Genomic DNA, 72089 nt, shown 5'->3' with positions numbered 1-72089 from the left:
GAGGATTCCTATGGTCAATGGAACAAACCAGGTGGATAGTGTTACTGATGGAAGTCAGGCAAGTTATGCCACTGGGGGTAATCAATGGGGTTTGGGTCAACCTCAGACTATGGTCAGTTCTCTTTTCTCTTTGCAGTCTTTTGCACTCTCTCTCTCTCTCTCACACACACATTTGTTTTAGATATTCATATTTCACATTTCCCTGTTGGTAGGCAAATAACATGGTTACACTTTTTAGTTTTTACAATACAGCTGATGGTTTAGGAACACTTAAATATGGACAAATTCTTTTAATAAGAAAATGTGGGTCTTTTTCTTCTTTAAGCTAAATATGATTGGTAAGATATGATAAACATGTTATTTTTCCTAAATTTAAGGAACCTTTAAAATCCTACATGATCCTACTACTACTATCATCAATATCATCATTAAGAATTTAATAACACTTCCTAATTTGGGTGATATACATTCTTTTTATCCCTGAGATGGATTTCCAAAATAGAAGTGCAACATGTTTCTAAAAAGAAAATATCCTACACTGTCTCAGTTATGATCCTGTTGTGTATTTCCATCTGATGGGCCTTGCCAGTCACAAAGCCCTTAAATCATAAAAGGACAAAATGTAGACAGTGGCCTTTGTTGCAAATACACAGGCTTTGGGGTTTTCATGTTTTGCCCTGTTGTGATTCGTGACCTCCAAGATGACACTTCTCCAACATTAGCATTTGCTTTTTAACTTGTTTATCTAAAATGTATTTAGTTAAATATGCTCCACTGATCTAAAATGTATGTATGTGATCTTAGTTTTTCGGCCTTATTGATTTCCACCCTTGCTGTGGAAGCAAAAGCTGCCTGAGGAATAGATAAAGCCACCAAACTTTCCTTGGAGTAGAAGATTCTTAGGTGTCTCCTTTTATATAGTGAATGATGTAATCATGATATCCTAGTGGCTAATGAGTGTGTCAGAGACAGGAAAATGAAAGGTCAGCTGGCGGTTCTGATCAATTTTGATCTTGAATAGGCTTTTGATAAAGTTGATTGGGATTGTTTGTTGAGCATTTTGAAACTAAAATGTTTTGGCAATAGATGGCTGCATTGGATAAAAGGGTGTATTAGTACGGCTTGGTTTTTGGTGTTGATTAATGGAGAACCCAAAGGTTATTTCGGAGCCAGTAGAGGTTTAAGACAGGAGTGTCCTCTCTCCCCTTTTCTCTTTATCTTGGTTGTGGATGTCCTTAGTCACTTTCTTGAGCAGGTAAGGACCATGAACATGATAAGAGGGTTTTAAGTATGAAGAGAAACAATACAAATCTCACATCTACAATTTGCTGATTATATAATTGTTTTTCTGGAATCTGGTCTAGAGAATCTTACTCATATGAAGAGGGTGTTTCAGTGTTTTGAGATGGTATCTGTGCTCCATGTTAACTTCTCCAAAAGCATCTTGGCGGTAATAAAGATGGTAGAGAGCAGTCGATTAGTTTTCAGGAAGTCTTGGTGTGCAAAGTGGAGAATCTGCCTATACTACTTGGGGATGCCTCTAGGAGGGAATCCAAGAAACCCCCACTTTTGGGATCTAGTGATAGAGAAAAAGAAACTAGCTACTTGGAAGCAAACCTGCCTATTTACTACCTTTCAGTGTTTCTTATCCCCTTGAAGGTAAAATGCCAGATTGAAAATCTCCAATGAGACTTTCTGTGGGATGGTGGTGGAGAAAAAATATGCCATCTTCTCTTCTAAGCTGGGAGCAGGTTTGCAAACCAAAGGAGGAAGGTGGGCTGGATCTTGGACACATTAAGGGAAGAAACCTAGCTCTTCTTGGCAAATGGTTGTGGCAGTTCCCTCTTGAGTCAAACACACTTTGGACAGCTGTAATCAGAAGCAAATATGGGTTAAATGCCAACAGCTGGGATAGCAAAGTCCACTTGACCCAGGAGAATGTGGCAAACCCTTGGAAAGCTATCTCTGCTTCCTACACTAATTTTATCTCTTTTATTAGATACCGGTGGGGGATGGAAACAAAATTAAGCTTTGGACTGACCTCTGGTGGGGGAATCAAACCTTGACTGAATCCTATCCCCGATTGTTTTGCCTCACACAAGCTAAAGAAGCTACCGTTGCCTCTTGCTCTTATCCTTCTTCCTCTGGGATTAGTTGGAACCTTAGTCTTAGACGATTCCTAAGGGATGTGGAGATGACTGAAGTCACTAATCTCCTCCACTCCCTCCAAGAAGTTTACTTCTCCTTCTTAGACAGCCGTATTTGGATCCTTCACCTAGCCAGAAAGTTCTCAACCAAGTCTTTCTTCAAGGCTCTTGTTTCAGGTGAACAAAACATCTTGTTTCCAAGTAAGAAAGATTTGGAGCAAACTTGTTCCTTTGAGAGTTTCCTTCTTTGTGTGGGAGGCTTGCCTTGGGAGAATAAACACTTGCGATATTCTCTAGAAGAAGAACAGGGGTAGATTATGTATCTCCTCTCATGTCTGTATCTTGTGCCTCAGTGACGAAGGAAAATCTGGAACCACTTTCTGCATATAACCGGCTACAGTTGGGCTACTCCTGAACATGTCTTGGATTTTCTTAGGCAATGGCAGGGTATGGGTTTGGGTCAAAGAGGGAAAGCCTATTGCCGCACACTAACCCATGCAGTGCTACGGCAGTGTTGGAAGAAAGAAACAGAAGGGTTTTTGAAAACTAGAAAAGAATCATTGGAGATCTCATTTCCTACATAACCTTTTTATGCAAGCTCTGGATGACAGGCTGTGAGATCTTAAAAGGGGTTATTCTTTCAGACCTACAATGGAATCTGGTGGACATTTTGCATTCCTCTCCTTGGAATCCACCTGCTGTTAAGATTTCTCTAGGGTGGAGGAAATGGAAATAAGATTAAACTTCAATGGAAGTGCTGTAGGCAACCCAGGCAAAGCTGGGATTGGAGGTGTGATCTGGGAGGAAGATGGAAATATTTGGTGGGTTTACAGTGGCCCAATAGGGGTTGCAGACTCCACAAAAGCTGAGATTGTGGCTGCCTTAACAGGTCTCATAATTGCCAAGAATTTGGGATTCTGTAAACACCATAAAATGGCTAGGAGAGAAGGATAGGGGGCCTTGGCGTTTAATTCACTACCTGGATGAAGCTAGAGATATTATGGCTTGATGAGTGTAAGGATTAGATGGATCCCTAGGGAACTAAACTCTGTGGTCGATGGTCTAGCAAAATCCAGGATCCATAGGGATTCCCTGTTTAGTGACTGCATGTTACCCTTGTAACTCTTCTGGCCAGTCTTTGTTGCAGTTGTACACTCATGTACCCTATCCTTTGCTTTTAATGAAATTGTTACTTTTCATCAAAAGAAAAATGTAATCATGATATCCAGTGATGATATCCACTGACTGATTGATATGTAAAGATATTTCTCATAGATTGATCCAGTGAAGCCAATACCTTACATCCAGCAAGGATCTACACTATCTTCCTACCACCAAATTTATTTCTGATGAACGTTTTATTGTGAGAATGTTGGAGTTTTGTACTGTTATATTACCAGTTCAATTATGATTCCATTCTCTGATATAATTAGTTATATAATTTTATTTTCCTCCATTTATTATTAAATTTGTTAGTTCTAAGTTATGGTGACCAAACTTCCTTCTCATAATAATTAAATTTGTTAGTTCTAAGTTATTTTCTTTTTCTTTCTTCTGGGAGCATATAGTATTTCTACTGGATTTTTGCTGTCTGTAGGTCTTCTTGGATTTTTGAGATTGTTGATTCATATATAAAATATTAAATTGAGATCTTGTATGCTTGGTGGCTGAATGATGGAAATTATGTTGCAGTTATTATGTAAGATAATGCCAAATTTATGAACTACTCATGCTATAAAAAATTCGTTGTGTTTATGATCATATTGTCTAAATTTGCTTGGTCTTCCTTCACATTTAATAGATGGTATAAGGTATTTCTTCAAGGTAACTTTTGACAGAACGTGCTCCTTCAATTCAAACCATCTTAAATTATATAATGGTTGAATTCGTGGCCATTGCAAGTCCATGTGTTTGGACTGGGGGTGCAACTTGGTGGGCCCAACCCGAGCCAACCCAGCCTACAATTTTATATGGACTGGGCTTGGATTTTCTGTCCTTGGGCTGGGCCTGGGCCCAAAAGTTCAGTTTCTATTTTTTGTGCGTTCTCAGTCCTAACCCTTGGGTAGCCTGAACCTGGCAGGAGCCCAGGCCAACTATATTCTATATACATATGTATAGATGCATATATAGACACATACTTGCATGCATACATGCATATATGCATGCCTTTTTTGGAAAACCATACATATATGCGTACATGCACAAATATACACATACATTTATATTAATTTTTAGTGTGGACTGATTGACCAACCTGAGCCCAACCCAACTACATCAAATTTCACTGCATGCCGGGCCGGGGTTAGACAGTTTGCGCTTGACCTGAGGCTCGGTTCAGGCTTGGTTCTTTAGGGCCAGTTCTTATGGTTGGGCCTGGTTGAGCTTAAACCCTGCCCAGCCTTCCCTACTTGGACCTCTAGTTTGGATAAGGCTCACGTGGCCTACAGTGTCAGGAAGGGACAATTTATAAAAAAGATTATATAATGGTTGAGTGATAAAATACTTCATGATGGCGATGCTTTATCATTTCATTGATCAGAAGAAAGAAAGAGACATCTAATCATTTCCTTGTATGAGACAATATGTTTTTCTATGGTGACTTGCTTTTTATACCATATTATTTTCCTTTACAGGATGAGAAAGACAATAAAATCATGGAATTATCTCGTGAGCTTGACCGTGCAAATCGGAAATGTGAAGTCTATCGAGCAAATCTACTGACAGTTTTGAAAGACATTGAAGAGCAGAAACTACAACTTTCGGTTAAAGTTCAAAACATAAAGCTCAGCATGAAGGATTGAGCTTTGAAGGGACAAGACAGTATTAACATATTTTACCCTTCTCTTCACTCGTACAGAGAAGAAAAATGTTGTGCTATGACTTTCATATAGTGGTAGGTTTTGATCGCTATTCAGGTTTGTACCCTTGTTTGTTGGAAGTTTCTGGATATGGGATGTCCATGCATGTGCACATGGATGATTTCAGATCTCTCTCTATATATATGATGGTCATTGTTGTATCAAACATCCCACAACATCGTAGTGATTGAACATGTAGATGAAGTACTGCAGGCAAGTGCTATGTGTGGCCGGCGTTTGGTGATTGCCACAAGTGGAACTTGATCTTGATCAGCTCTGGCACCCCGAGCTAAAAGGGTTTGTGTCTGATTTTATATGTGGATGTACATATTATTTTTCTTGAAGTAATTGACGGTTTTTTTTGTTCTTTTCATTGTGTTAGTTGAAATTGGAAGGATCACTTTTTGTGCAAATCTTCTAGTGTATCTTAGTTGGACCTGTTTATCTATGGCTGGCTTGTACAAAATCTGCAAAGGTATAACAAAGCTTTCTCAAATAACATTTTTGAACACAAGATATTGTACATTAATTTATTTAAAAATAACACTGTACGGACACTTGATTATTGCTTTGGTATTGCTGTGCACCAGGAAATTGTATAGTTAAATTATTAGACTTTCCATAATCTGCAAGGCTTTCTGAACTATTGTTGCAGGATGTGGTTCTCTGTTCTCAAAGTACTTTTTATTTTTTGGCCTCCCGCTAGAGCCATAATATGATCACGAATTTATCAAACAGTTGCTATACCTGATGTCTGTCAACCTAATTTGGTATCTGAAGTTGCGAATTAATAGCCAACGTTCCAAAAGATGATGGATTCACGGTTTTACTTTATATAGGTATAAATCCCAATGTGGCTTATGTCCGAAACAGTCTCTGATTTACATTTGACTTGTCCCTTGCCTGTATGCCTTGATGAATTAGTTATGCAGAAGAGCTGATACCTGAGTGGGATTTTACTCAATTTGAAAAGTGTGTTTTTGATGCCTCAGTTTTTTTCTTTTTTTTTTTTTTTTGTCAGAGAAAAGAGAACTACTTCATTAATAAGGAACACAGGTTCTGAAAACACATTCCTCCTGGTTGTTGCAGTCCACGCACATTAGACTTGTAGCCATGGTTTTTAAAATCGACCCGGTGACCGAACCCGTCAGGGATCTGTTACCAGGTTGAATGGTCCGACCATTCGAACTGAGTGCTTGGCCCATTCTGACAAAAAACTAAAAAAATTCAAAAAAAAAAAAGTCAACTATTTGAACGGTTAATTGCCCGGTTCAGTGGTTCGCTGACCAAAATCAACAGTTTTGGGGGGAAATGGAATCGATCACCTGACCGGTTCCTGGTTTTTCCGGTCCAGTCCAATTTCGAAAGCATGCTTGTAGCAACTCTTCCTGTTTGCGGGTCAAAAGTTTTGTCACCTGCTGGATATTTCCATTTGCATTCTGTGGAACCATTGAATCTTCTAACAATTCTTTGTATTTTTGGTAACAATATGACTGAGACCTAACTTACATGACAAAAATGACTTTTTTTAGGTAGAAATAGGATGAGCTACACGAGACGGTAGCTCAACCCCCAGGAAGGCTTGCTCCATAGAGGGAAATTACATTTGAATGGGAAAATGCCTCCTTAGCCAATCAATCAGCAGCTTGATTCATTTCTTTGAAAAATATGATGATATTCCACTCCACTTGATAGATGCTCTTTGGTCTTCCTGCATTCTTCCAGAATTGTCTTCAGTCTCTAAGGCTCCTGGGTCTTCTTATTCTTATTCAGGCACTAGATCACCAACAACGAGTCTCCTTCAATGATGATGGATTGATGGGAGAGTCCTTGTAGTTCAAAGCTAACTAGTGGGCTTCCCATGCAGCCCAAGCTTCTAATGGAGGTATCACCAATAAAATACGCTTTCACTTCCAGAATTCTTCCAGTAGAATTTCTCATTACACACGCAATGGCACAAGAGCCATCACTCTTTCTCGATGCATCAAAATGAATATTAATTTTGATCATCTCTCCCGTAGGACACTTGCAAACAATGGACTTACAAGACTTATAGCATGATATAACCCCTTCCAAAATGGGGTTGTTTTGATTATCTATAAACAGATGAAGAGCGTGCTCAATGATAGTAGCAGGATTGCATTAAGATTTTTAAAGATTTTATCGTTTCTATTCTTTCACAAGAACCAAAGAATACAAGTGTTTTTCTCTCTTGATTGATCTTTGTTAATTCCTAACCCATCCATAAGTTACACTTGGTTAGCTATAGGACAAGTCTTGAAAATATGATCCACAGCCTCCTCCCCACACAAATTACAAGCAATATCGGAATGGATGCCCTTATCCAGTGGAATTACTAAAGTTGTTATCTTATGCCAGCATGATTTTGGAACAAAGGAGTAGTGGATATTCTCCTCCCTCCACACCTTTTTATCAAAATCAATGACATCAACAACCCGATGCTCTTCTTTACTCGCTCCAGCATTCGGAGCCAACTCACTGAGCGGTTCCGAATCGATAGTTGTTCCATTCCCAACAATCCATCCCATACCTCTTTTAATGAGGTATCTCGCTTGAAGGATACCACGCCAGTCCCAACCCAAGAGATGCCTTGTTTCTCTTTGGCATTCCGGAAATCATCTTTTTAAAAAAAAAAAAAATATTTATAACTTATCACTCTAACCCAAACCCAAAGGTTATTCTTTTTGATTCAGAATTTTCACCCTAATTTGGCTAAATTTGCTTCATTTACCCACTTCAAATTTTTGATTCCTAGACCGCCCCAACTCTTGGGGGCACAAATCCTTAAGCTTTTTCTCATCAATTTTCTTTTCCCCAAATAAAGGCCCTACTCTTTTTATTGATTTCTTCTATAACATTATTGGGAACTTTAAAAGAACTCATAATGAACTGAGAGATCATATTCGATATAGAATTTAGTAAGGTCACCATGCCCGCCAAAGAAAGGGTATTTTTCTTCCAATTTGATAATTTACTCGCTATTCTCTCTTTCAAATTATTGAAAGTAGCTTTTGTGACTCTCCCTTCAATAATAGGAGCACCTATGTAAATATTTGCTTTTGCTTCGATGGGGATCCTTAGCACCTTCACCAAAATTCTTTGAAACCTTCTTGGAGAATCTGATAGCAAATTTGGAAAAACTAATCAACTGACCTGAGGCCATAGCGAATTTATTAAGAATCTCTTTAATCTTTGAGCAAGCTAGGAATGAGGCTTTGGCTAAGATTAAGCAATCATCTACAAATTGTAAGAGGGGAATGTGAGGCCCTCCCTTAGAAATTGGTTGATTTCCCTCCCATAAACACTTCTGAAGAAAAACTTGAAAGTTAAAATCTATATGGAACTTTTAGTCCCGGTTGACATTATTCCCACACATTTCTGTTCTTGACGAAATTCCCGTTTTAAAACAAAAATCCCATTCCTTATTCTTAAAAAACAGCTGACCTATTCGGCAAATTGTTCTTAGGGAACATATTTTTGTTCTAATAGAAATGATGTTTGGATAGCCCTATTAATTAATTCCATAGATCAATGATTGTTTATCTTAAATCAAATTATCACTTCATGAAAAAAACTATTAAAACAAGATTCAATATTGACTTGGATGCTTGAATGGTGGCTTTCTCATTCAAACGGTGTGATTTTAGCTCATTCAAAGTTTCAAACATTGACTTGGCTTATACCGCAGCTCTCATATGTAGAATGTGTGTTCATAATTCTAAAGGACATGACACACTTAGCTAGGAATGGCAACGGGGTGGCTTCGGGGTAGGGATCTTATTCCATGTGCCCAACCTCGATCCTTGTCAGGGATAAAAGTTAATCTCCATCCCGAATCTCTGATGGAGATAGATTCCCCACAAAGACCTAAATCTTTGAAAATTTTTAATTGGTAATATTTAAAAATAATAATTTCACTTAAAATAAATAATATTTTAAATATATTTTGACATACAATATAAATAGTATTTAATATATAATCAGGATTGAAACGGAATGGAAAAGGTCAGATACCCAAAAGAGATGGAAAAATTTTCCATCCCTATCTTTCGCATGTGTTCTTGAAGAATAGTTCCAATTTCTCAGGAACACATTTCTGGATGCATGTTGTCATGTGGGAACGAAGCGAATGAAAGTCAGGAACATTGGAAACATTCCCACAGAACAATGCCAAACGTATCTCTTTGTAACATTTGTTGGCCTTATTTATAGAATGTACAAAATAGTCTTTGTTGTAAACCACTAGTGTAACAATTACCCATTCCATGATCCATTCTGCATTAATATTTTACTTACAATTGTTTTATTTAGTTTCCCTCCAACCACGGAAGATATACACACTGCTCAAAAGACGTACTTCAGTTTTATCCTTATCTGCCAGCAGAAATCTTTTATTTATTTATTTTTTCATTTCATGCATAGTTCATATAATTACGTGTTTCGAGCAATTAAAACAAAAAGTTAGATATAAAATATTTCACTCTAAGCCAATGTTTTGAAAACCAATCCGAGGTCAGTAACTGGTTTAACCATTCAACTTGAACGAGTCAGACCGTGTCATATAAAAAATATAATACATTATTTCTAACACAACAACAGTTAGGACAATAAAAAAAACCAAGGGTTATGATTTATAAAATAACAAAAGAGAGATATCCTCAAGTTGAGTCATTTTTCAAGAATGTAAGAATTAAGAGAGAGAATGGAAGGATTTCACTTGGTTCGTCTCCTTGATTTCCTCCTCTGCAATCCAATAACCTCCAAGCAAATTTGAAAAGAGAATAAAGATGGTTTGTGATCATGTACAATCCGGGCAATCTTAGCTGTCAACGATCTTGCCTCTGAACTGAGTGGTAGGGGACTTGAAACGGAGGGGGTGAAGAAGCTCTAGGGAGAATCCGGCGTAAGGGCTCCGAAGCTCAAGTTAGAGTCTTTGAAGAGGATGTCCGCCGAGTTGCCCGAATCTACGAGTACGCGTCTTACCTCGAAGTCCCTGATCCTTAGTTTGATGACAAGCGCGTCATCGTGGGGGTAGCGAACTCCTCGCGCATCGTCTTCCGTGAAGAGGATTGGTTCTTCGGTCTTTGGCCTTTTCGGAGGGTTATGCTCCTCGAGGACCGCTTCGCGAACTGAAGTCCGGGCTGCTGCCAAGGTACACCCTACTACTACCGAACCTCCCACAATTACATGGATGGTTCCCTGAATTGGCCTCTCTACCGGAGGCTATCGTTGCAACGGTTCGGCAGGCCTGCTGCTAGATTCGGGGGCGTCCTTTTCGTGCTCGCCTAGCCGATCTGCTTTATTGTTATTATTGTTGTGCTGTACAAAGTTTCTCAAGTATCCGCGACGGATGAGCCCCTCTATTTCGTCTCGGAGATTATTGAACTACTCGGTACTGTGACCATGGTCCCTATGGAAACTACAATACAAATTCTTGTTTCTTTCGTTCGGATTTCCCTTTAGGCGAGGTGGCCGTTTCACGTATGGGGCATCCTTGATCATCATTAAGATCTCGGTCCGCCTTGTGTTCAGTGGTGTGTAATCCGTCCGAACTGGTAGGGGAGCTCGGAACGACTGGTTCGGTTTTGGGTCCCGGGCCGGGTTTTTTCGGTCGACTGAGTTAGAGGGCTCGCCATCCCTCTTTCTTTTCTCGTTTCTGCCCTCGGTTCGTTGGTTGATTTCTTCCTCCGTTCCATGAACTTGTCCGCGAGCTTGAGAAATTCAACCACGGTCGCGGGCTGGTTAGCTACCAAGTGTCATTTGAACTCTTTGTGCGTCACCCCTCTTTTTGCTACTGCGAGCTGCACCGCGGTATCTATAAGCATGCTTCATTGAATCGTTTGATGTAGCCCCGTATGGGTTCTCCTTCCCTTTGGACTACCCCGAAGATGCTTTTCTCTGCTCAGGGGCACCGTTTGCTTGTGACAAAGTGTGCAGTGAAGACCTGCACGAACTAAGCCCAGCACTTTATCGACCCGGGGGCCAGGTTCCTGTACCAAGTGCGGGCTACCCCCCTGAGGGTGGTGGTGAAAGCCATGCACATGCATGATTCGCTGGCTCTGGCGAGGTGCATTTGGGACTGGAAAGTGTCAACGTGGTCGTTGGGGTCGAAGGACCCATCATACTTGTCTAGAGGTGGGAGCTTGAAATCTTTGGGCAAGGGGACTGCCAAGAGTTCTGACGCGAGGGGGGAAGGAACTGAGAGAATCGGGGCAACTCCTACCTCGTCCGAGCTCGTCTCGCATTTGCCTCTGAGCTCTGACAGGGCACGGGTGGCGGTTCGTCGACTTCAATGGCGCCTTCGCTGTTGAGTGGGCCTTGTACTGGCGCTGCTGGCCTCCGTGTTGCCGAGCTCGATGGGCCCGGAATGCTGGTAGTCCGCTGCTGCCAATGCGCCGAATCGGTTTTTCATGAGTGGTAACTCCGGTTTGGAGCCCCAAGGTGCCGATCTCGCGGGCGAGGTTCTCGACCCGCCTGCGAGCTGCAAGGCGGGGATGACTTTTCTCTCTCTCCGGCCTGGGGACGAGGCCTGGCTGTTTGGGGGATTCTGGGGCCTGGAGGCCTTTCCTTGGTGGGGGCGCCCATCCTGCGGAGAGGCCTTGACCGGGTTCGGGGCAGGGTGGCGAGGTGGAAGTAGTGGTTGGTTTGGTGGCAGTTGGGGGAACTGCTGTTGATAGTGATACTGGGAGAGGTTGTGCAACACTTGGTGCTGGTGAAGTTGGTGTTGCTGGAACTGTTGCATCTGGGCTTGCATTGCCCGCATGCACTGCATCAGGTCGTCCAACCGATTTTGGCTAGCTTCCAGGGGAACGGCGGTTGGTTCAGCGAAGGTAGTCTCGATGGGGGGAGGAAAGGGGATGTTTGCGTCAGGAAGGCTTACAGGCGCCACTGCTTGTGGCGTATTCAGATTGGGAATTCCGTCCACCGAGCGGGGGATGGTGAACTGCCCAACGCACACCACAGGAACTTGAGGCTGTTCCCCGGTGGTGTTTGTCTCTGTGCCGCATCCGGCGTTGCTAGAAGAGGCCATGAGTGTTGAGTTTTTCAAAGAAGAAGAAAGGGGTATGAGAGTTTGGAGGGAGGCCTTTTGAAGCGTTCCCACAGACGGCGCCAATTGATGATGCACAATCTGGTCGATCTTAGCTATCAACGGTCTTGCCTCTGAACTGAGTGGTCGGGGACCTGAAACGGAGGGGGTGAAGAAAATCCGGGGAGAACCCGGCGTAAGGGCTCCGAAGCTCAAGTTAGAGTCTTTCAAAGGCAAGATAAGCCAGATAGCGCAAAAATTAGCATACCTTGTTCTTGGGGGGTAGGGAGCCTTTTATAACCACCTCGCGCACTCACTTCCAGGCTTCTGTCAGATCGGGCATGATTATCTCTGAGCTCCTGCCAGTTCGGATGTCATTCCCTTTGGCCGGACAGAACCGCCACAGCTCCTTTTGTCGGAGCCGTCTCTGCGGCTGGTAACGACGATGGCAGGTGGCGGTAGCAGGAGGCCATTTGAAGTGCGGCTGTCAGGTGTCAGATCCCAAACAGTCAGGTGCGCCGCCCTTGGATACGGACGTCCTTGGTGTCAAGTACGTTTGGCCAGTCTGGTGTTTCGGAAGCGAAGTGCTGGAGTGGCGAGCGAGATGTCTTGAGTTCGGTTTGGGGAGTGTTCCGAGCTGCCATGGGCCAGCTCGGGTCACGGCTTTGTGAGGCTTAGGACCCGAGATAGTTCGGGCTCCTTGCAGGGAGCTCGGGTTCTTAGTAGGGAGCTCGGGTTCTTAATAGGGAGCTCGGACTCCTAGTAGAGAGTAGAGAATCCGGTCTGGTGGAGTTCGGGCTCAGTAGTGAGCTTGGACTTCGTTACTTTCGGTGCTCGTTTTGGGCGCCCTGCTGCCCCGAATTGCTTGCTTTTGCCACGTGTCGAGTGATTCCGGGGTCGGGCCAAATTTCCCTTCATCAGTTTGAATTAGGGGTAGAGCTAGGATTTTTTTCTTGAAGGGGCTAAAAGGTAGGAAACATGGGTAAAGGGGATCAAAATATAAATGAGATTTAAATGAGTATTATGGGGAGTTTAAATGCATGGGGAGCTCCCCTCCACACTCCTTGTTTCTGCCCGTGGTTCGAATGACTCCTTTAGTTTTTATGGGTAATGTTTATCAATTGTCATTTTGAATATATATATATATATATATATATACATATATATATGGGTAAATTTCTTAAACTACCCTTATGGTTTAGTTAATTGACTAAATGTATCCTTACTATTTGAAAATTGACTGATGCTATCCTTATTGTTTCTGTCAATTGACTAACTCTATTCTTACCGTTAACTTCCGTAAAAAACAATGCAAAAGGCCTAAACTACCCTTCGGAGTTCAGATGCTATTGCCGTTGGGTGGAGTTACAGAACGGTGCCGCCGCCGTTGCCCAGGAAGAAGATAAAGAGATCAGACTTCAAATGTGTCGTTGCCCAGAGGAAGAATGAAAAGGATGAAATGTCTACCTTTAAGTTAAAAGAAAAACTCCTTCCCTAACCTCTTCTCCCCTCTTTTGAATGTTAAATATTGAACCGGCCGGAGTTTGCATAGATGAGTTTGAGTCTGGGATCTAGAGTGGCATGAGTCTCTGCAATGTGTAGATCGGCCAAATAAGTTTTGAGTCTGAGATTTCCAGTGATGTACAGCATGAGCCGGATTTCTAGAGCGGAGGATGAGATCTGGATTGTATCTGTTGCGATGTGCAGCATAATCTAAGTTTGAGATCTGTTGTATCAGATTTTGGCAGGTCTGAGATCTCTGGTCAGATACAGACCAACTAAGTTGGTGGTGGCATTGTTTCTGAGTTGAAGAGGATTGAAGTTTTGGAGCAGGAAAAGTCTGGGTTGCTGCACGATAAGGGGGATAACGATGAGAAAATCAAGCTTCTCACGGAGGAGATTGAATGATTCAAGAAGAATCATGGGTTCTGCTTCCAAGGATGCATCAATGGAGGAAAATGTGTTCAGGGTGTTACATGGACAACAAGTTCTACGTGATCAAAGGGCAAAACGAAAGAGGAGTTGATCTCACCTACGGTGAGTTCTATGATGTAGATAGGAACGCATGGGAGCTAGTTCCAGACATGTTGAAGGATGCCCCTGTTTCGACATCGCGATCTCCACCCCTTGTTGCTGTTGTGAACAACGAACTCTGCTCACTCGAAGCTTCATGAAACCATCTGAAGATTTACTTGAAGAAGAGCAACTCGTGGAAGGATTTGGGGATGGTTCATGTGAGAGCCCATCAGAACAGGGCACTTTGAGCATTAAATTTTTAGTTAATCAAAATAATGGTATAAAGACGGTTGTAAAATCAGAGTGCTATCAGAACCCTATGAACCTTATGGTTTAGCTTTGGCTTACTCCGCGTCCGCTTTAGGTGCTAAATCCAAATCACTATCAGTTCATTTTGAGTTTTAGAACAGAGAAGAGGTCTTCTCCATTCTCTTCGACATCACTGTCATTACAACAGCAACTGACGTTGGCCAGATCTCACAGTAGCTTATTCCCACCAAACAATGGCGCCCCTCTTGTTCTCTTCTCCGGAACCGCCGCAACTGGACAGGTCTATCTCCTCAGACATCGTCTCCTTTGAGAATCCTCGTATTATTGGTGAAAAAGAAGGGGAGAGAGGTGATGGGTAAAATTGAGTTTTAAAAAATATATATCACATGCGAATGAGTTTTGACAGAATATTAACAGAATTTAACGGTAAGGGTAGAGTTAGTCAATTGTTAAAGACAGTAGGGATAGCGTTAGTCAATTTTCAAATAGTAAGGGTACACTTGGTCAATTAGCTAAACCATAAGGATAGTTTAAGAAATTTACCCTATATATATATATATATATATATATTCTGATTATTTCAAGTTTGGATTTTAAATAAGTCCATGGGCATGGGTGTCCTTTTTTGAACCCAAAGCCCTTACTCATTACCAAAAAATAAATAAATAAATTGACCCCTACTATTTTGTTTGAATGGGGGCAATTGTGCAAAATTACTTGCATCTTAATCATAATATATATATATATATATATATATATATATATATATTAATATATGACACATCATCATGATTGAACCTCCATTGAACTTCTAACATGTAATACTCTCCCTTTTCTAATTCTATGTATCATCCAATTCTTTGAAGATTAATTAATTCCTGATTAGTAATTAAAAGAGAAAATTCCTGATTAGCACAAATATTTATGTAGTAGCTATAATTAAAAGAGAAAATTCCTGATTAGCACAAATATTTATGTAGTAGCTATAATTAACCAGTCCTAACAATGGTGAATCAAGGTGGTTTACCCCATACTTTAAAATTTTTGAAAATATCAAAATTGTCCTTCAAAATATATAATTTTCTTCCTCGATTGAACCAAAGCAATGATAAACAACCCCAAACCCATCAAGAATCCAATAAATATGATAATCGCTTTTTTCCCAGTGGTTTTGTTTGATGGGGAGCGCGAAAGAAGAAATCAATCTGGGCAACGTCAGCATACATCTATCTTTGGAGCAGAAGAATTTCCAAACTTTCTGAGCCAACAAATTGGAATTCTAGCAAAAATTCTGGTTATGCTGGCCCTGTCCCATGGTTGTCAGCTCGAGGTCTGATCCATTGTACCAACTACCAAGCAATGGTTTGAACTTTGGGGTTTCGCCCTTTAATTTATGGTTATTTTTTGAAACCTTGAGTACCCATACTCCCGTGGCCCATGTGCGCATGGGATTCAAGAAGAAAATTCTCGCCAGAAAAAATGCCGGAAGACCGACCGTTTAGAAAATTCGGAAAATAGGAGAAGAGGCTCAATGCAGCAGCCACTGCAGAGCTTTAAAGAATTACCAAAGTCCTTGGTATGTAAAGTTGGGACATTTATAAAAATAAATACAGCCAAAATCTCGATTTTAGAAAGAAAATAATTGCAATTTGCGAAAAAAAGAAAGATTCCAATAAGAATGACTCCAAGGAAGGTCTCAGTGACGGACTGAAAAATGCCCGTAGGAAATTGATAGACGATCACGGCAAAGATTGCAAGATCAAAAAGACTCTGCTCAGAAAATATGGCGAAAAATCGAAACGCTTAAAGATAACTACCACTTTCCACAAAAATTTTATTTTTCTCGAAGATCTAAATAATAACCACTCGTGACTCGTCTGTCTGTATTTTATCACTCACGTGGGGCGTTGCCACTTGCCACTGATTCCACAGCCTGCAACACATCGAAAGCGTTCAGCCAATCTGAATTACTTGGGAATTAGGAAATCCTTTTTGAGTTTCGCACATTGAGATCTGGATAGAGACGACTAGCATTGGTGAGGAGAGTTCTCAGTTCTGGCAAGTAATTCGAACCAGTAAACCCAGAACCCTAACCCTTGCATTTGCTCTTCCCTGGAGCTCATGGCTCATGGGGGGGCATCACCGGCCACCGGGGTTTGATTATCTCACCGTCACCGATGGGATTGTGAGACTACCCTTGTCTAGAATTATTATCACCTCCGTAGAGCTCTTTCTACCTTTTCTATTTGCCAAACATCAAGGGCATCAAAGTGTCCATTGTCTTCAGGTTTTTGCATTATCTTCCCAAGTTGGGCTTTTAAACTCGGTGCTCTGACTTCATTGACTAGTGAATGGACCTAAGGAAAATTTCATGTCTTCCATTTTGAGAAAGGAGGGAATGATAGATAAGAAATGCCCCCCCTAACTCCCCGCTTCAATGCAATATTCCCTTTTGCTTCTTACTCTGCCTAAATATCGTAATCTAATTACCAATGTATGATCTAGAAGATGACGAAGAAGACCCACTAGCAGGCATCCTTCGCCTAGCCAGAGGACAAGAGTTTCTTGGCAAAGGATACAGGATACTTCATCATGGGATCCACCGCTTGGTGTCGATGAATCCGAAACTTAGTGTTCCCCAAATTCTGCATACAGCTTTACTAACAGTTCATCCGGATTCCGGAGGGAGAGTCGGATGAGGCAAACGTCTATAGTTCAAATTTTGGTACATGATTTCAAGCTGGAGTGATGTGTCCATCCACATTACAGTCACAGACAGACTCGTTAGTGGGGAACTGCTTGTAAGAGTGAATGGGGAACTGCTTTTGGCTTTTAAAGCAATCACTGCTCAATTCGACATGACTCGTTAGTGGAACTGGAACCCCACCACTGATGTACTCACCAGAATGAGGAGATGTAGTAGTGTCTCATCTATGACAAGCCCGCCGGTGAGGATTCAACCCCCAATCCCGGTGATGTTCCGGTGAGAACCACGAGCTCCGGGGAACAGCAAGGGCAGGGATTAGGGTTTTATGTTTATTGTGGAAAAAAGCTTTGACTGTCTATTTGAAAAATGGGGCTTTCTCTTCAATTACTTTTTTACCCCGCATCCATGTAAACGTGTCATGCAGATGAGGCTTAAGAAGTGCCACGCTGTTCTTTGTTTCGCACATGGCAAAGCAGAGCTGGGGTTGAAAGTTAGAAGACAGGTGGCAATAGGAGCTTCATTGGGGAGAGAAATGGGGTAGTGTGCCATGTGGGTAGCAGATAGGGAGCCGCGTCGCCCAACATGGCTTCAAAATCAATACGTCTCATCTTCTTTTAACCGTCCAGTCTAGGTTTTGTTCGTTGAATTGAACCAATACCACCTGCTTCATCAATTACTGGATCATTGCCCTAGACACCCCTCCCAACCTCGACCACCTCTTCCCTCCACCCACACCACCTCCTTTGGTCTCTCTCCCCTCTGCTGCAGCCTGCAAGCTGCAACTCCCCCCCAAAACCCAAAACCCAAGTTCACAAAGAGAAAAAGAAGAGAAAGTTTTAGATACTCTAGGGTTTCCATGTAATCTTCTTTTACCATTGTTCTATGTCTGCAATCTCTCAAAATAAACCCTAGAAGTCACAACTCTTTTTCCATCTCTACTCCGAAGAGACTCACCACTACGAGGTTGTTTTACAGTTGAGCAGCTGGAGTACGTCATCCCCGAGTTTTCTTTTTGTCAGCAATCAATGTCGGTCAGTTCTCTCCTTTGTTCTTCTAATTTTAATTTCGTATAATGAGTAGTCTACTTGCTTTTTATTCGAGATTATAGAGGGAAATCTGGGTCTAGATCATTCATGGAGTTCGAACCGTTGAACATGGAAAACGAGGTTATCGAATTCGATATGCCCATGGGAGATGAAACCGTGGACATTGAGCATCCCGTAGATGACGATGAAATGATCGAGAGTTCCGGTGGTCGGGAACTATATATTCCTGAGGGTGATACGAATCTTGAACCTTACGAAGGGATGGAATTTGAATCGGAAGAGGCCGCCAAGGCTTTCTATAATTCATATGCGCGGCGTGTTGGATTTAGCACCCGTGTCAGCATGTCCCGTCGCTCAAGGCGGGACGGTGCCATCATACAGAGATCCTTCGTATGTGCTAAGGAAGGATTTCGGGTTGAGAAAGAGAAGCCGGGCAGTGATGGCAAGGTTAAACGCCCCCGAGCTATCACCAGAGTAGGTTGCAAGGCTATGTTGGTAGTGAAAATACAAGATTCTGGGAAATGGGTTGTATCTGGGTTCGAAAAGGAGCATAATCATGAGCTGGTCCCGCCGGATAAAGTCCATTGCCTTCGGTCCCATAGGCATGTCTCTGGCTCTGCTAAGTCCTTGATCGATACCTTGCAGGGGGCTGGGATTGGCCCGAGTGGGATCATGTCTGTGTTGATAAAAGAATATGGGGGAATTAGCAATGTTGGATTCACAGAACGAGACTGTAGGAATTATATGAGAAGTAGTCGCCAGAGAACACTTGGTGGAGACACCCAGATTCTTTTAGACTATTTGAAGCACATGCACGCCCGGAACCCATCATTCTTTTATGCTGTACAGGGTGATGAGGACCAGTGTATGAGTAATATCTTCTGGGCTGATCCCAAGGCCAGGAAGAATTATACTTATTTTGGAGACACAGTTACCTTTGACACAACTTACAGGTCAAATCGGTACCGTTTGCCATTTGCTCCATTCACTGGCATAAACCATCATGGACAGCCTGTTTTGTTTGGCTGTGCTCTTCTTATAAATGAATCTGAAACATCATTCGTTTGGCTGTTCAAGACATGGCTTACAGCAATGTCAGGTCACCCTCCAGTCTCAATCACAACAGATCATGATAGAGTGATACGGTCAGCCATCACACAAGTGATTCCAAATACTCGCCATCGTTTCTGTAAGTGGCATATATTTAAAGAAGGTCAGGAGAAGTTGTCTCATGTGTATCTTGAACATCCAAATTTTGAAGCAGAGTTCCACAAATGTGTAAATCTGACTGAGTCAATTGAGGAGTTTGAGTCTTGTTGGTTGTCCCTTATTGATAAATATGATCTCAGAGAGAATGAATGGCTTCAGGCTATATACAATGCTCGGCGGCAATGGGTCCCAGTATACTTGCGTGACACATTCTTTGCTGAAATGTCTATAACCCAACGGAGTGATAGCATGAATTCGTATTTTGATGGGTATATAAATGCTTCAACCACCCTACAGCTGTTGGTTAAGCAGTACGAAAAGACACTTGAGAGTCGGTATGAGAAAGAAGTCAAAGCTGATTATGATACAATGAACACTGCCCCCATTCTCAAGACTCCATCACCTATGGAGAAACAAGCAGCAGAAGTTTACACGAGAAAATTATTTATGAAGTTTCAAGAGGAGTTAGTTGAGACTCTTACTTTCATGGCTACCAAGATGGAGGATGAAGGGACAGTTAACATATACCGAGTAGCGAAGTTTGGAGAAGACCATAAGGCTTACATTGTTAGGTTCAATGTGCTTGAGATGAAGGCCACATGTAGCTGCCAGATGTTTGAGTTCTCAGGCCTTCTTTGTAGACATATATTGACAGTCTTTAGGGTCACAAATGTTCTTACTCTTCCATCTCAATATGTTTTGAAACGGTGGACAAGAAATGCCAAGAGTGGTGTTGTATTAGAAGAACGTGCCAGTGATTTGTTAAACAGTTGTCGTGAATCTCTTACTGTCCGATACAATAATTTACGTCATGAAGCCCTTAAGTATGTAGATGAAGGAGTAAAAACTATAGATATTTACCATGTAGCAATGGGTGCTCTACAAGAGGCTGCTAAAAAGGTTGCTCTTGCAAAGAAGAGTGGTGGGAGGATTCCTATGGTCAATGGAACAAACCAGGTGGATATTTTTAATGATGGAAGTCAGGCCAGTTATGCCACTGGGAGTAATCAATGGGGTTTCGGTCAACCTCAGACTATGGTCAGTTATCTTTTCTCTTTGCAGTCTCTTGCACTCTCTCTCATTCATTTTAGATATTGATATTTCACATTTCCTTTACTGATAGGCAAATAACATGGTTAAACTTTTTTTTTTAGAAAGCAGATGTGATTTTGGAAGCTTGATTTTGGGGAAATTCTTTTAGTAAGAGAATTTGGGTCTTTTTCTTCTTTGTGCTAAGTATAGGTGATAAGATATGATAAACATGTTATTTTTCCTAAATTTAAGGAATCTTTAGAATCCTACATGATCCTACTATCATGTTTATCATTATCATCATTTTCAATAGTAAGCATTTAATAACACTTCCTAATTTGGGTGATATGCATTCTTTTTAGCCCTTTTGAGATATATTTCCAAAATAAAAGTGCAACCTGTTTCTAAAAATTATCCTACACTATCTCACCTTTGATCTTATTATATATTTCATTTCATGGGCCTGTCACAAAGCCCTTAAATCATAAAAGTACAAAATCTAAACATAGGCCTTTGTGCAAATATACAGGGTTGTGGGGTTTTCGTATTTTGCCCTGTTGTAATTCATCACGAACTCCATGATAACACTTCTCCAACATTAGCATTTGTTCTTTTTAACATGTTTATCTAAAATGTATCTAGTTAAATATGTTCCACTGATTCCTATAAATATATACATATCAGAAATGTATGTATTTTATGTATTTGATCTTAGCTTTTCAGTCTTATTGATTTCCACCCTTGCTGTGGAAGCAAATGCAGCTACACTATCTCACCTTTGATCTTATTATATATTTCATTTCATGGGCCTATCACAAAGCCCTTAAATCATAAAAGTACAAAATGTAAACAGAGGCCTTTGTGCATATATACAGGGTTTTGGGGTTTTAGTGTTTTGCCCTGTTGTAATTCATCATGAACTTCATGATAACACTTCTCCAACATTAGCATTTTTTCTTTTTAACATGGTTATCTAAAATGTATTTAGTTAAATATGTTCCACTGATTCCTATAAATATATACATATCAGAAATGTATGTATTTATGTATGTGGTCTTAGCTTTTCAGTCTTATTGATTTCCACCCTTGCTGTGGAAGCAAAAGCAGCCTGAGTAGAAGATTCTTAGGTGTCTCCTTTTATATTGAGAATTATGTAATCATGATATCCACTGACTGGTCGACATGAAAAGATCTGTCTCATAGACTGATCCAGTGAAGCCAGTATCTTACATTCAGCATGGATCTAAAATATCTTGCTACCACCAAATTTTTCTCTGGTGATGTTTTTTATTATGAGAATATTGAAGTTCAGAGTTCTCTACTGCTATATTACTGGTTCAATTGTGATTCCATCCTCTGATATAATTAGTTATGCAATTTTATTTTTCCTCCTTTTATTATTCAAATCACATTATGGTGCCCATGCTTACTTCTCGTCATAATTAAATTTGTTAGTTCTAAGTTATGTTCTTTTTCTTTATTCTGGGAACATGTAGTATTTCTATTGGCTTTTTGCTATCTTTTTGGATATTTGAAATTGTTGATTCATATTTAAAATATTATAATGAGATCTTTTATGGTTGGTCGCTTTCTTACCAAAAAAGAAAATATATATGGTTGGTGGCTGAATGATGGAAATTATGTTCCAGTTAGTAAGACTATGCCAAGATTTTGGATTTTATATCTAACTTATGAACCAAGCATGCTATTATACTTTCGTTATACTGTGATCATGATAGCCTAAACTTGTTTGGTCTTCCTTAACAGTTAGCATTCAGACCATCTTACAATATATAATGGTTGAATCAAAGACCACTGCAATTTTGAGTATCCAAGTGTTTGCACTGGTGTGCAATTTGGGCAGGCCCAACCCAAACCCAGATCAACCCAGCCCACAATTTTACACGGGTTGGGCCCAAAAGTTTGAGTTTTTTATTTTTTGGACTGAACCCCGGCTTAACCCTTAGGTAGCTCAAACTCGGCCTGAGCCCAGCTTGACTATATACATGTATATTATGCATATATAGACACACACACACACACATATATGCATACATGCATACATATACATGTAGATTGATATCAATTTTTAGTGTGGACTGATTGAGCAACCTGTACCTGAGCCTAACCAGAGTGCATCAAATTTCAATACAGGCTGGGCCAGCCTGCTCGACTTGCACCCCTAGTTTGAACAAGGATCAGTTTAGTATCATTTTTAATTGGGCCAGTTCTTAGAGTGATCAGTGATGCTTTATCATTTCATTGATTGGGGGGTGGGGGAGAGGCATCTAATCATTTCCTTGTATGAGACAATGTGTTTTTCTATGGTGACTGTTTTTTATACCATATTATTTTCCTTTATAGGATGAAAAGGACAAGAAAATTGAGGAACTATCTCGTGAGCTTGACCGAGCAAATCGGAAATGTGAAGTCTATCGAGCAAATCTACTCACAGTTTTGAAAGACATTGAAGAGCAGAAGCTACAACTCTCAGTTAAAGTTCAAAACATAAAGCTCGGCATGAAGGATTGAACTCTGAAGGTACAAGACAGTGTTAACGTTTTTTTACCTTTCCCTTCACTCATACAGAGAAGAAAAATGCTAATACTATATTTCATATAGTGGAAGGTTTTTGGTCGCTATTCAGATATGAACTCTTGTTATTTCGAAGTTTCTGGATATGGATGTCCATGTATATTCACATCGACGATCTCAGATCTCTCTCTATATATATGATTGGCCATTGTTGTATCAAACATCCCACACCATCGCAATGATTGAACATGTAGATGAAGCATCATTGCAGGCAAGTAGTATGTGTGGCCGGCGCTTGGTGACCGCCACAAGTGGAACTTGATCTTGATCAGCTCCGACACCCCGAGTTAAAAGGTTTTGTGACTTATTTTATGTCGATGTACATATTAATTTTCTTGAAGAATTTGACGGTTTTTTTTTTTTTGGTTCTTTTCATTGTGTTAGTTGAAATTGTATGCATCACTTTTTGTGCAAATCTTCTTGTGTATCTTATAGTTGGGCATGTTTATTATTTTGTTATGTCTGGATCAATTACTCTTTTTTCCTTTTACCTTTCCTTCTTTATTTCTTTCTGTTTTTTTTTTTTTGGTATCAAATACCATACACCAAAACAGCTCTCCACTTTTAGAGGTTTCAGTCGATACTTTTATGTACCACCCCTCTAATTACATTGACCACCAAACTAGGGACACAATTGAGACAGGAAAATTATTTTAACTAAATTCTTTCAAAAGTTAGTTTTGTGATAGAAATTTGTCCCCTTGAAAACTAAATTAAAGTATTTTGTCCATGTAATATAAAAAAGGGTAAATTGCTGAAATCTCACCTCTGGTGAAATTTGGTAACTTTCTGACATATAGTTGTTAGTAGACCCTTTATATTAGAATCCTCTAAAAAGAGGCATGAAGAGGATATGAAAAGGAAAATACATCTGCCATGAGATCCATGGTATCGGATCAACACCCTCTATTTCATGGTGAATTCCCCGTCCAGGCAATGATTAAAATTTATTATTCATTGCTGAAATTTGGAAAATTCAACAATTACTTGTTTTGCCTACAATTTGGGATTTAATTAAAATTATTACATCTCACTTACACTAACATAATTATAGAACACTAAATAATATTAGTAATAATAAAAAACAAAAGCACATAAAAAGATCCCAAGGGGCTGTTTAGTTTTATAAACGAGAAATTGCATGGTGCGTGTGAATCCACTAGGCCCCACTGTCGTGAATCGCAGTATCGCACCATTCATGGTTGTAGTTGTAGATACTTGGCATAGTTTTTATTTTTTAATAAAAAATCTTAGTCTTATATTGCATTAGTCTACAAGAAGGTTTTGTACCATATTATGAACTGATCCACGACATTTAAGCAGACAAAAAATTGCAAAATAATATGAATCAATAGAACTGTTTCCCTAGCTTCCCAGATTTGGAAAGCTATAAGCAAAGCTATTAGGGAATTATTTCCAAATCTGGGGCTTCAGATTTGTAGCCATTCAACAGCTAACATCTGGAATTGTCCTTGGATCTTTGATGGTAAGTTTTTTCGAACACCTATGGCTATGGATACCCCAAATAAATGTGATAAGAACTTTGATGATAAAAGATCTAATAAACAAAGGGGGATGGGATAGTAGGAAGCTTCTTCAATTGTTCCATGTCGAGGAGTTAAAATGCAGGGGTAATAACATATAAGGGCAACTTTTGGGGTTTAATATCAAAAAAAGTAATATTTTTAAAAAAATTTCAAAAATAGATTAACTTTTTAGAAATAATATCAATAAAGGGCAAAACACTGTTCATCATCTTCTTCTTGCCATTTATTCACTAGTACTGTCGTTCGTTGTCGCCTGCCATTGTTGTTCGCTGCCGCCCGCCGCCGCCTCTGCCTTTGGCAACGTTGCCAGAGGTGGCTGGAGGCGGCACTGGTGGTCATTCCTCTACCCAGCGCTGCCGCCGCCACCTCTACCTCCGGCCACCTCCGGCAACGTTGTCGGAGGCGACGGCGGTGGGTAGCAGCACTGGTGAACAAATGGCAAGAAGAAGATAATGAACAATGTTTTGTCCTTTATTGATATTATTTTTAAAAAGTTCACCTATTTTTAATTTTTTTTAAATATTACTTTATTGATATTAAACCCCAAAAGTTGCCCTTATATGCATGCTATTCCAAAATACATACATATGTAAAGATCCCTCTCTCAGGATAAATTTATATGGTTAGCTTCTCCTAAAGGTGTTTTTACTGTGAGTTGTTCTTATAATCTCCGCCGGAGAAGTTCCAATCCTCGTCGGTAGGAAAATGCTCTTCAGTTAATCAAGAAAATGTGGAGAGTCAAAGTTCCTATGAAATTTAGGTTGATTTTATGGAAACTAGTTAGAGGCTTTGTTAAGATAAAGGGAGAACGACTTCAGTCACTACAAGTCTACATTCACACAGTTCGAACAGTCTCTTGCAATCTTGTATTGGGAATATCTTCCCATGAAATAAAGCACATAAGTATGGAGATATTCCCAATACAAAGCTGTAAAGTTTGTTCCAATGGACATTGCACTGACCAAAGCCGAACTTAGATAAAGGTAGGTCTTGCAGATATTGGTCTTCTTGTTGATTGGTCTTGTCCTTTTTGTGAGATGGATGATAAATTTATGCATTATTTTGGAGATAAGTAGACTGACTCCACCTTAGAATTCTAAATTCCATTGCAGACCTACAACGATTCAAAATTTCAAACACCTCCACCTAAACACCAATACCCACCCATGCATTGGCATCAATTCTAAGCTAGCACCTACCCCAACTGTATGGTAGAACTAAGATTTGTGGATTGAACAGTAAAAAAACCCATTTATTTTGTTTGTCCTGTCACTAGAGCTGTCGTGATTGATTCGCCTTGGGGTATTACAATCCCCACCAGTATATTTTCAGTCATTTGCTGATTATTTGTGTAAGCTTCTCAAGTCTTTTGCTTTCACGTTTTAATATTTTTTTATTTGGACATCAAGAAATAATTCTGTGTTTAACAATATTTTTATTTCAACTGATAGAAAAATTAAGTCTTGTAATTACCATGGGTAAGGTAGAGGTTGGTTAGTCTCCAAAGGTCCAGAGATGGCAGCGGAAAAGAGAGAGGACGTGAGGAAGAGAGGAAAGAGAGGAGAGGGAGAGAGAGAAAGAGGAACCTCTTGAGAAACCCTAGGTCAGAATTATGATTGTGTTGTCTTGGGGAATGATTGCTTTCCCCTTTTATAGAGAGAAAATTAAGGTTATCAGAGGAGTTCTCCTATTAGAAAATGAGTTCTTATTAAGAGATCATTATTAGAGAATCATATCCCTCAGGAATTCTCTCCGTATGTGACCCTGTTATACTGACATGTCATGGATGATGTCATCGTTCGATGTGTATATCTGCATGCATAATTAAAAGACGCATGTGCAACTGGTATCTATTCCCGTCTTACTGTGATCTGCGATTCTACAATGGTGTCAGGTTCATCGTAGTTTTATGCGTGTTCAGGTTCATCACAATCACGGATTTATGATGAATTCATCGCAATCGTGCGATAGGTTCTGAATTCATCGCAGGCGTCTGTATAATATTAGTTTGACATTTTTTGTACTCAGAAGGTCTTAGTGACCACTATGTACCTATAATTCTATTTCTATAACTATTCTGAAAATAAATGATGGGCAAATTTTTTAAACTACTGATATTGTTTAACTAATTCACAAATTGTATCTTTACTATTTAATTATTATCTTAAAGTATATTTAAATTTTCTGAAAATTGAGTAATTACCTTCCTGCCGTTAGGGTTCCATTACAATCCATCGTAATTCGATTACATGTCACACCAAGTAGCTGTTATATTTTGAAAAAGTGGCAGTAATACGCTTTTCGTTTCCGTATTGAAAACAGAGAAGATCTCTCCACTGCAACCTTTAAGCAAGTTTTGAAGCTCTTTTGTACCGTCTTTGTGGTCATTCTTCTCGTTGTCGTCGTGTTTCGGCCGACAGGGACATGCGCCTGGAGGTATTTTTTCTCGCCGCCGATATAGTACTCCTGGGGACCATCGAAATCATCGTTAGAGCCGAGACTAGAAGCACAATTCAGATCAGCAAGTGTAAAGATGCACCATGAATCTTGTCCTTGGTGATTGTGAGGATTTTCAGAAGCTCCCACCTGCGAAAGAAAAGAAGAATAAGAGCGTAAAGAACGAAGAACCTTCTCTTTGTTTTTCGTTTTGTTTTTGACTTCTTCTCCCTCTTATTTTCTCTCTAATTTGAAAATTGCAGGTCAAGCATTTGTTCGGCGCAAAGGGTCAAACTTGCATCGTCGAGTTTCATCGATCTGGTTGCAGACTTTGGAGGACGGAGGACGGAGGTCAGAGGGTCTAGTTGTAGAAAGAGCTCTCTTTCTTGCATCATCGAGTTTCGTCAGTTTGGTTGTAGACTTGGAGAACGGAGGGTCGAGCTTCAATTCGGCACAGAGGATAAGAGGGAGCATAATCGTCGATCTGGTTGCAGACTTGGAGGACGGACTTCAGTTCAGCACAGAGGATGAGAGAGAGCAGAGCAGAGTCATTGGTCTGGTTGCAAACTTGGACGAAGGGTCTAAATTTCAGTTCCGCTGCTGCTAATGCCCCGGATGTAGCAACCACACCTATGGTTTGTCCCTAGAGAAAGCGGTGAGCTTCTTCCCTCTGCATATCAGCGAGGAGAAGAAGTCGAAAACAAAACCAAACATGAAGAGAGGGTTCTCGGTTCTTCTCCCTCTTATTTTCTCTCTGTCACCCATCACTTCCTCTTTTCGTGTGCCTCAACACCCCACTTGGTTCATCTGGCGAGCAGTGTCAAGGGAACAATGGCGACTACAAAGTCAAGACTGCATAGTCAAGAGCTACAACTCATTCCAACTCCTACCGGATCTGCAACTCAATCACTATTTCGCTTGCATCACCCTTGGAGAATTGCCTTATAAAACCTTGAGACCTTGAGAATGAATCGGAGGAAGATCCCCTTTTCTGCTAAAAACTTTCATGTCTCCTCCGTCCCAAAGATGGGTCGATATTTTGAAAATTCAAGAAATGATGGAAGGTAAATTTTACATTTTTCTTTTTTATGACAATTGTGCAATAGGGATACTTTAAGAAATTTGCCCTTAAATGATCCACTTATTCATCCTTCCTCTGAGGCAAAGGATCTCTTAAGTATCAAAGCCGCCTTCTTATTTGCTTCTTACTCAGTTTGAAGTCATTATTCAATGCGATGGAAGTGTAATCAGGGGATGGGTATCTCCTTTGGAATGTGTTTGAATCTATTAATTCTTTTCTTCTGTATGCACGAGGGAGAAAATCTCTATAAGGAAAACCAATTGCAGCAGAACTTTTTGCGATCTACTCTGCTCTGCTGCTGGTTAAAGAAAGAAAATGGAAGAGAAATATTATTTTGTCCGATGCAAAATTGGTAAGAGTTTCTGGAAAAGGGATGACCTTTATCGTGGGATATTTCACTTTTGTAAAGTTAGTTATATTCATACTGTCTAATTGGGTTGCCCATGCATTATTAGCTAAGCGTTCTAAATCTTTGGATATAGATAATGGTGTGTTGCGACAGCCCTCCATGTATTGAACCTGTGTTTCTGCTAGCATATAGTTCTTTTTATCCATCAAAAAAATCAACAATAATCTACTCTATGATGTCAAATTACCATCAATAAGGGAAGGGTGTGATGTGGAATTTAGGGTTTGAGACGGCATAAATTTGTAGAATTTAAAACCACAATTGAGGACACTGATCACTTAAAATTTTCATGAAAAATAAAATGAAATCCGAACAAGCAGCTCTTTATTTACGTCAAAATGCCTCAAGGTAGGTGTCAGTTGTCATACCTAGCATGTTCAGGATCAAAAACAGACATGGGAAGAGGCCAAAAGGGCATTTCAAGTTTATAGATGCCAAGAATATATTTTAATCTCCAAAAATTGGAGATTGGTAATGATAAATTTAAAAAGATAAATTGTTCAACCGACTCAAAGATCTTGCTGGTGCACACAAACTTTTCAAATTAGATCGGGGTCTGCCCGTTGAACGAAGGTACCGAAATGACGGAGAGAACCTCTGTGACAGAAGCCATTGCACTCAATGCTGCTTTAAGAACCTCCTGTGAGCACCCTGGTTTCACAATGCTTCTCACCTGAGAAGAAAAATACAAGATGTGAGAAAAGATAAATTTAAATAGATGTGTGTACAAATTCATGCATGTTTTCAAATAACCACAGAATTAACAAGATAAGAATCAGAGTTAGGAACCAGAGAACCTTATCAAGATACTCTTGCAGCTTCTTGATCCGGCCCATGTAGTCCTGGTCTTCAACGCACAGGGTCACCGTCTTAGCATCAGCACCCGGACCTTCAAACTGAAGGGGTCCTGGGTTTCTGTACACATCGTCCATCAAAAATTTGGCTGCATTTTGTCTAAGCAATCTGTAACAACACCCGCCAAGGAAAACACAACAAAAAGGGAAGAAACGTATATATTAGTCTAACATCAACGAACGCAGGGAAATTATGACTTCTATGCAAATCGGAATCTAGATGATTCACCACGTTATGTTGTAGACATCTATCTTGCAAAAGAAAAGATTGCACTTCATCTTTATTCAAAATGTAAAAATAAGATGATTCTCAGCTGCAGGTTTATTTTGCTCAAAAAATAGGGTCCATTTGGTTCACTGTCAAAATCGGAATTTTTTTTACTCAAAAACATCACCTATTCCGCCTGTTTAGTTCCGATGGTAATTGAAATCGAATGAATTCCATAATATATATGCACAGACCCCAAGGAGGGTTTGCATTGGGTAAAATAGGGCTTTGGAGGGTTTAAAGTCGCTAGTCTTTTTTTGGCCAGCTAAAATGAGATTCTCATTTCCAAGGGGGAGGTTGGAATGGCCATTCCCTCAAATGTGGAAATACCACTCCACCCAACCAAACGGCCAATCCCATACTCCTATTCCTGTGAACCAAATGGACCCTTAAATTTTGTTTTGTTTTTTACCAAGACTCCAAGTAAACATCAACAAAAGACAACATAATAGAAACATACCCATATGCTTTGCCTTTCAGATCAACAGGGGCAGGATGAACAGCAGGTTTTCCAATTGAAGCAGCCCTCGGACCATGTGACCATCGCTTTACTGTCATCATTGCCTAACCAAAAGAAAACAATCAACAATTTTATTCTGAAAAACAAGCATTGTCCAAAAGAACACAAACAATTGAAGTAAAGTTAACCATCTTTCAAGAAGAAAGCACAGAAGGGAATGCAATAAACTTTGAAGATTGTGATGTTCTCAGTAAATGCATTCAATGATAGAGATCAGAGCTACCAAGAAGGCATTTAACAAAGTCTTCTAACTGTGCTGCATAAAAACTTCCCAAAACTACAAATCAAGATGAATTTTGACGCTCAAATATTAACAGAATGGAGAACCAACCGTAATTGGAGCAGCTCCACATCGCCACTTGTTCACAGGATTTTTCAGGTTGGTTATGGTTGCCATATAACCATTCAAACCAGCTGCTAGAATGTGATAGCATACGTGTCCAAGAACCTTCATGAATTCAATTTCTGGTTACTGCAAATGAATAACAGATAACCAAGTAGCCAAGAATAGTTATAATAACCAATGAAAACATACATAGGCATAATCGCAGTCAAATTTTGATGGCAAAGATCCACGAGCCTGATAGCCAAAAAAATGGCAAATAGCATTAAATTTCTTCCCTTTGTAAGTGCCTTCTTTCTGTTCCAAGTCACCAAAGAAATCAGTAATCAGAATGACCCAAGGCAAAAAGAGACCCTGAATATGGCTGACTGGAACCAAACCCTTGGAAAGAAATAAGTTATAGTCTATTCTCCATGCATGCATTTTGTCCACAAAGAGGTACGTCTTATAGCATTTACAAATAACAATTTACCAATTTGAATGGGTCCAAAACAGAAAAAGAAAATGCCAAAGAGAACTCAGATCCAGTGGAACAAAAGGGGAGAAAAAGGCAAGAGGCGTGCATGCACATTCCATTTTTGAAAAGAGTGTCTTTTGTTGGGTGAATGATGTAATACAATATAATATTTCATTGTTGAAAATAACATTGCAATGTTTCCTTTTTCAAAAATATACTATATGGACTTCAGAAAACTCACGTTCACTTCTTTTCCATGATCACCCTCAAAAAAGTTTGGTGACCAAAAAACCTCTAAGAACAAGTAAAAATACAGCAAGACCCAAAAAAACAGGATCAACAACCCATAGATGCATCCCTAGGACTATAGCATGAAAAGTATCTCACAAAAACAGAGTATCCCAACATAGGTGGATTCTATGGAAAACATCCTTTGGAATAGAAAAATTAGAAAGAGAAATAGAATATCCAGTATGCAATAAAATATTAAAATCATCAATAAAACAAAATATGAAATTACCAGTTAAAAATAGTAAAGAACAAGAACAATAACATACAAAAGAGTAAAAGAAAAGCAAAATGAAAGGTACAGAGAAGAAACACATTGTATTAAAACTTACCAAGCGTTTATTCATTTCTGCCTCCACCAAATGTGCCAAGAGTTTTTCAGTCTCAATCTGAAGATGAAAGCAAAAGTAACATAAATAAAATGATAGGTGTCCATGACTCCATTAAATCACCATCAAGAATTCAAATCTCCATACCTGGGACAATTGAGCTGAATCATCAGACTCGGGGTGAAGGAGCAGCTGCACCACAAAACATCAGGTTTCAGATGACAATCATTACTGATTATAGTTTATATAAATCATCAGGAATGTCTTTCAATTAATGTGAACAGGAGAAAATTTGAACCTGTCTTTTGATAAAGTGGGGCAAAAATTCAAACAAGGCAGATGCCCAAGGTGAAAGTTGTGAAGAAATGTTTTCAACAGAGACACCTTGCCTGTGCAACCCATGAATTTCCTGAGGTGTTGCAATACCAAAGCATAATTTCAGATCAATGGATTCAATTATGATATATGAGACTTTGAGAACAGTTTATCAGCTTTAAGTTCAGCTGAAAATAACCTACGTAAAAAACAATGCCAAAAAAACATATATTCCAGAAAAAAGATGCATGTATGATGTAACTGTGAGCTACCTGCAAAAGAGCATATATTTCAGGAATGCTTTCTATAAGCCCCTCTGGAAGTAAGATAACCCCATGATACTTGTCTAATCAGAAAAAAAAAGGAAAAAATAGCATAAGCTATTGTCATGATAACAACAAAATTAATTGTAATATTACTAATATATTTTCAAGCTAACTATTCCAAACCTTGTTCGACCCTGGCTTGAACTGCATCACAAATTTGTTGTGTTATGTCAAAAAGAGTGAGCTTTGATGAAGCAACCTCCTCACCAAGGATCACCTGAGGGATACTTGCAGAAAACAAACTATATTTAGAAGCCAGGAAGATAAAGCAATTTTGTAACTATATCAACGAGTGCAATGTCTGATGGGAAAAGCTGACCATATTTGGATGTGACTGGAGAGTACATTCCAAAGCAACATGCGATGCTTTCCGGCCCATGAGTCGGATAAAGTAATAATACTGGGAAAAAAAAGATACAGAAATTGAGGATCCAAATAGGTGATCTATCAATTAAGTCCAAAAAAAATGTACAATAGTGAATACATAGTCAATTTGAAAGCAGAAACAGAAGAAGCTATGACCAGAATGTAGAGCCCATGCAGTAACAAGAAGGCCATTACCCAATGTTGGCACCAGCTATTTGGGACCTTTGGCACAAAGTGGCACACTCAGACTTGAACCCACAATCTCATACTTGACAGACCAAGATTTTACCATTACACCAAGTAATGGTTCATTTTGACAGTACCCCCCTTAGCCTAATTTTCTAAGCCTCCAAAAAACCACCAATTGTTTCCATTGCAGAGAATACCAGCCAGAATAATTACTATATTCATGATTGACTAAACGAGATCTCTTTGCTCACCAATAAACTTCTAGTCAACATAGTCTATTCCCTACATAAACATAACTAAAGGTAGATTTGGAAGAGAAGGAAAGAAAATGAGAGAACTACATTTTCATGGATATCAAATAAATTACCTTCTCAGCAGAGAGAGCATCAGTGCACACATTGCTGATGAGCTGAGAATTGACCTGAAGGAGCAGGGGAGGATCAAGATTAGCAATTTCTTTGGATAGTGTGAATTGAATAACTTGTGCATAGAATGCTTGAGGAAAGGGAGAACAAAAAAATATATCTGAATCGCCTATCCAGGTTTTACAAACAGCTACAAATACATATATATACCAGTATGTTACATTGAAACACCGTCAAAGTCATTAAATCATCTATAAACAGTTTAAAATATACCTGATCCACTCTTTTTACAAATTTATTCTGGAGCAATAACATCTTCGTAATATTAATGAAATGTCATTCCCCTTTTATTTAAAAATATGTGATTATCCAAAAGTCGGCAATGGGAAAACCTGGATAGTATTAACATTTTCAATACCTGGAAATAAAAGATTGACTTTTGGATAATCATATCAAAATAGTATTTAACATTTTCAACACCTGGAAATGTTGAACTATTGATTTTCAACCCTGATAGTTAAAGAAGAGCCTGGAATTAATAAACTGTAGAAATTTCAAATATTCTCAATGAAGCTAACATAAGTTTTCCGACATGCACAAATATCATACTATTCAACCTTTATTAATATCAATAATCATGGAAAAAAAAAGAGTAATACCTTACATATTGTATCAAACCCAACATTAGCTTCAACAAACTGGTTTTTGAGGTCTCCATTCAATGTAACTGGAACTCCAACCACCTAAAAGGCCCAAACATTTATGTTACCAAAATACACAAAATAAAAAAAGCAAATAAGACATTAAGAAAAGAAGAGAATTCAGGGCATATGTTTTAGGTGCGCAAGGGCTGCATCAAGCATTACAATATTGTAGGCAAGTTTTGTAAAATTAAAGATGCCTAAGAAATACTCAGAATACATTAAAGACATAAACCTAGTGCTTCAAATTAAAGCCTCATTAAACTATCCTAGAATGAAGTACCTTTGTTGCGCATTTTTCTTCTGCAAATGTCTCAGCAAGCTGAGCAGCATCAGTGTTTGATGTTACACCTTCAAAAATTAAAAATGTATTTAATTATAAGAAATTCTAGATCTCTATAAGCCTACAACATATTGTAAACTCATTTGCAAAAAAACTGTATCTACCTCCAATTATGACAAGGCCATCCAATTTCAAAGCTTTGCATGAGGCCAATGCAGCATTAACCTGTTCAGATGTTCTTATTTGATCTTTCGTCCGGCCAAGCAAATCATATCCACCTTCACAAATTAAACCACATAAACCTCTTGACTTGATTATCCCATTGCTAATAATACATAAATGGCAGAATGGCATTTCAAGGTGCTTGCTACTCTAAGGCAATGTTTGGTTTGAAGGAAAAGGTAAGGAAAGGAATGGAAATATAGGAAAACCTATACAAGGTTTGTAAAGGTTTCGCTACATTTCCCTTCCTTTCCGTGCTTTTTCCTTCAAACCAAACACAGCCTAAAAGTTAAAGCATTAGAGATCGATTCAAGGGAAAACATTTGGTAGATTTTTCTAGAGTTAAAAGGGGATGCATGTGAACCTTGGTTTTTGTATGAAGAAAGAATATCATCTGTGATTTCAAGGGTTTTCTGAGCAAATAAACCTTCAGTACCACCTGCATCAGAAAAGAAGAGGAACCAACATTGATGAAATTGTGTTGCTGTCTGAGCTCTTGAGGGAAACAACATTCATTGTCAACCACAACATCAAACTCATGCTAGATGGCCTTAACCCCAAATAATTTATTTCCACATGTTCATACTGCATATAACCAAATGGACCACAACTACACAATAAGTTACCAATAAATCCAAAAGGATAAAACCACTCCCAATGACACTTACCAATAAATCCAAGCAGAACATTGTTAGAATTGTGGATTTTAAGAGCACTGTGAAGGCCCCAGATGACATTATGCCCTCCTGGAGATTGTCTCCCACAGAAAACCACTCCCACCCTGTAAGGAACAATTTGATAATGTAAAACATAACTCCACTTACAAAGCAGGATATACAACATACAACATGTACTAACCACTGCTGCATAAATGCAATAAAAATTGTTGAAACCCTTATAAATTTAGAGAAAATAGGCATTGACACAACGTGTGAAGTAGAAGCTTGCCACTCAAGTTGTCCACACTCCACAGATATCATTCTTAGTAGAGAAGTACGGGTTGAGTTTAACGTATCCCTTAAATTTATCACAGTAGCATCTCTCAAATGGGGGAACAGAGGATACATGAATAGACCAATAGATTTCATGACAAGGATAATCAGACTCGACCAAAAATCAACAGATGGCAAAAATTAAGTTTCAACTGATAACATTAAGCACCACGAGTAAAAAGATAAAGAAAGCCATCATCAAACATATACCTGATTGCTGGATGCTCTGTAATTATCTGAGCATCAGGAACCTGGGCCTTGGGCCTTAGAAAGTGTGCCAAGGGCTGGCCATATGTATGTGGAAAAGCCCGACTGATGCTGTGGGCACCAGAAGGATCTGCAGTTGTGGTTGCATCACCAAATTCCACCCTGACCGTTGTTCCCTGTCAGTAGGAAATATACGATCAGAAGCATGATGGCACATACAAGAAGCGTCCCAGAGATGAAGATAAACACGCTGCAACGAATACATTTACAAAATATAGTAATCAAAAAGCACATGAATTCAATGCATCTTGTGGTCTGCTTCGATTTCAAAACAGCTTAAGACAGATGCACGGGAAAATTCGCCCACGCTACTTCCAAGTAGAAAAATGAACGGACTGCATTAAAAATCTGAAAAACAACAGACAAGATGGAAAAACTCTTGGTTCTATAAGACAGCGGCGCCAATGCAGGCACTAAATCGAATAAAAAAAAGATGAATGAGAAGAATATTCAAATCAACGAAGACTCGACTTACTCGTGCTCCACTAAAAGGGAGGATAAACAATATAGTTCTGAAGATCCGAATTTTGATTCAAAAAGAAACCAAAAACGATAATATATTTTCTATGAAACGAGAAGGAAATATGCAAAGCATGAATATAAAAACATAGAACCAACTACCAAGAGAAAATTCTGTTCATCCAGAATGGAACTAAAAAAGGGAAAGAGGAAAAAAGGACGAGAGAAAAGGGAAAAGAAGAAAAAGGAACCGAAACCCTAGAAGAGAGAAAGTAGAGGCTGTGCCTGCAGACAAGGTGGAAGTTCCGGCTCGTAAAGAGCACGATATTTTTGCAGATCTGAGAGTTGTCTGGGAATGCCAAAATCCGAATCCATTGTTGGCTGTGTTTCTGGTTTGCTTCGTCTGGATGGTAGCGGCGAATACAATGAAGAAGAATGCTACCACCTACCACTCGAAACCTGTTAAGTTGAGCGTCCAATTTATGATGTATCCCTCCCTCCCTCCCTATAGTTGGTTGGAAACTTGGAACTTGGAAGGCCGTCTTCGCTTGTTCGTACAGCAAAGATGCAAAGATACTGGGCGAGGTGGTATGTATGCCAAGGGCCAATGAGTAGTAAGCGGGTGCGGGTCTGAAAAAAAGTAAGGGTAACTAAAGAGTTAGGATCTCCTGCCAACAAACAGGTTCCAACACACTACCAACATTTCCTGAAACCACAGACTCCGGATCTCCTGCTTGTGCCCACGTCTGTGTGGCTGCGATTTATGTGGGTAGACGTGGGTAAAATTCTTATGGGCAAAAGATTCGGATTTGAAATCATATACCTCACCATGAGATGTGGACTCACTGTATATGAGATATGCGGTGTTAGATATGTTAGTAGGGTATTAGAATGTGTTTTATTGGCTATAGAGATCTAGTCTAATAAGTTAAAGAAAAAAAAGTACGCCAATTAACTAGAGAGTGGGTAGAGGAGGAAGTGTGTAAGGAAATCTAGTTACCAACTGACCAACTAGATTATAGGGTCCTTGACCCCTATAGACACATTTATCGGATTTTTTTTCCTCTTTTCTTTTTGATAATTTATTAAAACACCCCTGTAATTTATGACAAAAGACTTAAACCTCTTTTCAAATTTCTCCTAAAGAATGAAATCTAAATAGACTAAGACATCCCTTGTTTGCTGATGTCATCAGACTAAGCCTCCCTTCTGTTAGTATTAGTATTCAGTCAAGATCCTTTAAAATGTGAGATACATGTCAATAATATTTTTTTTTAAACCCAATTTTACCCCGGTCCCTTCTAATCAATTTTGCTCATCCACAAAAATCAGAAGGCGTGTGATTCAAGTCAATCAAGCTATGAACAACTAACAATCTTCAAAAGTAACAACAGAGATGCAAGTAGAAAATTGAAGGAACCAAATCTATAGTCCTTCGGTCCTCTTCTCTGACCTATAACGACTATTACATTAAAGCCATTATCCAAACCATGAACAGCTTTTCTTCTCTGCTCATAGATCTTTAGTCGCCTATACAACCCTAAGTAAATAAGTAGAAAACAGCGGCAACATCACTACTTCAGCTGATGATCAACAATGACGAGGAGAATACTACAATAGTTTATAGTTTTATACTTCTGCAGTTCAATTGCATTAAGGTTTCTTCTCGAATCAATAGTACTTTTTCCCTTTGTGGAATAAGACTAAGGCCCTTTCGATTTTTGATAAGTTATTTATCTGGGTAAATGCACTTACCCAAATAAGTATTTCTTCTTGTTCTTTTATTTCTCCTGTAAATGAAGCAATGGTCATTTTAGCCATAAAAATCCGTTATTAAAAGGGGCATTTTTATCCCATCAAGTGTTGGCAATTTTCCCCCTACGTGGGAAAGTTATTTACCCACCTAGGAGATGGGTATCACTTACCTGCGTAGGTAAGTGGTACCCAGGAAAATAAACTTTCCCTGGTCCCTACATGAATCTGAAAAAAGAACATGGGATTCTTGGCCAATGAGAATTAAAATCTTATTGACCAACTTTCCCCTCTCTCAAAATCTGAAAAAAAGAGCACCCCCTAAATGTATCTCGTCTTTTTTCAAATAGCATAATTATCTAATATTTTTTATGATAATGGATTTTTTATTGATTATAAGAATTTGATCTCCGATTGTTTCTTCGGACATTGTTAGATTGCAAGACAGAGGGTTTGTGCTCATGGGCATTTTATAGATGGCATATTAAAACTTCAACATCGTCACCTTTGGGGACATGACTTTCTGGTTATGAGATTTATGGTTAAGTTTCAACATTGTTCTCCATTAAAATGCAAGTGAATGGAATTCCCTTTTGTTTCAACATGGCTACTAGTCTAGTTAGAGGCTTGGAGAAGTTACAATATTCTTTTGATTAATTTGAGTTAACTATGTATTTTTGTTTTAGATTGTTACAGTTTAGGTGGTTCTCTTTGAAAATTTGAAAATTAATTAGGATAAAATAGTCTTTCATAGATTCTGTCAAATATGCCAGCACATTTTACTGATAAGGGAGGTTTAAGTCCTACGAGAAATAAGAGGAGAGGTATAAGTGTTTGTGAGAAACATCGAGGGAGGTTCAACTATATTTTAACGCATTTACTAAGGTGGTGTTTGATAAATATGAAATCTAAAGTCTGAAAAGTTAAAAAGATATTATTTGTGTCTGAAATATGAAAAGAAACATATATGTTTTTTTACTTTTTAGAGGCTCTAAATAGATAAGGTTGTTTGTCTTTGATCAAACTTTCAATATCTAAAATTCTCTGATTTTACTATTTTACCCATAGAAAAGACTATTTGGTAATTTTGAGTTCAATTTGCACTATCTCATAAAAAATGATTTATTAAATTCAAAATAATATTGAAATAATACGAATAAAAATTAATACAATAATTCATAATTAATAATTAATAAATGACACAAATAAGAATTAATAAAAATATTGAAATAAGTAACACTAGTAAAGATTAAAATAATTAATAAAAAATAGTAAAATCAATAATTAATTAATAAGTAATAATTAAAACAAATAAATAATTAATATCTAATAAAAATTAAAATAATAATTTAATACAAAAATTCATAAAAGAGTAAACAATAATTTATTCAATTCAAAATAACATTGAAAATTATGAATACATTAAAATTACAAATAATTGATAAAAATAAGAATAAAATCTAAAAATATGTACAAATTTAAGAATTCCACTTGAAATTTTTAAAAATTAAAAATATATTATTAAAAAATAAAATAATATTGAAAATACAAATAAATTCCATGAATCCGTGCTAATAATTAGAAAAATAATATCTTAAAAAGTAATAAAATATTTAATAATTATTAACAAATAAAATATTTAATAACTAATACAAATAAAATGATAAAAAATTTAAAAGTAACAAAATATTTAATAATCATGAAAAAAAATTAATTAATAAATATAAGTTTCATAAAAATTATAAAAAAAAAATACTTTACTTTCTAGCATGGGAAAGCTTTAAGGGTGAAAGTCAGGTCTGTTTGGAATAGATTAAAATCAATGCTTCCTTCAAGTGGTGAAGCTCAAACCAATGGAAAGGAACTAGAAAAAGCTATTGGTGCAGGAGTTAAGACATTGAGAGAACCCAAAATGTGGGTTCCAAATCTATATGTAACCATGGTCAATGGTGACTGATGGTGCGCGATTTGGAAGCTCCTAGCTGAGGAACTACTTGGACATACTTGCGTGGTGAGCTAGATTGATCTACAAAACAATGCTCAGAGGGACCGGGGTGGCAAACCCGGTGAGGTCGCTCTTATGCTTAAGTCAGTATGCTATGTCTTTTGCGAGCTAAGTATGAATGCTAGAGAGCTTGGATGTGAATAATCGCGCGTACCTTCACTTTGAGGATCGATGCCCTTATATAGTTGAGTAGTCGTAAATCTTACGAAAAGGCTCTGGGATCTCCGGGCTGCATAGATAAGATCCGTTCCGTTTCTGAAGGAGAGCAATGCGCCAATTGATTAGGTTTATCACTTTCTTCCGATTCGGGCGGAGTGAGGATGAACCCTGTTATTAGATGTCGTGATCCCGGGAAATTCAGAGTCCGTCGGGGAAGCTTCTGGAGTCGATTACGTGGCGCTTCGATTCTTTGGCCCCAAACTGGCATTTCGGTTCTTTGGCCCTGAACTAAATTGGGTGCCAAGGTGCCTTTATGCCGAGGTGGTTTTGGGCCGAGGTGACCGAATACCCAAGCTCTAACTTTTGCTGACTGGGCTCTTTTTCGCTGTGTTGTCATCCTTCGAGCAGATCGCGTCCACATGACCTCTACTTACTAGGTCGTGCCAAATCACCCTTCATCAATGACTACATCTGTTGTTATTATTCTTATCCACCTGTTACAACAAACGGCTCATGGCTTGTAGCAAACAGATCGTGCAAATTACAATATGGCAACAAAACTATTTGTGATGTCCAAGGGCAAACAAAAATTTATTGAGGCTCCTATTTAGCAACAATGGTGTGTACTAGGTGTAGTCAAGTATGTAATCTATCCACTATCATTCTATCCAATGTACTAGGTAATGATCCATTCCTATCAATTATTCATTATACATGCAGAACCACCATAAAACCAAAAAGTCATATTGATGAGAAAGCAACACTCAATTGATCATAGAATACTTAATGATGGATATCCATTGGCATCAGCATTGGCACATGAACATTAAAGAATTGGAGATCTTAGCAGTACTACATTACTCCCCCTTATATTAAAGAATAAATGTATGTAACAATGTATAGAAATATATATAATATATACAGTGACTTTAGAAAAAAATTCATCCTAAGACCATGCCCTAAACTTTATTTGGATATCATGTCGTTGCCATACAAAAAATCCCTTTCAATATCTGATTTATAATAGCTTTTCCTTCTTAACTCCCTTGAAACTCATTTTAGGATGACTTAGTTCTCAAGAGCTTTAGAATCTCATTGAAGATGTCAGTTGAGCACCACAGGCCCTTGGCAACCCCTTTGCCCCACTTAATAGGATTATATAGATCTCCTTTGATATCTTTTTCATTCTAAAGCATCTCTCTGTGGTTCTAGCTCTGCATTTAAGTCACAATAGATCTGCTGAGTGTTTCTATCCTTTGTTAATCGATTCATTTTCTGTTAAATAAATTGAAGATTACACCAAACCTTTTCTTCCCTCTTCCCTTACACGCGACCTCCTCTTTTTTTTTCCCTCTCACAATGAGAGTGTCTCTACATACCTGAAATGGCAGCTATGTAGACACTTGGAATTTATAACTTGAAAAAGAAAAAGACATGTAATGGGGTTCAATGCAGCACCAATGAATGGTTTACTAACCAAGAGAAATATTGATAAAAGAAAGAAGACTTTATATAAATAAGTAAATTGGGGAACAGGTTATCATCATCTGTTCTTTCTTCATCTTATGAATATTTTTATTAAGCTCTATGCAATTTCTTTATTCTCCTCACTATGTCTAACATAATAACTAAATGTTCACATAATCTACATAAATAAACTAATAGAATATGCCTCTTTTGATTTTCCCTTTGTGGTTTGGATGATTATATATCCCATGTAATTGCTCTGTTGTGTGTGGCTGGAAGGTTATATCCCCTTGGATTCTTGGGCTCCCCTTCATCAATCAAAGCATCAAATTAGCCATGTCATACAAGGGGTCCTTGCACAAAACCAGAGCATCAAATATCTCCTTTACTTATATTCTACAGCTTGTTACTACTATTTTTTTATGAACCACATTGTTTTTGTAAACAATGAAAACATGATGAGCCTCATGCATGTCACAAGTTTTCTCTTGTATAGAATTCTTAGGCTCTGGTTGTAAGGACTTGTTGTAGTGGTAAAAGGTTCTTATGAAGCAGAATTACTTTGATCACCAGTGAAAACACTGAAGCCCTGGTTTCTTGCCCAAGGCACCAGGGGCTAACCAATCCCAAGATTTCTTGAAAGAATTAAAATTCAAAGGGTACATTTGATTGTATGGAGTTGGGATGCATGTTTCAACCACAGAACCACCTTGTTAGAATGACCAATAGCTATACCCATAGCTTTTACATCAAAACATAGAATTTTTGAACTCTTTTATATTGAAACAAAACAAAACATGGGGAATAACAAAAGACAAGAGCTAGCATAACCCACCGTGTGGCACTTCTCTCAAAAATATTCCAACTTAAGAAAATCTGGTTTATCTTCGCAGATTTTGCCCTTTCCCTTGCAAGTGAGTCGATGGGGTTAGGAGCCCAATACAAACCCTCAATCAATGGGATTTGGAACCTAATACAACTGAATCCCAATACAATCCTTGCATGTGATTCGGCCATGCAATTATATAGTAAATTATTTTTCAAACAGAATATCAAAAGTCAAAATTCATTATGGCATACGAACAAGGGAGAAAAAAGAATTTTAGGTACAAAACCCCTATAGTACGAACATTGTTCTTTATAGCAACCCAAAAGATTCAAACATGGCATTTAAAACGGAGATACAACCAAAATAAAAACGGAGAAATGACAAACACAAAGAAAGGAAAAATTCACTCTTACTGATGAAGGAAGATTTGGCCCGACCTCGCAATCACTCCATGTGGCAAAAGCAAACAGCTCGGGACAAACAGCGCACCCAAGGCATGAGCATCAAAGGGAGGAACCAGCGGTCCGAACTCCCTACTAGGAGTTCGAACTCCCTACTAGGAGTCTGAACTCCCTACTAGGAGTCCGAGCTCCCTACAAAGCCCGAGCTTCGCAAGGTAGTGACCCGAACTGGCCCGCCTCACGGCAGTTCGGGACGCTCCCCCATCCGAACTCAAGACTTCATCTCACTCACCATTCCAGCACTTTGCCTCCGGGACGCCAGACTGACCAAGCGTACCATACCTGACACCGAGGATGTCCGTATCCAAGGGCGGTGCACTTGACTGATTTGGGATCTGACGCTTGACAGCCGCACATCAAACAGTCTCCTGCCACCGTCGTCACCAGTCGCAGAGACGGCTCCGACCAAGGGAGCAGTGGCGGTTCTGCCCAGCCAGAGGGGATGACATCCGAACTGGCAAGAGCTCAGAAATAATCGTGCTCGATCTGACAGAAGCTTGGAAGTGAGTGCGCGAGGTGGTTATAAAAGGCTCCCTACCCCCCAAGAACAAGGTATGCAAACTTTGCGCTATCTGGTTTTATCTTGCCTTTGAAGGATTCTAACTTGAGCTTCGAAGCCTCCACACCGGGTTCCCCCCGGAGCTTCCTCATCTTCTCTGTTTTAGGTTCCCCGCAATTCCGTTCAGAGGCAAGGTCATTGACAGCTAAGACCGGTCGGATTGCGCACCATCAATTGGCGCCGTCTGTGGGAAACGCTTCAAAAAGCCTCCATCTAAACTCTCATAACCTCTTTTCTTCAAAAAACCCAACACTCATGGCTTCTTCCAGCAATGCCGGACGTGGCACGGAGACAAACACCACCGGGGAACAACTTCAAGTCCCCGTGGTGTGCGTCGGACAGTTCACCATCCCCCTTTTGGTGGATGGGATCCCCCGCTTGAATGCGCCACAAGTAGTGGCGCCCGTAAACCTTCCTGCCATGAGCATCCCCTTTCCTCCCCCTATCGAGACAACCTTTACTGAACCAACTGTCATTCCCCTGGCAACCAGCCAAAACCGGTTGGACGACCTGATGCAGTGCATGCGGGCAATGCAAGCCCAAATGCAACAGTTCCAGCAACACCAGCTCCAGCAGCACCAAGTACTGCACAACATCTCCCAGTATCACTATCAACAACAGTTCCCTCAACTGCCGCTGAACCAACCACTACTTCCACCTCGGCACCCTGCTCCGAGGCCGGTTAAGGCCTCCCCACAGGATGGACGCCCCCACCAGGGAAAAGCCTCCCGGCCCCAGAACCCCCTTAACAGCCAGGCCTTGTCCCCATGCCAAAGAGAGAGAAAAATCACCCCGCCTCGCAGCTCGCAGGCAGGTCAGGAACCTCGCCCGCAAGGTCGGCACCTCGGCACTCCAGGCCCGAGTTCCCGCTCACAGAAAACCGATTCGGCACCCTGGCAACAGACTACTAGCATTCCGGGCCCATCGAGCTTAGAAACACAGAGGCCAACAGCGCCAGTACCAGGCCCGCTCAACAACGAAGGCGCCGGCGAAGTCGCCGAACTGCCACCCGTGTCCTGCCAGAGCTCAAAGGCAAGGAAGAGACAAGCTCGGACGAGGAAGGAGCTGCCCCGATTCTCTCAGTTCCTTCCCCCCTCGCATCAGAACTCCTGGCGGTCCCCTTGCCCAGAGATTTCAAGCTCCCACCTTTGGACAAGTATGATGGGTCCTTCGACCCCAACGACCACGTTGACGCTTTTCAGTCCCAAATGCACCTCGCCAGGGCCAGTGAATCGTGCATGTGCGTGGCCTTCACCACCACCTTCAGGGGGTAGCCCGCACTTGGTACAGGAACCTAGCCCCCAGGTCGATAAGATGCTGGGCCCAGTTCGTGCAGGTCTTCACCGCACACTTTGTCACCAGCAACCGGTGCCCCAAAACAGAGGAAAGCATCTTCGGAGTAGTCCAGAGGGAAGGAGAATCCATCCGGGGCTCCATCAATGGGTTCAATGAAGCATGCTTACAGATACCGCGATTAGACCCCGCGGTGCAGCTCGCGGCGGCCAAGAGAGGAGTAACACACAAAGAGTTCAAATGGCACATGGTAGCTAACCAGCCCACAACCGTGGCCGAATTCCTCAAGCTCGCGGATAAGTTAATGAGAACAGAGGAAGAAATCAACCAACGGACCGAAAGCGGGAACGAGAAAAGAAAGAGGGAAGGCGAGCCCTCCAACCCAGTCGACAGAAAAAACTCGGCCCGGGAGCCGAAGCCGAACCAGTCGTCCCGAGCTCCCTTAGCAGTTCGGACGGATTACACGCCGTTAAACACGAGGTGAACCGAGATCTTAATGACGATCAAGGACACCCCATACGTAAAGTGGCCACCTCGCCTAAAGGAAAATCCGAACAAGAGAAATAAAAATTTGTACTGTAGTTTCCATAGAGACCACGGTCATAGTACCGAATAGTGTAATAATCTCCGGGACGAGATAGAAGGACTCATCCGTCGCGGATACTTAAGGAATTTTGTACAGCATGATAATAATAACAATAAGGCAGATCGGCAAGGGGAGCACGGAAAGGATGCCCTCGAATCTAGCAGCAGACCAGCCGAACCATTGCAGCAACAGCCTCCGGAAGAGAGGCCAGTTCGGGGAACCATCCATGTAGTTGTGGGAGGTTCGGTGGCAGCAGGGTATACCTCGGCAGCGGCCTGGACGTCAACTCGCGAAGCAGCCCAAGAGGAACAGAACCCCCCAAAAAGACCAAAGACTGAAGAGTCGATCTTCTTCACGGAAGACGATGCGCGAGGAGTCCACTACCCCCATGATGATGCGCTTGTCATTAAACTAAGGATCATCGACTTCGAGGTCAGGCGCGTACTCGTAGATTCGGGCAGCTCGGCGGACATCCTCTTCAAGTCAGCATTTGACCAGCTACAGTTACAGAGGAGCGAGCTGAGGCCTGCGAACACTCCTCTGGTGGGCTTCAGCGGAGAGGAAGTCAGGCCCCTCGGAAAAATAATTGTACCTGTGGAAGTCGGCACATGGCCTTGTGCGGTGAGACTCAACCATGATTTCCTGGTGGTCGCGACCCCTTCCCCATACAATGCCATAATAGGGCGGCCAATTACGCATATCCTGCGGGCAGTGGTCTCCACATACTATTTGGCAATGAAGTTCCCTACAGACTTCGGTGTGGGGGTAGCGCGGGGCGACCAGCTCGAGTCCCGCAAGTGTTATGTTGCCGCCCTGAAAGGAAAAACCAAGGTGGCCGACGACCTTGAACTGGAATGGCCGACGGAGCAAGGCGAGGAACGAGCTTCGCCCACAGAGGAAACAGTCGCAGTCCCGACTTCGGCTACAGACCCAGCTCACACACTACAGATTGGTGCTTCCATCGAGGAACCACTACGAACCGAACTGGTGAGTTTTTTACTTCAAAATTTAGATATTTTTGCTTGGTCCGCGGCCGACATGCCCGATATTAACCCCAGCCTGATAACTCACAAACTTAATACTGACCCTGTAGTCAGACCCGTTAGACAGAAGAAACACAACTTAGACCCAGAGCGCTGGAGGGCGGTCGACAAGGAGGTCGAAAAGCTCCTCGCAACAAATTTCATAAGGGAAGTCCATTAGCCGAGCTGGGTAGCCAACCCAGTGCTGGTGAAAAAGGCAAACAGCAAGTGGCGCATGTGCGTCGACTACACCGACCTGAACCGAACTTGCCCAAAAGATTGCTTCCCCCTCCCCAGAATTGACCGCCTAGTGGACGCAACCTCGGGACATGAGTTGCTAAGCTTTCTGGACGCCTACTCGGGCTACAACCAAATCAGGATGGACCAGTCCGATGAGGAAAAAACCAGCTTCATAACCGAGTTCGGCCTGTACTACTACAAGGTCATGCCCTTCGGATTAAAAAATGTCGAGGCAACCTTCCAAAGACTTGTAAATGGGCTATTTCGGCCCTTGATTGGCACGAAGATAGAATGTTATGTAGACAACATGGTCGTCAAGACGCAGTATTCCAAATCCTGCGTCAATTTAGCATGAAACTGAACCCTAACAAATGTGTCTTCGGTGTCACCTCGGGCAAGTTCCTAGGGTACATTGTCAACCGGCGCGGTATTGAGGCCAACCCGGACAAGATAAAAGCCATCCTAGATATGAGACCACCCTGGAAAGTAAAGGAAGTTCAAAGGCTAAACGGCCGCATAGCCGCTCTAAGCCGCTTCATGTCCAAATCAGTAGACCGCTGCCTACCCTTCTTCAAAGCAGTCAAGGGCAAAGGGTTCGAGTGGACCCGAGACTGCCAGCTCACGTTTAACGAGCTAAAAAGCTACCTCGCTAATGTGCCAACCTTAGCCCGGCCCGAGGAGGGCGAGGTCTTAGAACTGTACCTCTCGGCAAGCGACAAGGTGGTCAGTTCAGAACTAATAAAAGAAGTAGACCGGGTCCAACGACCCATCTATTATCTTAGTAAAATTTTGCAGGGAGCAGAGACAAGGTACCCGTAGATAGAAAAGCTAGCATACGCACTGGTGATAGCATCTCGGAAACTCCGCCCGTACTTCCAGGCTCACACCGTCATCATCCTGACTGACAAACCTCTAAGGCAAGTTTTACTCAAGCCCGAGGTTTCCGGTCGACTGATGAAATGGGCCATCGAACTCAGCAAGTACGACCTCCAGTACAAGCCAAGAACTTCTATTAAGGCCCAAGCCTTGGCAGATTTTATCGCCGAGTGCACATTTAGCCTCGAAGTCCCTGAGCCGATCGAGCCCGAGATCCCCAGTTCGGGCGAGCTCGGAGCTCCCAAGCCAGTAGAGTCTGAACCCCGTGAAGTAGCAGCCAGTGTAGCATCTCTCCTAGTTTGGCCAAGCGCGAACTGGGATGAGGAGCCCTGGATCCTTCACGTAGATGGCTCATCGAACCAGCAAGGCAGCGGGGCTGGAATAGTGCTACACGGCCCGAGCGGAACGAAATTGGAATACGCACTACGCTTTGAGTTCGCGGCATCCAACAACGAGATGGAGTACGAGGCACTGATAGCCGGGCTGAACCTAGCGCACAAGGTCGGAGCAAAGCACGTAGTTATCTGCAGTGATTCCCAGCTCGTGGTCAACCAGGTTACAGGTGAGTACGAAACACGCAAGCTCACTATGATTGCATACTTGGCAAAAGTAAAGGAGGCTCTGCTCAACTTCCAGTCACTTCATCAGGCAAATCCCAAGGTCAGAGAACACTGAGGCCGACGCCCTGTTCCGGTTAGCCAGCACGAGTCACAACACCATGAGAACCGTGTACATAGAGGACTTACCTCGGCCCAGCATTCTCGATGGGGCAGAAGAGGTCGCTCCCGTCCTTGAAGCTGAGCCGAGCTAGATCAACCCACTCGCGGGCTTCCTGCTAGATGGAACCCTCTCTGCAGACCGCAATGCAGCCAAGAGGGTGCAGCGCCAAGCAGACAAATACGTCATAATAGACGAACGGTTGTACCGACGATCCTACACACTCCCCTACCTGTGTTGCTTGCGACCTGCCGAAACCGAGCTTGTACTCCGCGACACTCAATAAGGTCTGTGCGGCGGACACCTGGGGGGCAGAGCCCTCGCCCAAAAGGCACTTCGACAAGGATACTACTGGTCAACGATGAAGGCAGAAGCCATCGAGCTCGTTAGAAAATGCGACAAGTGTCAGAAGCATGACAATATCCACCATCAGTCTGCTGCCAACCTCAAGTACCTCACCAGTCCATGGCCCTTTGCACAATGGGGCATCGACCTTCTGGGGCCATTCCCGCCAGCAACAGGTGGGAGAAAGTTCCTAGTGGTGGCAGTAGATTACTTCACAAAGTGGATAGAGGCTGAACCTCTGACAACGGTCACAGCCTGAAACATACAGAACTTCTTTTGGAGGAACATAGTATGTCGCTTCGGGCTACCTTGGGTACTGATCTCCGACAACGGCAAGCAATTCGAGGATATCAAGTTCCAAGAATAGTGCCAAGATATGGGAATTCGCCAGAACTTCACATCGGTCGCACACCCGCAAGCAAACGGTCAAACAGAAGTAATGAACAGAGTCATCCTCCGCGGATTGAAAGCACGACTGGGCCAAGCTAAAGGGTTGTGGGTGGATGAGCTACCAAGTGTCCTATGGGCTCACCGAACTACGGAAAAAACCGCCACGAGAGAGACCCCCTTTAACCTCACCTACGGCACCGAAGCGGTAATCCCAGCGGAAATCAAAATACCTACACTTCGACTATAAGCATATGACGATCAGACAAACGGAGACGAATTACGCACCAACCTCGACCTACCGGATGAGGTAAGAGACCTCGCGCACATCCAGACAACGGCCTACCAGCAAAAAGTAGCTCGGTACTACAACGCCAGAGTAAAGAAGCCGAGCTTCCGCGTTGGCGACCTGGTTCTCCGTAAAATCATGGTACCCAAACCCGGCGTGGGCAAACTTGGACCAAATTGGGAAGGGCCCTACAAAGTAAAGAGAGCGCTCAGGGGGGGCGTATGATCTCGAAACCTTAGAGGGTAAGCGAGTACCCCGAGCACGGAACATCGTCAACTTAAGGCGATACTACCTATAGACCACCAAGCAAGGCGAATAAAATCGCCACCAAAGTCCAAGGGCTAGGATGTCGAGCTAACAAAGGGAGCACGGCATAGGCAAGCAAAGGAGCCAAAGGCGGAGCAGAGACAAACGAGCTAATAGGGACATCGGCATCTCAGAGTATTAACACTGAAACAGGCCACGCAAGTGCGGTAACCCGGGCAGGAAACAGACCGGAAGAATGGTCAGTTCGGCAAATACGTTCAGTTCGGCAGAAAAAACAACCAACACTTAACCAAAAGAAAAGCCATTTCATTACAAACGATGGAGTGTACACCAAAAAAAAATGTTTACAGGCCTGGAGCTACTTCTTCATTATCGGAAGGCACTTCATACATACCCGAAGGCCCTGCCTCACCCTCGGAATCTGGCTCACCATCCGCAGCATTGGCCATCTCCTGAGTTATGCGCGAAGTGGATATAGCACTGATATCAAGCTCGGGGTACGTATTCCGAATCATCCACCGACTTAGTTTAAAACCCCTTCTGTATGAATCCACCATCAGATCATCAAAGCCTAGTGAAGCAATGTACTCATCGACAGCCTTCTTCTTGGCATCTTCGATACCTTGAGAAAAGATCTGCGTCCTCTCCCTGATGTCCTCCTGAAGGTACTCAACCTGATGCTGCAGATCCAGCCTCAAGTCCGCCATGTGCTTCACCACCACTCTCATGGCCTCGGCATCTCTTTGAGACCTCGCTTGCCTGATCCGTGAAAAACGAGCAGCCTCCTCGGCAGCACGAGCAGCCGCTTCAGCAGCTCGCAAAGTCGTCTCAGCAGCGCGAAGAGCCTCTTCGGTAGCTCGCGCCTGCCTCGAGCTCCTCTCCACTTGGGCCGCCAAGGGGTGAATAGAAGAGTTCACCTACCAAAAAAAACTGAGTGATCAAAAGAACCAACAAAACGAAAGCTAAAGAGCTCTAAAAAAGAGAGATCACTTACCACCATGGCATGGGTAACGGCACAACAGGCCACTTGATGCAGAGGGAGATCAGTCCACGCCGTGACCTCCTCGGGGAAAATGGCCTCCTTACTCTTTTGAAGAACATGGGTCGGCGACAGCACACTCCTGAAATCCCCCGGGGCCCCCGAGCCTGAGGGCTCAGCTCGCGTATGAGCAGACCCAGAGTTAGCAGGAGCACCAGAGTAGGTAGGAGCCCCTGTGTAAGTAGTCTCAGCATAAGGGACCCCTGTCGGCTCCTGCAGATCTTCTGACGGATAGTCCGGCACCTTGGGCTCCGCATCCCGGGGCAGCTCAGTGCGAGCTCGCTTGGCAACCCGCTTCCTCCTCTTCATGCCTTGGAACAAGTGCCCACCACGGGTCCCTCGAGAGTCCATCACACCTGCAAAAAGAAGTTCGCCATCAGTAAAAAGCAAGAGACAGCAAAACAGGATCTCTAAGTGAAGAACCTACCCGAGCTCAGGCCAGCCGCAATGAGCTTGGCCTCCATCAGATACTGTTGGCACTTCAGCCCAAGCCGCGCCCATTGCCGGAGGCCCTTCGCCGTCTCTTTGTCAAGCGTGACCCTGTAGTTAGGAGCGGCCATCCCCCACTCGGTCTGAAACGGCCACCCCAGCACACTTCGCACCCCGAAATAGTCCCGCTTCCACGCCGGGACCTTGTTGGGGAGTTCATGTAAAAGCTTAAAGCCCGGATGAGGAGACAGGTAATATGCCCGCCTACACCCGAGGAGGGGACCCGCTTGCTTCTTAAGCATTAAGATTGAAGAAAAAACCTCTAAGTCCAAAGGAAAGCTCTCGTCGCAAAATAAAGAGATTGTCCCCACCGAATTTCGAATGGAGTTCGGGTGAAGCTGGCCGACCGTCACGCCGAAGTGGTTCAAGACTTCGACAAGGAGGGGATGGAAAGACAATCGCAGTCCCGCGGCGAGCTGCTCCCGAAATATCATGATCTCATCAGGATCGTGTTCCCAAGGAAAGCTACCCGAAGGTATGAAATAAGCGTACTCCCCGGGCAAGTTATAGTAGGTAATAAGGGATTGGAGCCCCTCAGGCGTCATGGTCGAAGGGCCAAACTTGTCTAACATCCGACCCCGATGAGAGGTGGACACCAAACTTCCCGAGGCGCCTCGGCCTACGAGTTCGAACTCTTCCTCGAGCTCTACCTCCGGCTCGCTAGAGCTATCAGGGGATGCAACTCGGTTCGTAGAACCTGCATCAGACCCACTTGAAGGACTATCTGAGCTATCCAAGCTAGACATCGGGGAGTAAGATGGATTCCAGGAAAGTACTCACCCGGAAAAAGGCTGTAGACCCCGGGAACTCGGACGAGCAAAAAAACCTTGAACGCGAACTGGAAAAGCCTGGATGCAAACTGAAAAAACCTGGACGCGAGCTGAAACTCGGACGCGAGCTCGAGAGAAATACAGAAGTGACAGCGACTGGGGTCCCCCCCCCCCCCCCCGCTATTTATACCCACAGTGACCGAAAAGCGACGGCTTAGATCAAAGCCAACTCGATGGCCCACAATCGCACTGACCGCACGTCCCCTGAGACCGAGACGTGATTGGCGCACGTTTTTCTGAAACTGACAGAGCGCTGGCGCACGTCTTTTCGAAACTGAGGAAACGCCAGCGTACGTCTCCTCACAATAAAAGCGGCAGCGGCACGTTTTCAAATTTGAAAAGACGCCTGCTGTCACGTCTCCCAAGCGGCGTGATTTTTGAAATTTCGAAATAAAGCGCGCGTCGTCATGTCTATCAGCGTTCAGGCAGGTCGGCACGTTTCCCGCCTTTTGGGCGATCGAAGAAACCCAAAGAACCCTGACAACGCACCTCGTGCCATCAGAACCAAGATTCAAAGTACGGGGCAAATCCACCTAACACCTTGCGAACTCCCTGCGCCAGGGCAGAACCCTTAGCGCGAGGAGTGGGGGGCAATTGATGAAGGAAGATTTGGCCCAACCTCGCAATCACTCCACGTGGCAAAAGCAAACAGCTCAGGACAAACAGCGCGCCCAAGGCACGGGCATCAAAGGGAGGAACCAGCGGTCCGAACTCCCTACTAAGAGTTCGAACTCCCTACTAGGAGTCCGAACTCCCTACTAGGAGCCCGAGCTCCATACAAAACCCGAGCATCGCAAGGTAGTGACCCGAACTGGCCCACCTCATGTCAGTTTGAGACGCTCCCCCATCTGAACTCAAGACTTCATCTCGCTCACCATTCCAGCACTTCACCTCCGGGATGCCAGACTGACCAAGCGTACCATACCTGACACCGAGGATGTCCGTATCCAAGGGCGGCGCACCTGACTGATTTGGGATCTGACACTTGACAGCCGCACTTCAAACGGTCTCCTGCCACTGCCACCTGCAAGAACAAGGTATGCAAACTTTGCGCTATCTGGTTTTATCTTGCCTTTGAAGGATTCTAACTTGAGCTTCGGAGCCTCCACATCGGGTTCCCCCCGGAGCTTCCTCATCTTCTCCGTTTCAGGTTCCCCACAATTCCGTTCAGAGGCAAGGTCATTGACAGCTAAGACCGGCTGAATTGCGCACCATCACTTACCAAGTGAGAAAATGAATATAACCAAAAACAAAAAACGGGGAAATAAAAATAATGAAGAAGAAGAAGAAGAGGAGGAGAAAACCAAAAATGTACACTCAACACTGGTTCTAGTTGAAATCCTAAAAAATGGCAAAGCTTGACAGTGTGATGAATGTATGTCTCCAAGAGGAAGAACACAATTCGGGTAGGTTTATGTTTAAAATAGGGGCATATCGTGTCTTTTCAAAATTATTTGAGGGTATTTTTGATTTTGAGACAAGTCTAAAATGTGTCTGAACACGTTAAGCGCTGGGCACACAAATCCAAATGTGTCCAATGTCTGAAAAGCAAGTTTTTCAAACACACAGATTTATCAAACGCCACCTAAAACATATGGGTTTTCCTAAGGCTATGTTGGAAAAGGTAGGGAAAGGCAAGGAAACTATATAAGATTTGTAAAGGTTTCCTTACCAAACTCTACTTTTTCCTTCAAACCAAACACAGTCTAAGGGGAAACCTATGATATTGGAAAGACATGGTAAGAGCTTTCACCAATTAAAGTTCATTCATGAATTTTGACAAATACCATATGATTAGTTAATATGTTTATCATAATGGTTTATTGGTCACAAGGTTTTTTAAATATCACGTCTTTTCTATCCTTTTAGTATCATAGTCGAACCTAAGGTTTTTAAAACTAGACTGGATAAGGAACCATTCTAGGGTCTGGTTCTCGGGTCGAATGGTCCGACTATTTGGACCGAATGGATGGTCTTCTCTAATAAAAAATTAAAAATTTTGAAAAAAAATGGCCAAAAACCGTTGTCCGAGTCAACGGTTCGATTGCCTGAGTGAACGGTTCGTTGATCAAATCAATGATTTTTGGCCAAATCAATGGATTTATTAAGAGAAAGCTAAATAATAGAAAGGGTCATATACTAAAATACCCTTTATAGTTTCATGGATTTACTAAAATCTACCCTATAGTTAGCATTTTACTAAAACACCATTTATAATTTGCAATGGATTTAATCAATCTTCCATTAGATGACAGTGGAAAATGACAGTGTTGGCCCTAATATTCGTTTAAATAAATTTAATCAAAAGAAAATAAAAATAAAAATACCATTTTTGCCCTTAATAAGACACGGGCAACCACTCCATTGGCTATATTTGGTCAATTTTGTTTTTTATACAAAAAAGTGTTAGGGGTATTTTTGGAATAAAACATCATGGACCTAATAGCAAAACAAGCACTCCTTAATAAAATGTTGATTAAATAAATAAGTTGTAAAATATATGGGATGCTTTAGTAAAATGAAAACTATAAGGTAGGTTTAAGTAAATATGTAAAACTATAAGGCGTGTAGGAATGGCAATGGGGTGGGGATCATATTCCCCATCCCTGACCTTGATTCAGAAATTAACCCCCATCCCTGATCCTCGATGGGGATGGGTTCCCTATGGGGACCCGAATCCCCAAAATGTTTTTCAGGTAATAGTATTTTTTAAATAAATTTATTTAAAATAAATAAAAATTATAAATTATAAATAATGTTTTAAATATGTTTTGATATATATATATATATATATAATATAAATAATATTTAACATATATATATAATCTAGGTCGGGGTTGGGGTGGGGCGGGGACCTCAATCCCCATCCCCGACCCCGACCCCGACCTCAACCGAGGACTCCTATTAATCCCCATTCCTGCCCCACCTCACCAAAACAATCCCCATCCCCAGCCCCATCAAGTCGGGGAAGTCAGGTCCCCGTTGGGGATGGAGAAAATTGTCATCCTTAAAAGTGTGTTCTAATAAATGACCCTAATAGAAACACATAAGAGTATACAATTGTTTTATATTTTCAACTTTTAAATAATTAATAATTATTTATATTTTACATAATACTTTTAATAAAAAATATATAATACAAAAATAATAATAATTAATTTCAGTTAGGTTTATTAATCAAACTGATGAAACCGACCAACATGATTAGCTCGACTCAAGTTGGTCGGTTTTCTAGTATTTTAGGTTGGCTTTGGTTAAAAAATTTCCCAATTCAACCAAGTTGGATCAGTTTCACATTGGCCATTTGTAAACCGACCAAAATCGAACGACCTAACCATGGATTTATTTTTTAAATATAATTTTTAATATGGAAAAGTGGGAATTTTCCCATATTTATTAGTCTAAGATGTTTTATATCGTAAATCTAATTTTTTAATTTATTATTTAATAATTGCACTATTATTTTTAAAATTAAATTAAATTTTTAAGTTTAAATCTTTTGAACAGACTCACCAAACCAAAAAGTCAACCCAAACCGATACAACTTGAGTGGGTCGGTTTTCACAAAAGGTTAGTTGATCTCAACTGACCAACTCCCTAATCTGAAAAGATCAGTTTGGTTGGCCAAATAGCCTAAGACCAAACTGAACCAACTCATGACCACTCATAATTTCAGTTAAATTTATAGTCTTATCTCTGATAAATAACAATAGTTTAATCTCCAATATTTATTGAAAATTTATAGCAAAAATACACAATTATTGAAAATATATTGATAATGAAAAATACAAAAATTACAAAAAATACAATAAGTACTAAAAATATATTAACTTTGTCAATAAATAGTATAATCTCAAATAACAGTTTAATCTCTTCTAAATATTAATCAATAACTTATAACAAAAATACAATAAATTAAATTTAAAATTTTCAATAATAGTAATTTAAACTCCAATAATTATTGAAAGTTTTATATTAAATAAAAAACAAAATAAATTTATACATAATTATTGAAAATACATTTATCACAAAAGACAATAAATATTAAATTTAGTATATATAATTATATAATAAATACAGATTAAGGTTTTAAAATTATTATTAATAAATATTATTTTTTTAGAAAGTTATTTTCTCAAATTATTACTTGATATAAGTGAAATTAATTATCTACAATATTATGTAAAAATATTAAATTATTATTAATTTCAATATTATGTTCTAATTATTTACAATATTATGTAAAAATATTAAATTACATAATTTCTTTATTTTAACTATTTAAAATCTAGTTATGTTAAATATTTTTTATTTAAAATATTTAGATATTTAAATACTTAAATAATATGTAAAATATTTAAAATTTAAAATATTAATTATTTATTGAATTTAATTATCCATAAAATCATAATCTACACTATTATTACATAATTTCGTTATTAATTTTGTAATATATTAAATTATTATTAATTTAAATATTATGTTATAATTATTTTTCTACTTTGAAGAAATTTTTTAAATTTATTACATAATTTCGTTATTTTAACTATTTAAAATCTAGTTATGATAAATATTTAGTTATTTAAATATTTAAATATTTAAATAATCTATAAAATATTTAAAATTTTTATTTTTTAAAGCTATTAGATATTATTATATATTTAAAAAACATTTAAATTGATAATCCGGAAAAACATAATTTAAATTGTTAGTACATTATTTCATGATATATTTTGTAAAAAGATAAAATTATTTTTTGTGTTTTTAATCCGTATTTTAAAGTTATTATATAATTTTGTTAGAATATTTAAATAACTGTTAAATTTTTTAATCTAATCTTTCTTTATATAGATATAGATAAAAAGCAGGGGAGAGGATAAATAGGAATTAGAGATAATTTAGGAGAGAAACTCTCTACCAATGTAGAGATAAATAGGAATTAAAGATAATTTAAAAGATAAAAAGGAATTAGAGATAATTTAGAAGATAAATAGGAATTAGAGATAATTTTGGAGAAAGTGAGGTAGGGTTGTTCATAACAAGACCCAAACCGACCTAACCGACCAACCCGGACCGATCCAACCTGAGTTGGCCGGTTTTTCTTCAACACCGGTCGGTTTCGGGTTACAAAAAAACATAAACCGATGGTTCGGTATGAAAACCGAAATCGAACTGACCCAAACCAACTTAGATATTATATATATATATATTTGATATATTTTAGTTTTACTATATATATATATATTTCAGTTTTAATATATATTTTAGATATATATTTGTGGAAATATACATATTATATATAAAATTTCAGATATATAAAATATCAGTTTTAATCCATCAAATCATTTTTAATTTCCTGGCATTAAACCTTTGCTTTCTTATACTTGATTCCTTTACCGTTCACACCGAGAGAATCATTCACAAAACCAACCCAAATCGATTCAAACCGACCAGGTCGGTTTTACTTAGTACTGGGTCGGTTTTGGTTTCATTTCTAGGTAAATCGACCAGGTCGGGTCGGTTGGAAAAACGCCAGTAAACCGACCCAACCCGACCCGTGAACAACCCTAAAGTGAGGGATAGTGGGGGAGGTAGTTTAGGAGTAATTTTAGGAGAAGAGATTATTTAGGTTATTGGGAAAGTGCATCTCATTGGTTGTTTAAAAAATGACATGGAATTAAAAAAAATAAAAAATTCAGAAAATGAGAAAATTTCTAGACTTCCTTGTTTTAATATAATAAGTTATTAATAATTTGAATATTATGTTATAATTATTTTTCTAATTTGAAGAATTTTTTTTTTAAATTTATTACATAATTTCGTTATTTTAACTATTTAAAATCTAGTTATAATTTAAATAATCTATACAATATAATTTTTTTTGTTATTTTAATTTTATTTATTTAAAGCTATTACATATTATTAAATATTTGAAAAACATTTAAATTGATAATCCATAAAAAGCATAATTTAAATTGTTAATACATAATTTCGTGATACATTTTGTAAAAATATAAATTTTTATGTTTTTAATAAATATTTTAAAGTTATTATATAATTTTGTTAGAATATTTAAATAATTCGTATTTTTTTAATCCAAATTTTCTTTAGATAGATATAGATAAAAAGTAGGGGGAGATGATAAATAGGAATTAGAGAGAATTTAAGAGAGAAACTCCCTACTAAATTAGAAATAATTTTGGAGACAAATAGGAATTAGAGATAAATTTGGAGAAAGTAAGGGATAGTGGGGGAGGTGGTTTAGGAGAAATTTTATGAGAAAATATTATTTAGTTTATTGGGAAAGTGCATTTCATTGGTTGTTTCAAAAATGGCATGGAATTAAAAAATGAAAAATTCAAAAGAAAGAGAAAATAGATAAATAACTTCTCTCAAATGAGAGACATGTAACATGAACGGACCAATTTTAATATATATATATATAGATGGGAATTTATCATAAGTTTTTACAAACCACTAGTTACCTCTTCAACACAATATTCTTTTTATTCCACTCTGTCGAACAATCGTAATTTACTTATTAAGCAATTAATGTATAATCTAGAAGATGACAAAGAATACTTACTTGCTTTGCTGACACCCTTTGCCTAATTAGAAGAATTGTTTGGCAAGGATACCTTAATCATGCATGGGGACTAATGCTTGGTACCAAATTCTCCTTGCAGTTTGATTAAGTACCAACCAAGCAAAGTTTTATTGTAAAAAATGTCTATATTGGCATTTTAGCGTGAAATGGAATTTCCTCTTTAAATGTTTTAGATTTTAAAATGACAATTGTACCAAACACAACCAATTATGGCACTGAAGCATTTCACGAGTATTCCCGTTAACCAAGAATCAAGAGTGATATACCACTTTCTTTGTTTTTCAAAAGTACATAAAAAAACTTGTTTGGTTTGGTGGAGATGCATACTAAGTAAGTGTTTTGTCACCAAAACGTTTCATAAACGTTATGTTTTACAAGTGGGTCTGAAATACAAGTGTTTCATTTTACTTTTTTTTTTGGCAAAGCACAATAAAATCAAGATGCAAACTGATTGGGCATTTAAAGTGATTTGACTTAATATTATAATATATTTATAATGACAATTGTGTGATATCTCAGAAAAATAATCATCTTTTCAAATTTCAATGTGTCATGTCATTGAGATTCAAGAAACGTAAATTTGACATTTCAAAAAACCCCTCCTTTCCCAAATTCCAAAACTAATCATTACAAAAATATTTTTCTAAAATACAATATTGTCAAATGCGATTTCTCTTGTCAATTCCATTTAATTGCTGATGTGGCACACATCATCAAAAATAGAACACTTGCGAAATGCTCTGGTGCCAACACCATGTAAGTGTTTCAAATGTGTTGACTTTATTTTTATGGGAAATTACTTAAATTATCCCTATGTTTTTTTAATAAATGTTACCCCTCCCTTGGTGGTTGGTCACCTTCCATTTTCATTTGACATCACGTGCCTCTTTAAATATTTCTACCACTCAAGAGAGGGATCTTTGTAGACATAAGCACTTTTGCTAAAAAAAAGGGGATCTTCAACTAGACGAGGATCTTCAACCAAAGAAATTTCGGTGTGGGTTCTTTAAAGAAAATAAAGTACCACACATCTTCAAACACAAAGGTTGTGTTTGGTTTAAAAGAAAAGGTAGGGAAACCTAAGTATAGTTTGCAACCCTATAGTTTCACATATATACTAAACCTATCCTATTCATTTTACTAAACCACCCTATAGTTTGCAACCAATTTATTTAACTTGTGTTAGACAAAAATTTTGACCCCAACATTCATTAGAACAAATTTAATTAAGAGGATATAAAAATGGAAATGTCATTCTTGCCCCTATTGAAACATGGTCAAACTCTCTTAAGTCTTAACACATCAACAAAAAGATGAGGATGTGTGACTTATAATGAGGTTACAACTCTAATTGTTGTAAGCCAATTGTACCCTATAAACATGGATCACATGAAGGATATAATAACTATGATTGACACATTTTTTTTCATCCTAAATTAAGGTGTACGTTATTTATACTTTTATATCTATTAAATTGGACAAAATACGAGGCTTATAAAATGGTACATTTGTGAAATATGAGGCCTGTTCGTTTGCTCTAACGTCTGACATATGAAAGTGCAATAATTACATTAAGATGTATATTGGTATTGGTGAACTTTTATTTCCTCTAAACTTTGAATGCAAAGAATGTTGTTCTAAATTTTAAAAATTGTCAAATGTCCATTTTACCCCATATATGAGAATTTTTGTTTGTGTTTTGGGGGTATCATTGAAAAACAAAAAATTGTAAGATTCATCTTTAAGAGAAAATAGATAAGAGGAAATGAATATTCATTTTCCTCTTAAAATTGTAAAATTCCTCTTAAGAGATAAGAGTTAAGAGGAAACGAATAGGTCTGAAGCCTTAATCTCATGCACCCAATGACTTTTCCAACTAAGTTCTATTATGGGGGAGGGTTTTCTTTCTAAAAGTTTGATAAAAAGTGCTAGGTTAATTTTGTAATAAACAACCATGGTCATTGCTCTTAAACATTTCCTAATTGGTTTAGGTGGTCAGATGACCATTTTTATTTTTAGATGGCATACAGATGTGTCTGGTAAGAGTGCAAATGTTGAACAAAGCCAATTTGTGCTTTGGTGGCATCTGGTAAGAATGCATTTGTGCATAAAAATTTACATCAATCACCAATTCCCAAGGCACACTTGAATTTCAAAATGGATGCAAATTGTGCACTCAAAATTGGTCAATGTGAAAAAGGTGGATCTCAATATTGAAATTTGTGTTTGCATCCATCATAATTGAAACTATTTGGTAAGAATATGAAATTTATCTACACAAATGTAAACTAAGTTTGCATTTTCATGCCATTCATATTTGCATTTACACTAAAGCTCCATTTTTTAAGAACCCAAAAACTTATTTAATGCATATATGCACTTGGTTCAGCTTTGTTGGTGTTTGGTAAGAATGCATTTATGTACCCATAGTGATAGTTTTCACAAATTTCAAAACATGTTTGCTTCAAAAATGATAGCAAAGTTTGCATACAAAAAAAAATGGATGTAAATTTTTCACTCAAAGTTGGTAAATGCAAAAAAAAAAAAAAAGGTAGCTTCCAATCTAGGAATTCATGTTTGCGCGCACTCATTACAAATTTACAACTAAATTTATAAATTGAAAACTAAACCAACTTTGCATTTGCATGGACCAGAAATGCACCGTATATATTTGTATTTGTTCTTTTTCCATACGAAGCCTAAACATATTTGTTTCTGCACTCTTACTAAATGCAACTTAATAAAAGGTCGATTAAGTAAACTTGTTGCATTTTACCAAAAAAAAGTAAAACAATTGCAAACTATAGGGGTGTTTTAGTAAATGATCTTAAGGCCCATTTATTTTGGGGACCGAAGTGGTTGGTCAGTGGGAAAGTTGACCCACTTTTCCATGTTTGTTTACTAGTAAAGTGTGGGTCCCATAGAAACCAAACTTTCTTCTAGGTAAGTTTTTGGCAACTTACTTGGGAAAGTTTTACACGATAAATTATTTATTTATGAAGAGGAAAAATTGGCTAAATTGATAGGACTAAAATGTCCTTGTTAGAACAACAACAAAAAAAAAATACTAGGGATCCTTTAGGAAATTCACTCACTTACCCATCTAGCAAAAGAACATGAATAAATGTATTTATCCAAGTAACATTTTCCTAGATAAATCCATTTACCCAGATAAATAACTTACCACCAAACGAACATGGCCTATATAAAAAACTAACAACTAACAGATGGGGGGGATAGTGGCAGTTATTTGTTACTTTGAAAAACAAGATAGATGATACATCTAAGGGGGGTATTTGACAATGTGTATGGTTTTGGTTTTGAAAACAAAAGGAAAAAAAAAACTGCCACACAATATTGTTTTTGCTGATTTTTGTTTTCAAGTTGGACCCATAGCTAAAAAGAAAGACTTCTTATTACCCATTTATGAGTCCCATGGACCCAAATTTATTTTGATTGCAATAACAATTACGACATAGCCCATTGACATGTTTTATATTATTTCGTAATAAATAAGGTAAATTGCAGAAACCTCCCCTAAAGTTTCTAGTTATTATTGAAATCTCCTGTGAAGTTTTGATAATTGCAATTACCTCCTCTAAACTTTCTGACACAGTTGCAAGTCTTATGGTAGAATTTTCTAAAAAAGTACATGAAAATGTCCAAAATATCATATAATTAATTTAAAAAAAAAAATATTTATTTTCTAAATTTTCTCTTCATATGAATCACTACCTCAAATCCTTTCAATCTCTTTTCTAAAATTGGTTTATTTTTCAAATTTGCCTTTCATATCAATCACTAAAAGGTAAAGTTGCAACTTGTTTTTGTTATTTATAAGGTTTGTATCGTTGTTTCCTTTAAAACCAGTCTCAATAGTATGTGCATTGGTATTTTGGACATTTTGATGCCTTTTTTTAGAAGATTTTACTAAGAGTCTACTTGCAACTGTATGGTTAGGGGAGGTGATAGCAATTACTAAACTTTAGAAAAGGTTTAGCAAAATCCATAAACTTTAGGGAGGTTTCAACAATTTACCCTAATAAATATGTAATAGAAGCCCTTCATTTCAAGTCCCCCAAGAACCCCAACGGATGTTAGTAACTAGCTGCTAAATTTGAAATTTGAAATTTCAAAACGATACTCTCTCTCTCTCTCTGCCCTTCTACATTCGCTACTAGTTTCTGCCACTCCAACCGCAGAATATCAATGGCAGATTTTCATACCCTGGATCCAGAAACTGAATTTCTTGCCTCAAATCAGCAGACGGGAAACGAGTGGGAACTTTTCAAAGAGAATGTCAGGCCTTTGAAGAGAGGCCGAAACATTCGCCTGTTAAATGAGGCTCTCAAATCCCAGACGGATAATCAACTTAGGAAATCCCTCGTTGAGAATCGAAGGTATAGAATACTGTTGTCTACTATTCCTGTAGGAGTCACAATTATTTGTTCTTTAGCAGCATCGAGTCTCTTTGTTCTAAGTAGTCTTTTTTTTTTCCTCATTTTTTATTTTTTTCCTTCTTATGCGCTTAGGAAGTTGATTGAGGCGATTGATAAATACGAAGGAGAGGATCCTCTCCAACCGTGGCTTGAGTAAGTAGTTCAGTTTTTTATCTGTTTTTTCTTTATTTGTTAGTTGGAAACCTGGCCATCTGATTTGAGATGGTCGAAAGATTGTATTTATATTGGGAAAATTTATGATGCCGGAAAGACATGATACCGGAAAGGCTTTGACCAATCAAAACCCCCTGTGAATGAAAACCCACCTGATTGCTTATGATTCCGGTTGATTGGTTATAAGTTTTTCCGGTATCATGTCTTTGATTTATTGCAGTTTTTTTAATAACTTTTTGGCCCGAACTATTTCATTTGATTTTCTTTATATGATGCCGTTTCGAGGTTTTGCAGTTCTACTGCGTGGGTCTTTTAGGGAAAAAATAAAAAAAAAATAAAACGCAACTTTCTTTATGTAATTTTCCTTATATATTTATGGTGGTAATCGGTTTAATTTTCAGTCAATTAAGATTGCGTTCTTTTAGTAGATCACAATATGCGCCAAATGTTTCTTATCAATGGCTTCCTTTAGACTTTTGGCCTTATTGAGTACTTCCACTTCTGATTTAATGTAGAGCAGTGTCATATCTACTCAAACGGCTAAATTCTTTATTTTGGCTGTTAGGTGCATCAAATGGGTCCAGGAATCCTTCCCCTCTGGTGGGGATTGCTCGGGGCTGGTTGTGATTTATGAACAATGTGTGCGTACGTTTTGGCACACCGATCGCTACAAGGACGATCTCCGCTACCTCAGAGTTTGGTTAGAATATGTGGGTTCCCATTTATCATCTTAACCTTGATTTTGCATGGTTTAGCTGTTATTAGTGCACAGTTGCGTCTTATGATATTCTCTGTGTTTCTAAGAGTTGCTTTTTCTCCCTTAAATTGGCATTGTAGGCAGAAAATTGTGCTGATGCTGAGATTATATACAATTTTCTTCATGCAAACAAAATTGGTCAGACACATGCTGTGTATTACATTTCATATGCTACGCACATGGAATCCAAGAACAAGTTGAAAAGTGCAAACGACATTTTCAGTCTAGGAATAGCTAGGTGAGCTTTCTGTCTAAAATTTTCATTTAGTTAGGATGGGTTTCCTGGTGCAGTTTCTGTTGTGATTCCATCCATTGTTCAGAATTAAATAACTAACTTATCCAATGTTCAGTTAGCGCTTCTATATAGGAATGCATGGATTAGTGGGGGAAGTTGATAAAAATGTAGAACTACTTGAATGATTGAATCAAATACTAAACTAGACTATGGAAGTCCAAGGGATCTAGCTGCCTGGGATAATTGAAGCAAATATTCTACCTTTCAACCTGTTTTTCTATGGTTTTGACCTTTTCCCAGTGTTCTTGTAGATTCTGTGTTGGTTCTGTCATGAATTCATGAATTTCTGGTTTTCTCCTTCTCTTTATGTATCAGGAAGGTACAACCTATGGAAAAACTAGAAGGTGCTTACAAGAAGTTTCTTTCATGCTCAATGAGAAAACCACGAACTGCTGACGTATGAACATGATGCTAGAGTAATTTTATGATTATCCCATTCCTTTCTCATTCTTTAACTAATTAATCATGTATTGCTTAATTTCTTTTTAGGAGGACCCAACAGAAAATTACTTGCCAGTTAGGAGCTTTGGCACAGTCTTGGCTAGGGGTGAAGCTAGTAAGTATTATTAGCACTGTTATTTTCACTGTTAAAATTCTCTTGCAACTGTATGTACTAATGACTCCTAATGCTGTTTCAATTATGGCAGGAAAACATACAGCAGAAAGTTCTGATCTTGCTAGAAAGAAGTTGAAACTAGATAGGTACCAAACAGTTTTTCTCTTCTACATGGTTGGAGCTTAGGTTGTTTTTGCAGTACAATTTACCCTTTGGGGTTTCCATTTCTTCAACCTGGAATCATGTTTTTCTATGAGTATGAATCCCTGCTAATGCAAAGCTGATGGTATAAATGTTAAGCTTAACTTAGGGAAGAAAAATGTTAGTATCCATGTATGGCATATAAATTTTTTTCCATTATCCAAGCCTTATCCAAGTTATATGGTGTTGGCTACATGAACTCTATATTTTTCCATCCCGTTTTCTTTAATGCCATATCCATTGTTAAATTATGAGTGGTCAAATCATTTCTTGCTCCTTTGACTCATGTCCTTTTTGGTCTACCCCTACCCTTCTAGCCACTTCAACTTTCTCTAGTTCTATGGGTGACATCCTCCTCAATCTCGCCCTTGTTATGAACTTTCATACATGAACTCTATATTGAGTTATACCTTAGTTTCCAATCTTAAGTGTACCTTGATTTACACTCCTATTATTATTAAATTAACATAGCATATATTTTGTTTTAGTTCTGCTTGTTTTAAAACCTATTGTTTCTAAGGTATTTTTCCATGAACTAAATTTTGCATTTAATCCTTCATTAGTTTCCTCCTAAGTGTGTTTAATCAATTCATCTATGATCAATGCAAATAAATAAGGGTTAAGTGGGTGAAGACCCATTGCAACTGTAAAATCTGATGTCTCTCCCATAGAATCATTTGCTTATGTAATGAATTAATATTTCTCCATTTTGTTATTGAGATTTCAATGTAGTCATCAACAAATTAAGGAGAAAAAAGATGAATAGAAAAGAATAATGTCCAAGATTTAGGCTAAATCCAATTCCTCATAGAAGACTACCCTATCATTAACCAATAAACACATGACATTACATCATGCCCTGTTCCTACGTAATTGAGTCCAACCAATGTAATTCTGCTCTGTCTACTCCAGAGCATGCTACTTTCTCCCATAGAATCAAAAGCTTCTCTTATAAAGTGTCACATTTCCTACAGATCCTCCTCTCCACTCATCCAATTGATAACAATCTGTGAGTCTTCTTGCAGTCCAATCTATTGAAATCTAGTAAAGTACATAAGTATCATCACCTTTTTCTATTCTCCCGCTTTATAACCCATTTTCCCATTCAATAATCTATCTCTCTCCATCATGTTTCTATTTGCTCTCATCTTTGCTCCCACCTGAAGTGACCTTGTAATTTTTTTCCTTGGCTTTAAACCTTGAAATCTAGTAAAGTACACAAGTATCATCACCTTTTTCTATTCTCCAGCTTTATAATCCATTTTCATTCAATAATCTATCTCTCTCCATCATGTTTCTATTGCACCTGAAGTGACCTTGTAATTTTTTTCCTTAGCTTAAAAACCTTGAAACTTCAAGCTTATACAAATTATATAGTGTATTTATAACATTATACTGTTTTTAAAAGCAACTCCTATTGATCTGTTTGGTTATAAATATTGATTTTGTTACTCCATTTCTGTAGGGCTCATAGTGCTCCACTTTCCATCTATAAAGATAAAAATGATGGTCCAGCACAGAGTAATCAGCCAGAATTACCAAAGACTGACATTAGATCTTGGTATACTCTTGGAACTCGGGCAGAGAGGAACAAAGAAAATACTGCAATCCCTAGAAAATGGTCATCAAATAAGGTTCCAATTTGTTTTCAAACCACAGTTTGTTTAACATTTACATGCACTGTCTATAAAGTTGGACATAATTCAACTAGCTTATGAACCTGCTAGCTTCCAATTTAATCAGATTTCCCTTCTTTCAGATTCCACAGAGGCCGGTGTATAGAACTGGAGCAGCAAATGCCAGTGCTTGTATTGAGGTATTTGTCGATGAGGAATGTGCAGAGTAAGTAATTCAGCACTTTAAGGCATCTAATAAGGAAGTATATATGCATATACTGTGCATTGGGTATGAAGTTATATGCCATGCTTTATTAAATAAATTGGACTCGCTGTTTAGAACCATCACTCTAGAATTGCTTGTATTGAAGTATTTGTCTATGAGGAATGTGCAAAGTATGTAATTCACCACTTTAAGGCGTCTAATAAGGAAGTATATATGCATATACTGTGCAATGGGAATTAAGTTATATGCCATGCTTTATCAAGTAAACTGAACTCCATGGTTAGAACCATCACTCTAGAATTGCTTGTATTGAGGTATTTGTCTATGAGGAATGTGATGTAATTCAGCACTTTAACAAGGTGCCAACAGCTGGTTGGTAAGGTCCCCTGTTGGTCCTAGCGGAGACTTGGGATCAAATCCTGCCTGCACCTGGGTTGGGGATGGGCTACCTACCGTTGTGTAGCCCTTCAGAAGATATAAAAAAAAGTAATTGTGCACTTTAAGGCATACTTCAGAAGATACACAAAAAAAGTAATTCAGCACTTTAAGGCATCTAATAAGGAAGTGTATTTTCATATACTGTGCAATAGCAATTCAGTTATATGCTATTAAATAAATTTGACTCCATGGTTAGAACCATCACTCTAGAATTGCTTACTTGTGGGTTCTTGAACATGGTTCATTATTGTAATACTATTTCTAGGTTTTTCCACCACAGCATATAAAGGATGAACCACTAAGTGGTTGTAATAGTTGGGATCATTCAATCAGGTTATTTGTTCCATTGGGATGCATCCTAGGTGGATGATATTGATGTCCCTTTCTTGTGGGGCTCTACAATATGTGAAGCACATTCTGGATTTCCTTATATCGATGACCTAATTCTTGGATTGGGTGTAAAATGACTTGAAGTTCCTAGCCATAAAACTAGCAGACTCTTCGAAATGGAAAAAAATTATTGTTTTGTTGATCTATGGAATATGGTGAGTGAATGCCATTTAGAGCTTGTGCTAATGATTGCTCTGTTAATTTTTTATTATCACTGTTTTGTTGAGCAGAGTGCAGAAGAAGGCTAATGAATGTGGAAAGTCTTCAATGTTGCATCTTAGGCAAGGGGATAGTCAAAACCTTATGAAGTAGGCCATATCTATTACTGCATCTGATGTATACATGAAACTATCTATTAGTTTAGTGTCTTCTTATCCCTCTATTATTGTTTTGTGCAGGGAAACAGAACTGTTGAAAGAAAATCCATTACGCAATTTTCCTCCAAACAGTCTTCCTCGCTGAGCAGAGCAGTCCTGCATGTGTGTTGTTGTGTGTGGCTTCATAAATTGATTAGCTTTGATCTCCAAAGCTTAATCAATTAAATTCTTTGTCTGTTGCTGATGCAAGCATATCCATTCCAGTGTATTTGATTCCCCCAAAACACCCATATTCTGTTTATTTTATAGTTTGTCTAAATAAGTTGGTCAGTAGTAAAGTGACATTGTCTTGTTCTTATGGAAAAAGATATGGACTGTTAAAAGGTAGAGAGGATCAAAATAGTTGGCCCGACCATCTGGGATCTTGGGAGTGGCGCACTGGATCTGTGCCTAATTTTTGACATTTCTTTGGCTAATGTAAAATAGGTAAAATGGTTTTCAAGAGCACAAGCAGGTAAGTTTCTTTACTGTTGGGTTTGAGCAGAATTTCAAATTTCCACTGGGTGTATAATTTGCTAATGCAAATCATTCATCTGATAAGTAGCTTGCCATGGCAAGAGAGAGGTGCAGATTGGCACAACTTGCCTAGTGAAGTAGATTAATAAAGTTTGGATTATCACCTATGTTGCAATTATCTATGCTGCTGGAAAGACATGATACCAAAAGGACTTTGGCCAATCAATTATGATAACAGCTGATTGGTTACAGGTTTTTTTTTCACCTTTTCGGTATCATAGTCGATCCCTGTTTACATATATCGAATCAAAATTTGCTAGCAACAAGCCAAGAACTCTGTTATAGAATGGGTACATAGTTTGGAGGAGTGTAAATGATGATTTGGTTCATTTAATCTCAGTTTGGAAGGATTATAAATAAAAATATGTAGAGTGCAAAACCTTGTATTTGTATTATTCTGTATGTATTTGTACTCATTTCAAAGTGAGTATTTCTAAACCTGTATTTTCACTAAGGCTCAGTTTGGAAAGAGTACAAAAGCAAATATATACAGTGCAAATACATACAAAATATAAGATTTACATACAAAATAATACAAAATATAAGGTTTTGCACTCTACATATTTGCATTTGTACTCCTTCAAACTGAGCCTAAGCCACTCTTCCCAAACTGAGCCCTAATTGCAAAATATCTTGCAATGTTATTTTATGGGGTACTGTTTTGATATTCAAACAAATATAGTTAAAATAAGCAGTTGTCTTCATGTGTTGGAAGGTTGGCCTTGTAGATTTCTTTGACGGTCGCCAAAGATTTTAACCTGATTTGCAGATTGAGTAATTTTGAGAAGTTTATATTTGTCACTGTTAAGGGCAGTTTAGTCCTTACATATGTTAATTGGGGCAGTGCATTCACCCTTCCCTGAGACATTTTGTTAATTTTCCTTTCTCCTCCCTCTTCTAATATCTTGTGATCTCAATTGGGGTTTTAGAAATCAATATCGTTCCGGGACCTCTCCGATATATCCCTACAGCGGGTGTACTGGGGTCTGACCTGTTCAGTGTGTGGAGGAGGCCTAAACTGGCTCCTCTGAACCAGTTGCAAAATAAATAAATAAAAAACACTAAAAAGCTGTATTGATTCACCCGATGTGCCCATGCCAGTGTATTCGGCATATCGATATTGTGAACCTTCAATTTATTATAATTCTTTGTTGATAAAATCAGTCATACATCTCTCTCTTTCTTCCTCTCTCTCTCTTTCTTTTCAATAATTAATGTATTTGACATCTCCCTGCCCCCATTAAAGTTGCATTTGGCATTCGGACTTATCTCTTTTCAATAATTAATGGTTGAATGTTTTTGTGAACACTTAGATTATAAGTGCAAAAAAATGAGATAAGTGTTTAAAACAGGAATGCCCAATGGATTGGATCCTCCCTCATTTTCTCTTAAATATCTTTAGAACCTTTTGACCCTCTCTGACAAAGCGTGAGTATTAATCACATGGATTGGATCCCCCTCCCCGACGATTTCAAAATTCAACCATTTTTGTCAATCGCATTGTGTTAAAAAAAAAAAAAAAAAAAAAGAGTTAGCTCTCAATGTGATGTAGTGAAGGTGTATTCGGCCCAACAATGGGCCGCCACATTTGTCTCTCTTTGGGCAAAACGGAAGATCACACTTTCAAAAGCCAGGGACCAGGGTGGTGTCAAAGTTCAACATGTCCAATATGACGATTGACTCACAGTTCATATGGGCGAGAATTTGTAGAAGCTTATTGACAAGGTTATGTTTGGTTTGAAGGAAAAAGTAGTGGAAGGTAGAAAAATTTATACAAAGTTTGTAAATGTTTTCCTACCTTTCCCTACTTTTTTTCCTTAAACCAAACACAACCGAATAGCTTGTCAATTTGTCAATCACTACCTTTAGGTGATTTTACATCTGACTCGACCTCGATGCCCATTAAGTTGAAGAACCAACCATTTTAACTTAAAGAATCGACCATTCATATAAATTGTGCCTGAAATGAAAGATAAATAATTTTAATTTTTATTCTAGTTTGAAAAAACATCAAGAGATCACTATGAAGCTCTACAAAATTTTCTCCAGAAATGCAAATTGCAAACTATACTCTGTCGTCTAGGCTGTGGACGCATCAAATGTAAAATTTTTTATAGATGTTGTTGTCTCCTATGTTACTTTATTTTTGTTTCATTGAGCTATACATCAAGGGTATCTCCATTCCCATCCTCATCATATTTTGTATTTTTTATCTTACTATTTTATTTTTAATTTTATAATTTTTGAATTCCATTTCTATTTTGACGTTGGAAACTATTTTGTTAATTTGTACAACTACCTATTCAATTCAACAAATTAATTTCTTTTTAATTAATTTCGAATAGTTAATTTTTCTTTAGATTTACTTTTATATTTTTTTTTTCTATACACAACTACAAAGCTAACTGCATGGGTATTTTGGACATTTCGTGCCTCTTTTTTAGAGCATTCTAACAGATGAGGTCTACTTGAAACTATGTCTGTAAGTTCAAGCGGGGTGATTACAATTAGCAAAAACTTCAAGGAAGGTTTTTTAGAGCATTCTCACTGTTAGACTCTCTTAATCTCAAATAAATGAATCTTGTCCTGATCCAACTATTTTTCCTACCATAGGAAGCTGAAGTCTCAACTCTATAAATTATAAGCATGGAAGAGAGTATTATAATAATTTCTAATTACTTTTGTTGCATGCTATTTAGGTCATGTTTGGTTAAACATTAATTTTTGTTCATCATTTACAATAATAAAACTCTAGAATAACAACATAGGTAGTGATGTAGGCACTTTCGGCAGGCCTACGACATGTTGACACATGGAACAACACAGAGCTAATCAATGCGTCTGGCAGGGCAGAGGTCGGCGCCCAGTGAGGGACCAATGGCGTGACTACATGCGGCGAGCTCGGGTGATCGCCCTGTCAAGGCCGGATCACATCCTGACCATCCGCATGCGTCTACTATCAGGCGACCTCAAGTATAAATAGGGCGTGCCACCCCCAAGGTAAGGGGTCTCTCTCTGCCCACCAGACTTTCATCTCTCCAAACTTTCTTGCTCTTGAGCTCTCGGGCGACCTCGCCCTAGCTCCTCAGACCTTGTCTGCCCACTTTGCTACGCCCTCACTATCTTGACTGTCGGAGTCCCCGCCTTGGGTTATCACCCGGGGCCTTTGACGTTCCCTTTCTTGTAGGTACTCAACCTCAACCGACCTCAGGCAGACTTCATTGACCCTTGGCCTTAGTGCACTTCGGGCTCCTCTAGCCCTCGGCCTCAGCACGCCCTTGGAGCCATCTACTAGCCAGCCCTTCCAGGAATCTAAGCAAATTTTCTGTGTTGTCTCTGCCAATCCGAGCATCAACAATTGGCGTCGTATGTGGGAACTTGAGTATTGAGCCTTCTCCCCTGCACTACAACTAAGCTTCCAACAAAATGGCTAGAAACGAGAGAACTACACAAAACTTGGTCACCAAGGACCAACTCTAGACAGTCCTCGACCTGAGGTTGGACAAGGTGGGGCAACCGGTAGGAGGCCGCCCCACTAGAGACCTAGGGCATCGCTGCGGATGCGCTTCACGGGCTCTACCGGCAAAGCGCCCTATCGGTCCTTACCGGGCCGGCCCCTCAATGTCTGGTGGAAGTGGCCGAAGTGTGAGTCAGCCGCCAAGAACCCTCCAACCACTCAGCCGATGGGAGAATGAATCAGCATAGTCTTGCAACCAATGAGGTACGCCACCTCCACCTTACACATCGGACCTCCAAGACTACCTTGACAACCGACGGGCCAAAGGGAACCAAGATGCAGCCAGCTCGTCCCACTACCGAGGAGACCAGGACGAAGCTGAGGTACTCGTCGGCTAGCAGATTGCCGAACTATAAGCACAACTCGGCGCGATGAAGGACAAAATTCAGCAAGTCAAGGAGAGTCGAGGTGATACCTTGGCAA

At 39.4% G+C, this 72089-nt stretch overlaps 4 protein-coding genes across 5 annotated transcripts in view; 3 read left to right on the top strand and 1 right to left on the bottom strand.

The window, feature by feature from the left end:
- LOC104603833 (protein FAR1-RELATED SEQUENCE 5-like) overlaps positions 1 to 5662 on the top strand; it is an 8391-nt gene extending 2729 nt beyond the window's left edge. The window contains exons 1-2 of the mRNA XM_010267996.3: positions 1 to 112; positions 4781 to 5662. The exon at positions 1 to 112 is cut by the window's left edge and continues 2729 nt beyond it. Coding sequence (XP_010266298.2) covers positions 1 to 112; positions 4781 to 4948 — 280 coding nt within the window. The 3' untranslated portion in view covers positions 4949 to 5662. The remainder of the gene's footprint in view (positions 113 to 4780) is intronic.
- Positions 5663 to 17665: 12003 nt separating this feature from the next.
- Positions 17666 to 23387, top strand: LOC104603834 (protein FAR1-RELATED SEQUENCE 5-like). Its single transcript, XM_010267998.3, has 3 exons — positions 17666 to 20339; positions 22698 to 22874; positions 22956 to 23387. Exons 1-2 carry the CDS (start codon positions 18180 to 18182, stop codon positions 22863 to 22865), a joined length of 2328 nt encoding a protein of 775 aa, XP_010266300.2. The 5' UTR covers positions 17666 to 18179; the 3' UTR covers positions 22866 to 22874; positions 22956 to 23387.
- A 5316-nt stretch (positions 23388 to 28703) lies between these two features.
- LOC104603836 (pyrophosphate--fructose 6-phosphate 1-phosphotransferase subunit alpha) lies at positions 28704 to 36490 on the bottom strand. The gene is made up of 19 exons (XM_010267999.3): positions 36231 to 36490; positions 35430 to 35602; positions 34896 to 35008; positions 34592 to 34666; positions 34170 to 34283; positions 34006 to 34073; positions 33681 to 33764; positions 33024 to 33077; positions 32421 to 32501; positions 32225 to 32318; positions 32048 to 32121; positions 31759 to 31869; positions 31608 to 31652; positions 31464 to 31520; positions 30579 to 30683; positions 30375 to 30491; positions 29984 to 30087; positions 29199 to 29364; positions 28704 to 29074 (listed from the first exon to the last, which is right to left on the bottom strand). Exons 1-19 carry the CDS (start codon positions 36318 to 36320, stop codon positions 28946 to 28948), a joined length of 1854 nt encoding a protein of 617 aa, XP_010266301.1. The 5' UTR covers positions 36321 to 36490; the 3' UTR covers positions 28704 to 28945.
- Positions 36491 to 62236: 25746 nt separating this feature from the next.
- On the top strand, positions 62237 to 68100 carry BUBR1 (BUB1-related (BUB1: budding uninhibited by benzymidazol 1)). Of its 2 annotated transcripts, none has more exons than XM_088886991.1 (11): positions 62237 to 62564; positions 62697 to 62756; positions 63343 to 63487; positions 63615 to 63772; positions 64145 to 64226; positions 64319 to 64385; positions 64477 to 64531; positions 66052 to 66220; positions 66355 to 66428; positions 67487 to 67564; positions 67655 to 68100. In XM_088886991.1, exons 1-11 carry the CDS (start codon positions 62374 to 62376, stop codon positions 67716 to 67718), a joined length of 1143 nt encoding a protein of 380 aa, XP_088743117.1. In that variant the 5' UTR covers positions 62237 to 62373; the 3' UTR covers positions 67719 to 68100. The 2 variants fall into 2 exon arrangements, with proteins under 2 accessions (XP_088743117.1, XP_010266303.1); XM_010268001.3 differs by having other exon boundaries at positions 62239 to 62564; positions 66346 to 66428.
- The last annotated feature ends 3989 nt before the right edge of the window (positions 68101 to 72089 follow it).

The sequence above is a fragment of the Nelumbo nucifera genome, chromosome 5 (assembly GCF_055504915.1).
Source record: "Nelumbo nucifera cultivar China Antique chromosome 5, China Antique-T2T, whole genome shotgun sequence".
Taxonomy (NCBI): Eukaryota; Viridiplantae; Streptophyta; class Magnoliopsida; order Proteales; family Nelumbonaceae; genus Nelumbo; species Nelumbo nucifera.
Note: the sequence above shows the minus strand (reverse complement) of the source record. Positions and strands in the feature narration are given on the sequence as shown.

Coding starts and splice junctions, on each gene's coding strand:
- LOC104603834 (XM_010267998.3), top strand. CDS start 18,180: ATGGAGTTCGAACCGTTGAACATGGAAAACGAGGTTATCGAATTCGAT. Junction 20,340..22,697: donor TCGGTCAACCTCAGACTATG/GTCAGTTATCTT, acceptor TTTCCTTTATAG/GATGAAAAGGACAAGAAAAT.
- LOC104603836 (XM_010267999.3), bottom strand. CDS start 36,320: ATGGATTCGGATTTTGGCATTCCCAGACAACTCTCAGATCTGCAAAAA. Junction 30,684..31,463: donor CAGAAATGAATAAACGCTTG/GTAAGTTTTAAT, acceptor GACTTGGAACAG/AAAGAAGGCACTTACAAAGG. Junction 30,088..30,374: donor GTGGAGCTGCTCCAATTACG/GTTGGTTCTCCA, acceptor TCTTTTGGTTAG/GCAATGATGACAGTAAAGCG.
- BUBR1 (XM_010268001.3), top strand. CDS start 62,374: ATGGCAGATTTTCATACCCTGGATCCAGAAACTGAATTTCTTGCCTCA. Junction 62,757..63,342: donor CCTCTCCAACCGTGGCTTGA/GTAAGTAGTTCA, acceptor TTTGGCTGTTAG/GTGCATCAAATGGGTCCAGG. Junction 63,773..64,144: donor TTCAGTCTAGGAATAGCTAG/GTGAGCTTTCTG, acceptor TTTATGTATCAG/GAAGGTACAACCTATGGAAA.